General features: G+C 35.6%; 5 protein-coding genes across 5 annotated transcripts; 1 reads left to right on the forward strand and 4 right to left on the reverse strand.

Moving 5' to 3' along the window:
* Nucleotides 1-16,429: 16,429 nt before the first annotated feature.
* On the reverse strand, nt 16,430-18,632 carry LOC139876110 (receptor-like protein kinase HERK 1). The gene is made up of 4 exons (XM_071863410.1): nt 18,576-18,632; nt 17,581-18,471; nt 16,871-17,023; nt 16,430-16,456 (listed from the first exon to the last, which is right to left on the reverse strand). The coding sequence occupies exons 1-4, from the start codon at nt 18,630-18,632 to the stop codon at nt 16,430-16,432; spliced, it is 1,128 nt and encodes a 375-aa protein (XP_071719511.1).
* A 2,263-nt stretch (nt 18,633-20,895) lies between these two features.
* Nucleotides 20,896-26,458, forward strand: LOC139876111 (uncharacterized). Its single transcript, XM_071863411.1, has 4 exons — nt 20,896-21,877; nt 24,808-25,503; nt 25,606-25,807; nt 25,863-26,458. The coding sequence occupies exons 1-4, from the start codon at nt 20,897-20,899 to the stop codon at nt 26,456-26,458; spliced, it is 2,475 nt and encodes an 824-aa protein (XP_071719512.1). The 5' UTR covers nt 20,896.
* A 1,971-nt stretch (nt 26,459-28,429) lies between these two features.
* LOC139876112 (probable receptor-like protein kinase At5g59700) lies at nt 28,430-33,298 on the reverse strand. Its single transcript, XM_071863412.1, has 2 exons — nt 33,206-33,298; nt 28,430-29,482 (listed from the first exon to the last, which is right to left on the reverse strand). The coding sequence occupies exons 1-2, from the start codon at nt 33,296-33,298 to the stop codon at nt 28,430-28,432; spliced, it is 1,146 nt and encodes a 381-aa protein (XP_071719513.1).
* A 15,456-nt stretch (nt 33,299-48,754) lies between these two features.
* LOC139876114 (probable receptor-like protein kinase At5g59700) lies at nt 48,755-55,276 on the reverse strand. Its single transcript, XM_071863413.1, has 3 exons — nt 54,302-55,276; nt 49,361-49,469; nt 48,755-48,873 (listed from the first exon to the last, which is right to left on the reverse strand). Exons 1-3 carry the CDS (start codon nt 55,274-55,276, stop codon nt 48,755-48,757), a joined length of 1,203 nt encoding a protein of 400 aa, XP_071719514.1.
* Nucleotides 55,277-57,692: 2,416 nt separating this feature from the next.
* On the reverse strand, nt 57,693-60,261 carry LOC139876115 (receptor-like protein kinase FERONIA). The gene is made up of 3 exons (XM_071863414.1): nt 59,401-60,261; nt 57,823-57,873; nt 57,693-57,722 (listed from the first exon to the last, which is right to left on the reverse strand). Exons 1-3 carry the CDS (start codon nt 60,259-60,261, stop codon nt 57,693-57,695), a joined length of 942 nt encoding a protein of 313 aa, XP_071719515.1.
* Between the last annotated feature and the right edge of the window lie 11,828 nt (nt 60,262-72,089).

Below are 72,089 nucleotides of genomic sequence, written 5' to 3' on the forward strand. Positions count from 1 at the left end.
CCCCGTTCCAGGATGTATTGAGTATCTGGTTTTATGAGCTTCTCTAAGTACCATTTCTCTCATATCTCCAAATTTTGGTACCCAAATCCTTTCTGCCCTATACCGGGTTCTGTCTTCCCGAATATTAAGATGCTTCTCCGATCCTTTGGGTATTTCATCCTTTAAATTTCCTTCTTTTAAAACTCCTTGTTGCGCCTCCTTTATTTGAGTAGTAAGGTTATTATGAATCATTATATTCATAGATTTTACTCGAATGGGTTCTCTGTCCTTCCTGCTCAAGGCATCGGCTACCACATTTGCCTTCCCCGGGTGGTAACGAATCTCAAAGTCGTAATCATTCAATAATTCAATCCACCTATGCTGCCTCATATTCAGTTGTTTCTGATTAAATATGTGTTGAAGACTTTTGTGGTCAGTGTATATAATACTTTTGACCCCATATAAGTAGTGCCTCCAAGTCTTTAATGCAAAAACAACCGCGCCTAATTCCAAATCATGCGTCGTATAATTTTGTTCGTGAATCTTCAATTGTCTAGACGCATAAGCAATCACCTTCGTTCGTTGCATTAATACACAACCGAGACCTTGCTTTGATGCGTCACAATAAATCACAAAATCATCATTCCCTTCAGGCAATGACAATATAGGTGCCGTAGTTAGCTTTTTCTTCAATAACTGAAACGCTTTCTCTTGTTCATCATTCCATTCAAATTTATTCCCTTTATGCGTTAATGCAGTCAAGGTTTTTGCTATTCTGGAAAAGTCTTGGATGAATCTTCTGTAGTAACCAGCTAGTCCTAAAAACTGGCGTATGTGTTTCGGAGTTTTTGAGGTTTCCCACTTTTCAACAGTTTCTATCTTTGCCGGATCCACCTTAATACCTTCTTTGTTCACTATGTGACCGAGGAATTGAACTTCTTCCAACCAAAATGCACACTTTGAAAACTTAGCGTACAATTCTTCCTTCCTCAATACTTCTAACACCTTTCTCAAATGTTCATCGTGTTCTTGGTCATTCTTTGAGTAAATAAGTATGTCATCAATGAAAACAATGACAAACTTGTCAAGGTATGGTCCACACACTCGGTTCATAAGGTCCATGAACACAGCTGGTGCATTAGTTAAACCAAATGGCATGACCATAAACTCGTAATGACCGTAACGTGTTCTGAAAGCAGTCTTTGGAATATCATCTTCTTTCACCCGCATTTGATGATACCCGGAACGTAAGTCAATCTTTGAATAAACATACGAGCCTTGTAGTTGATCAAATAAGTCGTCGATTCTCGGTAGTGGGTAGCGGTTCTTGATGGTAAGTTTGTTCAACTCTCGGTAGTCGATACACAACCTGAATGTACCATCTTTCTTCTTGACAAACAAAACAGGAGCTCCCCACGGTGATGTGCTTGGTCGAATGAAACCACGCTCTAAAAGTTCTTGTAATTAGCTTTGCAGTTCTTTCATCTCGCTGGGTGCGAGTCTGTAAGGAGCACGAGCTATTGGTGCAGCTCCTGGTACAAGATCTATTTGAAATTCAACGGATCGATGTGGGGGTAATCCCGGTAATTCTTTCGGAAATACATCGGGAAATTCTTTTGCAATGGGAACATCATTGATGCTCTTTTCTTCAGTTTGTACTTTCTCGACGTGTGCTAGAACAGCATAGCAACCTTTTCTTATTAGTTTTTGCGCCTTCAAGGGTTTTCCCTTTTCTCCGTACACCATTAAGGGTTTTCCTTTTTCTCGTATAATGCGAATTGCATTTTTGTAACAAACGATCTCTGCTTTTACTTCTTTCAACCAGTCCATACCGATTATCACATCAAAACTCCCTAACTCTACTGGTATCAAATCAATCTTAAATGTTTCGCTAACCAGTTTAATTTCTCGATTCCGACATATATTATCTGCTGAAATTAATTTACCATTTGCTAATTCGAGTAAAAATTTACTATCCAAAGGCGTCAATGGACAACTTAATTTAGCACAAAAATCTCTACTCATATAGCTTCTATCCGCACCCGAATCAAATAAAACGTAAGCAGATTTATTGTCAATAAGAAACGTACCCGTAACAAGCTCCGGGTCTTCCTGTGCCTCTGCCGCATTAATATTAAAAACTCTTCCGCGGCCTTGTCCATTCGTGTTCTCCTGGTTCGGGCAATTTCTAATAATGTGGCCTGGTTTTCCACATTTATAACAAACTACATTGGCATAACTTGCTCCGCCACTACTTGCTCCGCCATTACTCGTTCCGACACCATTTGTTCATTTCGTTCAGTTAACCCCTGGTCCGTAGACATCACACTTCGCCGCGCTATGACCATTTCTTTTACACTTGTTGCAAAATTTGGTGCAGAACCCCGAGTGATACTTTTCACACCTTTGGCATAGCTGCTTCTGATTGTTGTTGTTGTTGCGGTTATTATTGTTGTTAAGATGATTGTTGTGGTTGCTGTTGTTGTTGTTGTTGTTGTTGTTGTTGTTGTTGTTGGGCCGTTTGTTGTAGTTGCGATTGATGTTGCGATTGTTAGGATAGTTGTTGCGATTATTGTTATAATTGTTGTTGTTGTTGTATTGGTGATTCTTATCACCGTTTTCCTCCCACTTTCTTTTGACTTGCTTCACATTGGCCTCTTCAGCAGTCTGTTCTTTAATTCTTTCTTCAATCTGGTTCACTAGTTTGTGAGCCATTCTACATGCCTGTTGTTTGGAGGCGGGCTCGTGTGAACTTATATCTTCTTGGATTCTTTCCGGTAATCCTTTCACAAATGCGTCGATCTTCTCTTCCTCATCTTCGAATGCTCCCAGACACAATAGGCACAATTCTGTGAATCGTCTTTCGTACGTGGTAATATCAAATCCTTGGGTTCGTAACCCTCTAAGTTCTGTCTTAAGCTTATTAACCTCGGTTCTGGGACGGTACTTCTCGTTCATCAAGTGCTTGAATGCTGACCACGGTAGTGCGTACGCATCGTCTTGTCCCACTTGCTCTAGATAGGTATTCCACCATGTTAACGCAGAACCTGTGAAGGTATGCGTAGCGTACTTCACTTTGTCCTCTTCAGTACACTTACTTATGGCAAACACCAATTCGACCTTCTCGGTTCACCGTTTCAATCCGATCGGTCCTTCGGTTCCATCAAATTCCAAAGGTTTGCAGGCAGTGAATTCTTTGTAGGTGCATCCTACACGATTTCCTGTACTGCTAGATCCAAGGTTATTGTTGGTATGTAGCGCAGCCTGTACTGCGGCTATGTTTGAAGCTAGAAAAGTACGGAATTCCTCTTCATTCATATTCACGGTGTGTCGAGTAGTCGGTGCTATTTCCTTCAAAATAGTCAAATGGAACAAGTTAATCATACAGAATATTAAGAGTAGTTAATAGTATTTCGTAGCATAATATGAACTCATTTATAAAAGCTTTTTCTTCATATTAGCGTTTTATAAGTTTAAATTCGGGTAGTACCTACCCGTTAAGTTCATACTTAGTAGCTAATATACAATTCAACTACTACAATTCTATATGAAGAACTGATTATAATAATATTTCGCGTTCAAACTTTTACACAATATTTTACAAACTTACAATACCGCTTATTTTACATATAGCATGAAATATAGCACACAATAAATTTGATACAAGATGGTTGTGAAGATAATTCTAGGTAGTACACAAGTCGTTCAGCAAAGGCAATAAAGACACGTAATTCATACGTCCAGAAACAAGTCATGCATTCTGGTTTTACTAGGATTACTTCCCATCCTTGGTCTTGTGGAACATAACCGTTATGGCCGTTGATAAGACAGCGTGTTGTAACGTCGTCAAAGGGACGAGGGTTACGTAATGTCCAACAGTCCCGTAACAATCTAAAAACCTCATTTCTTACCCCAATTACCGACTCCGTCACTTGTGGGAACGTTTTGTTTAATAGTTGTAGCCCGATGTTCTTATTCTCACTTTGGTGAGAAGCGAACATTACTAATCCATAAGCATAACATGCTTCTTTATGTTGCATGTTAGCCGCTTTTTCTAAATCACGAAGTCCAATATTCGGATATATTGAGTCAAAATAATTTCTTAACCCATTGCGTAAAATAGCATTTGGGTTCCCCGCAATATATGCGTCAAAGTAAACACATCGTAACTTATGGATTTCCCAATGTGATATCCCCCATATTTCGAACGAAAGCCTTTTATAAACCAAGGCATTCTTGGAACGTTCTTCGAATGTCTTACAAACTGATCTCGCCTTAAATAGTTGTGTCGAAGAATTCTGACCGACTCTAGACAAGATTTCATCAATCATGTCTCCGGGTAGGTCTCTTAAAATATTGGGTTGTCTATCCATTTTGTGTTTTTATACTGTAAAATAGACAAGAGTTAGATTCATAAAAAAAATACTTATTAATACAAGCAATTTTTACATATATCATAAAGCATAAGCACACTATATTACATATATTACACCACACGAATATAACTATCTTATTCCGACTCGCTTGTTTCTTCTTCTTCGGTTTTGGATCGTTTTGCCAAGTTTCTAGGGATATATGATGTTCCCCTAATACGAGCCGTCGTTTTCCACATTGGTTTAGAAAAACCTGGTGGTTTAGAGGTCCCCGGGTCATTGTTACAACTTAAGGACTTCGGGGGTTGACGATACATATAAAGTTCATCGGGGTTGGAATTAGATTTCTCTATTTTTATGCCCTTTCCCTTATTATTTTCTTTTGCCTTTTTAAATTCAGTTGGGGTAATTTCTATAACATCATCGGAATTCTCGTCGGAATCCGATTCATCGGAGAATTGGTAATCCTCCCAATATTTTGCTTCCTTGGCGGAAACACCATTGACCATAACTAACCTTGGTCGGTTGGTTGAGGATTTTCTTTTACTTAACCGTTTTATTATTTCCCCCACCGGTTCTATTTCTTCATCCGGTTCCGATTCTTCTTCCGGTTCCGATTCTTCTTCCGGTTCTGACTCTTCTTCCGGTTCCTCTTCGGGAACTTGTGAATCAGTCCATGAATCATTCCAATTTACATTTGACTCTTCATTATTATTAGGTGAGTCAATGGGACTTGTTCTAGAGGTAGACATCTATCACATAATATCAAACACGTTAAGAGAATAATATATCACATAATATTCACATGTTAAAAATATATAGTTTCCAACAAAATTTGTTAAGCAATCATTTTTCAAGTAAACACGGTCGAAGTCCAGACTCACTAATGCATCCTAACAAACTCGATAAGACACACTAATGCAAAATTCTGGTTCTCTAAGACCAACGCTCGGATACCAACTGAAATGTCCCGTTCTTATTGATTAAAAACGTTCCATATTAATTGATTTCGTTGCGAGGTTTTGACCTCTATATGAGACGTTTTTCAAAGACTGCATTCATTTTAAAACAAACCATATCCTTTATTTCATCAATAAAGGTTTAAAAAGCTTTACGTAGATTATCAAATAATGATAATCTAAAATATCCTATTTACACACGACCATTACATAATGGTTTACAATACAAATATGTTACAACAAAATAAGTTTCTTGAATGCAGTTTTTACACAATATCACACAAGCATGGACTCCAAATCTCGTCCATATTTAAGTATGTGACAGCGGAAGCTCTTAATAATCACCTGAGAATAAACATGCTTAAAACGTCAACAAAAATGTTGGTGAGTTATAGGTTTAACCTATATATATCAAATCATAATAATAGACCACAAGATTTCATATTTCAATACACATCCCATACATAGAGATAAAAATCATTCATATGGTGAACACCTGGTAACCGACATTAACAAGATGCATATATAAGAATATCTCCATCATTCCGGGACACCCTTCGGATATGATATAAATTTTGAAGTACTAAAGCATCCGGTACTTTGGATGTGGTTTGTTAGGCCCAATAGATCTATCTTTAGGATTCACGTCAATTAGGGTGTCTGTTCCCTAATTCTTAGATTACCAGACTTAATAAAAAGGGGCATATTCGATTTCGATAATTCAACCATAGAATGTAGTTTCACGTACTTGTGTCTATTTTGTAAATCATTTATAAAACCTGCATGTATTCTCATCCCAAAAATATTAGATTTTAAAAGTGGGACTATAACTCACTTTCACAGATTTTTACTTCGTCGGGAAGTAAGACTTGGCCACTGGTTGATTCACGAACCTATAACAATATATACATGTATATCAAAGTATGTTCAAAATATATTTACAACACTTTTAATATATTTTGATGTTTTAAGTTTATTAAGTCAGATGTCCTCGTTAATAACCTACAACTAGTTGTCCACAGTTAGATGTACAGAAATAAATCGATAAATATTATCTTGAATTAATCCACGACTCAGTGTATACGTATCTCAGTATTGATCACAACTCAAACTATATATATTTTGGAATCAACCTCAACCCTGTATAGCTAACTCCAACATTCACATATAGAGTGTCTATGGTTGTTCCGAAATATATATAGATGTGTCGACATGATAGGTCGAAACATTGTATACGTGTCTATGGTATCTCAAGATTACATAATATACAATACAAGTTGATTAAGTTATGATTGGAATAGATTTGTTACCAATTTTCACGTAGCTAAAATGAGAAAAATTATCCAATCTTGTTTTACCCATAACTTCTTCATTTTAAATCCGTTTTGAGTGAATCAAATTGCTATGGTTTCATATTGAACTCTATTTTATGAATATAAACAGAAAAGTATAGGTTTATAGTCGGAAAAATAAGTTACAAGTCGTTTTTGTAAAGGTAGTCATTTCAGTCGAAAGAACGACGTCTAGATGAACATTTTAGAAAACATACTTCCACTTTGAGTTTAACCATAATTTTTGGATATAGTTTCATGTTCATAATAAAAATCATTTTCTCAGAATAACAACTTTTAAATCAAAGTTTATCATAGTTTTTAATTAACTAACCCAAAACAGCCCGCGGTGTTACTACGACGGCGTAAATCCGGTTTTACGGTGTTTTTCGTGTTTCCAGGTTTTAAATCATTAAGTTAGCATATCATATAGATATAGAACATCTGTTTAGTTGATTTTAAAAGTCAAGTTAGAAGGATTAACTTTTGTTTGCGAACAAGTTTAGAATTAACTAAACTATGTTCTAGTGATTACAAGTTTAAACCTTCGAATAAGATAGCTTTATATGTATGAATCGAATGATGTTATGAACATCATTACTACCTTAAGTTCCTTGGATAAACCTACTGGAAAAGAGAAAAATGGATCTAGCTTCAATGGATCCTTGGATGGCTCGAAGTTCTTGAAGCAGAATCATGACACGAAAACAAGTTCAAGTAAGATCATCACTTGAAATAAGATTGTTATAGTTATAGAAATTGAACCAAAGTTTGAATATGATTATTACCTTGTATTAGAATAATAACCTACTGTAAGAAACAAAGATTTCTTGAGGTTGGATGATCACCTTACAAGATTGGAAGTGAGCTAGCAAACTTGAAAGTATTCTTGATTTTATGAAACTAGAACTTTTGGAATTTATGAAGAACACTTAGAACTTGAAGATAGAACTTGAGAGAGATCAATTAGATGAAGAAAATTTAAGAATGAAAGTGTTTGTAGGTGTTTTTGGTCGTTGGTGTATGGATTAGATATAAAGGATATGTAATTTTGTTTTCATGTAAATAAGTCATGAATGATTACTCATATTTTTGTAATTTTATGAGATATTTCATGCTAGTTGCCAAATGATGGTTCCCACATGTGTTAGGTGACTCACATGGGCTACTAAGAGCTGATCATTGGAGTGTATATACCAATAGTACATACATCTAAAAGCTGTGTATTGTACGAGTACGAATACGGGTGCATACGAGTAGAATTGTTGATGAAACTGAACGAGGATGTAATTGTAAGCATTTTTGTTAAGTAGAAGTATTTTGATAAGTGTATTGAAGTCTTTTAAAAGTGTATAAATACATATTAAAACACTACATGTATATACATTTTAACTGAGTCGTTAAGTCATCGTTAGTCGTTACATGTAAGTGTTGTTTTGAAACCTTTAGGTTAACGATCTTGTTAAATGTTGTTAACCCAATGTTTATAATATCAAATGAGATTTTAAATTATTATATTATCATGATATTATCATGTATGAATATCTCTTAATATGATATATATATACATTAAATGTCTTTACAATGATAATCGTTACATATATGTCTCGTTTAAAAATCATTAAGTTAGTAGTCTTGTTTTTACATATGTAGTTCATTGTTAATATACTTAATGATATATTTACTTATCATAGTATCATGTTAACTATATATATATCCATATATATGTCATCATATAGTTTTTACAAGTTTTAACGTTCGTGAATCACCGGTCAACTTGGGTGGTCAATTGTCTATATGAAACATATTTCAATTAATCAAGTTTTAACAAGTTTGATTGCTTAACATGTTGGAAACATTTAATCATGTAAATATCAATCTCAATTAATATATATAAACATGGAAAAGTTCGGGTCACTACAGAGAATACATGCAGGTTTTATAAATGATTTACAAAATAGACACAAGTACGTGAAACTACATTCTATGGTTGAATTATCGAAATCGAATATGCCCCTTTTTATTAAGTCTGGTAATCTAAGAATTAGGGAACAGACACCCTAATTGACGCGAATCCTAAAGATAGATCTATTGGGCCTAACAAACCCCATCCAAAGTACCGGATGCTTTAGTACTTCGAAATTTATATCATATCCGAAGGGTGTCCCGGAATGATGGGGATATTCTTATATATGCATCTTGTTAATGTCGGTTACCAGGTGTTTACCATATGAATGATTTTTATCTCTATGTATGGGATGTGTATTGAAATATGAAATCTTGTGGTCTATTGTTACGATTTGATATATATAGGTTAAACCTATAACTCACCAACATTTTGTTGACGTTTAAAGCATGTTTATTCTCAGGTGAATATTAAGAGCTTCCGCTGTCGCATACTTAAATAAGGACGAGATTTGGAGTCCATGCTTGTATGATATTGTGTAAAAACTGCATTCAAGAAACTTATTTTGTTGTAACATATTTGTATTGTAAACCATTATGTAATGGTCGTGTGTAAACAGGATATTTTAGATTATCATTATTTGATAATCTACGTAAAGCTTTTTAAACCTTTATTTATGAAATAAAGGTTATGGTTTGTTTTAAAAATGAATGCAGTCTTTGAAAAACGTCTCATATAGAGGTCAAAACCTCGCAACAAAATCAATTAATATGGAACGTTTTTAATCAATAAGAACGGGACATTTCAATAGCCGTGTTTCGCTCACATGTTGTTACGGGTGTGACAATAGTCGATTTTGTACACCTCGGGTTTAGCATTTCCATAGTCGTTTGGGCGCTATCGGTTTTAGCCGTTTGCTTATGATGTTGCGGTAGTTGTGTGATAGCCGTGTTTGCGCACTACAGGGGTTGGTAAGTGGTAAGTGTTATCCGTAAGGATTCGCTTTTATTCGGTCTTTATCGGTTTAGATGGTTGACCTTATGTTGGTATGTGGTTACTTTAGCATTGTACATAGTAAGGGTACGCTAAAGGGTTGACATCTCGGTTCTAGATTGGTTAAGTTTTCACGATGTGAGGGATTGAGCAAGGTTTTAGTGCTCGGATTATGGGTTTGATAAATCGCGGGTGACGATTTTGTTGTTAAAGGTGATTCATTGGGAAGAATTATCTAGGAAAGTCGGATTGGGACTTATGTTGAGGACTGTGGAGTGTAGGTCCGGTTGTTTAAGTGACGAGGATCACGAGGACGTGATCGATTCTAAGGGGGGAGAGTTGTAAGACCCTAATATCGATTGTACATAGAGTTTAAATGATGTACGTATAGTGGGTAAAGCGTGCTATAAATCAAAAAGCTCAGAAACTGCTCAGATCATTGTGCGCGCCGCGCACCATTAGGTGAGCGCGTCGCGCACCCTGCCAGCGACAGATTTCTGTCTTTTTCCAATTAGAATTAAATGAGGGGCTTTTTGGTCATTTCACTTGAGGCCGGATCTGAGGCCATATCAGCTGGTTTGGATCCAACTTTGGATCACTTTCACATCCACAAACACTCTCAACCATCTTAGAGAGAGAGAGAGAGAGAGAGAGAGAGTTCTAGAGAGAGATTTGGGGTTTTGGAGAAGAAGAAGCTTGAATTGAACAAAAGCTCGAATGTTAAAGTTGTTCACCTCGTTCCTAGCTACGTTTTGGTTGTTGTGGTAAGTTCTAACTCCGAATTTCATTGTTTGATTTGATATTCAAAGTTAGGATTTGAACTTGATTTGTAGAGAAACCCATTTAAACTCTTGAAGTGAGTTTATTGATGCTAGTAATCGGGTTTATGGTTATTGTTGGTGGGTTTTGGGTTGGTGAATAAATTGGCTATGATTAGAACTTGTAATTAGGTTTAATCACTAGGTTTAGTGATTATGGAAGTGTTGGAACCCATTTAGAGTGTTTGAAAGACTAATTTTGAAATTAGTCAAAATTAGGGTTTATGGGTGATTTTGAGAATTATAAGTGTTTAACACTTATGATTGGGTTAAATTGGCATATTAGGACCATTGTCACTAGTGTTAGTGATTATTGGTTAGTTTGGGCGCGTTTTGTGTTTGTAAGTGCAATTGGTCAAATTTGCACTAAGTGTCGAATTGAGTTGGTTTGTAAATCCACTCTAAGTGTGTTGTTGTATTTGTGATAATGGAATAGGTACTTTCCATTGACGAGTTGCGGATTATTCGGTAGCATTCATCAAGGCGACAAGGTGAGTGTTAATATCCTTTGTGAATATGTATGTGTAGGATGGGTGCGGGTCGGGTGAAGTGGTTCTCGGTTATAGAGCTCACTTCACATATAGGTGGATTTGATGGACTTGTGTATAGGTCCAATTGGCACGGTTGTGTATTTTGGTTGACCACCTTTGGTGAGGTGCACACTTTGTGTGTACGTTATCACATGTGATTGTGATGTGGTTTATATAACCCCAATGGCGGAGGGTTGATATTGAGTTGTGAATTGGATAACCCCAATGGCGAAGGGTTGATGTGGGAAGTGAGTCACGTGTGGATGCGGATTCACGATGACGCGTGTAGTTCGGTCATCTTATTGAGGTAGTGAACTCGTGTGTTTACGGATTCACTAAGGCTCGTGTAGTTCGGCCAACCTCGATGTTGTTGTGTATTGAAGATAGTAGTCTCGTGTGGATGCGGATTTACTAAGGCTCGTGTAGTTCGGCCAATCTTCTTTTGGTATTGGGTTAAGGGGTTAACCTTGGGTGTTATATATATATATATATATATATATATATATATATATATATATATATATATATATATATATATATATATATATATATATATATATATATATATATATTGTTGTATTGTTGTGTTGTAGCTAACCCTCCGGGTGTAGCTTATTGGCGTTGTTCACATCGTCGTTGGTGAAATTATGCATTATTGATGTATCTTTAGCTTGTGGCTTAGTGATCTATGGTATGCTTATATTAGCTTGCCTTATACTTGGATGCTAAGGTATGCGTTATTTGATTATTTGTGTGGCGTGTCCATTTTATACATATATATGTATGTAGTATATTCTCACTAACTAAGCGTTAGCTTACCCTCTCGTTGTTTACATATTTATAGATTTGCATGGATGCGGTGGCTCGGGTAAGCGTGGGAACTAGTGGACTTGCGTAGTTTGCTTTAGAAGACGTGCTTTTGGATTTGATTAGGATTGGGTAGCGTATCCCCAATCACCGTGCTCGGTCTTTATCTTGTGTTAAAATCATGTGGTCGAACTTTTATTTTGCACTTAAAGGGTAATTTGGGCATATGTGGGCCCAGTGTCGTAAAACTCATTTTATTATTGGAATGTGTTAATTTTAACTAATATAATATGTTGTGAAAAGCATTTCGTCTAAAAGTGTCCGGAAGTGGGAGATATTTAAATAAAAATTGGAAAATCCGGACAGCGGGCTGTAAGGCCCTGTGCGCGCCGCGCACACAAGGGGCTGCGCGCCGCGCACCCCTCTGCTGTATAAAAAAAAGTATTTTGCGTATTCGGTTGGATAACGGGTTTGATCGTTACAGCAGGATCCCTTCTAACCCACATAATAAGTTTTTCATACCCAGAAAACCCACTGCAAGAAACATACATGTTACAGATTCAAAGTTGATTGAGGCTAAGGCCACGAAGAAGGGAGAGACAACTCTAACGTATTCATCCCATGAAGTGTACATAACTAGGCTGCAAATTCAAAAACATATATCGCTTACTGTTTCAAAGGTGAGACAAACCAAATACACCTATGAACATATTAACATAGTATGATAAATAACGATCATTCAATACACAAAAATTACAAAATTCTAAATAAGAAAACTAGATGGAATAAAGTTCTTGATATATATTTTCTTACGTTGGTCGAAATTCGATGCCACGTACAACAAGGCCAGCCATCGTTCCTTGGTAACATATAAGTTTCAAATTGATAGGAACACACCCGCTTTTAAGGTCAAGATTTGAGTTGAATTTCCACACACCAACCTCCATCCACTTGCCTTCCCTTTGCTTTGGAACCTGTTTGATGTCATGTATATTCCATGGAGATGGGGATCTAAAATAAAGGGTTTCAAACTCTTTGTTGTTACGTTGAAGAAGATTTCGTACTTTCACCGGACAATACAAACCGCAACATTTTTCTGAAAGCTTGAATATTAGGTAACACATGTAATCTGTTTCTGGTGATAACATCTGGCTTTCAATCTTGCATTTGATACGCAATACTTGTTGTGGTAGAAGCTCAATCACCTTTCGGAATCTGCATATACAATATATCATTTTAACTATTTAAGTAAACATAATGAACTTTGTTTATCACATAATTTAAGAACGAATTCGTGTTTTTATTGATATTGAATCGAATGTCAAAATTACAAGTTGTGAGTGTTTAGGTTTACTAGGTGAAGGTTAAAGTGTAAGTGTGAGTGACAAGTGAGGGCTCATCTTAGTGTTTAAGCTATATACATGGTATTTATACTAGCACATTACAACAACAATTCATTAACTATTTTAGACCTAACAATTTCTCCCTTGGATGTGTATTGTTGTTGATTATCTTCGTACTCTTGTATTGTTGTTAGGGGTCTCCGGGGTCTCTTTGATGTCTTGAACTCTCCCCCTCGGAATAAGCGTGGAGATTCTTCATTGCAGGATAAGAATGATCACAATGCACACCATCTCTTGGTCCTGACATTATTTCTCCCCTTGGTGTGCGTTGTCCAAATATGTGTTGATTGAATTGAGAGGGGTGTAGGAAAGAGCATGCTTTATGATTTTCTTTAGCTCCCCCTTGGAGTAGTGGGTTTTTCGGTTTGGTTTGGCATTGTTTTTTATGAACATTTTGTAAGCATGGTCTATCCGATTGATTGACCTTGCATTCCAACGTGGTTTGATCTCAGATCTTGGGTTCAAGGAAAGTAACTCTTTGAATGAGTACTTGAATAGTGTTGAACGTGTTTTAACAATTGGTGTTTTGTTTGAGTTGACAAATGATCTCTCCGAACTTGATTGCTTCGTTTTTTGACGAAATCATCCATATTGATCACGGAATCCAGTGATTTCTCCATTTTCCCGATAAGTAGGTTCCAAAAATGGTTGATTAAGTTTGGTTTGGTAACGAAATGAGAAACAAATTTGTGAAGTTGAGTAATCTTGGGAATCTCTGTCGAAGGAGCTTTCTTCTCAAATGTAGGGAAAGAGCATATTGATTTTGAAATCTTCGCTTCACTGAATTCTGGAAGTTCAACTTGTACACCCATCGACACCATTGTTGGTTTTGGAATTGGTGTCGATTTAACATCTAATTCATGTTGCAAATCCGAAATGCGTTTGTTGAAGTCTTGAGTTAATTTAGTGCGAACTTGTAGAATTGTCTTAGAATCAAGCTCACGTTCGTACTTCAATTGATTATTTTTCGCTTGAAGAGTCTGAATCATCTGAGTTAATAATTCTTTTCTTGTCGTAGCTTCTTATTTTGTTTTTCAATAATCTGAAGATGAACAAATTTAACTTTGAATTTATATTCCAACAGAATTCTTCGATAAGGTCATCATAATAATATGAATTTGAAGGTGTAACGATAGGTTTACTCGTCATTTGAAGTGGTTGTTGTGAGAAACCAAACTTCTGAAAAATTTATTAGTTATTTTAACGAGAATCGTTATATTTCTTTGTTATGTCAGTCCTTCGTTAGAAAAGTTAATTGAGAATGTTAACTTTTTCAAGTTGGACTACTTGAACTGTTGGGCTTAAAATGATCTTCTTGGGCTTAGGACAAATTAGTTGGGCCAGGACTTAAGGGATCTGATCAACTGGGCTTGCTGTTGATGGGCTTTGAAACTTGGAAAGAAGGATACTAATCAACTGCACCAGCCTGATTTTCTGAAATATTACACAATTAAACCTTTAAAATCCTTCATTGAACTGTCTTCAAAACCTTCAAATTGAAAAACCTTATCTCCTTCGTTCCCAACCACCAACGAAGTCTGTCACACTCTTCTTGTTCAAACAGATCTCACAATCAATTAAAAATCAAATCTTTTAACTTCTTTCACCTCTTGCACTCACCAACAAAAATAGCTATAGTTCGAATCAAATCACTTTACTATAAATTCCTTTAATTTTTCTTCTTCCCTTTCACGATTTATCTTCCCCAAAATCACAAAAATAGAACGAACCCTAAATCTCTTTTAACAGGTTTCCTTTCAAATTAACTCAAAACTAAATGAAAGAGATCAAATCAATTAAGAAATATTTCAAAATTTGGGCAGCATAACGAGATGTAATCACGAATTGCTGAAACTAATCCGTACGGATTAAAAAATCTATACGTACGGATGTGAAGGTATCCGTACGGTTGGATTTTGTATACGTACGGTTTGAATCGGTGGTTCTACGGTGTCGGAATCAAAAACTTGGAATTAGAACTTCAAAATCTGTAGAAAGGTACGTGATTCTATCCTAAACACTTTTGTATAATTGCTTTTTACAAATAACTGCATGATTGAACAGATTTATCAAAAAATTTCAAATACATTTTTCGACCTGTAAACTCTGATTTCTCAATCAGTTTTTAATCAAATTGCTTGATTCAAGTTGTTTTGAATTCAGTACGTTAGAAGTCTCCTTCATATATAGGATATACATGAATTAACAGCTTGAATTACAGAGTTTGATTTTGACATTGAAGACAGAAAACAGAGCAGTAAGAATTCAACTCAAAAACAGTTATAAACACGAATTTAGATCTGGATCAATGAAGACTAGCTTCTTTTGCTCTGATATTGAATTCGTGTTTTTATTGATATTGAATCGAATGCCAAAATTACAAGTTGAGTGTGTTTAGGTTTACTAGGTGAAGGTTAGAGTGTAAGTGATAAGTGAGGGCTCAGCTTAGTGTTTAAGCTAGATACATGGTATTTATACTAGCACATTACAACAACAATTCAAATCTATTTTAGAACGAACAAATTTTGATCGAAAAGCAAACCTGGACTGTTTTATGGTTTTGAATATGAAAAGCTTCTCGTTAGAAGAGTCAAATAGAACATCTTGTGCAGAAAGCATATAAATCTTCATTCCATCCACTTCAATTAACAACTGTTCATTAAAAGGTTTGAGACAATTTATAAACAAAATGAACTAGTTTGTGTCTGATATAAGAAACTGAAAAAAAAAAAAAAAATTTAACAAGAAAGGACCTTTTCACCCTCTTCAGAGTTTTCGGATATTGCAAGCTCTGTTTCAGCTTCAGTTAGCAATTCTTCAAAATCATTTAATTTCTTAACTTTTTTCACCTGCAGATATATGCAAAACAAGAGCAGGTCATATTGGAGTTTAATTAAAACATGAAATAAAGTTTAGTTGTTTGTACATATATCTCCGTGTTCTAACATATATACAGAAGAATTCAAATAAAATGGAATAAAATTTTAATAACGACTTGCATTGTCAATTGCTCGAAACTCGATGCCTTCAACGTATATGACACCATTTCCGCAATAGTATCGTGAAAAACTCTCTAGTAAAACATTGAAGTCGTTAACTTTCTCTAAATTATAGAATCGAAACAATTCAATCATCAACCACTCGTCGTCTCTCTGTTCTGCAAAGTACGCATGCATTGTTTCGTTCCCCATTTTGTACTTGAGGTTTACATACATGAGTTTATTTGGAACTTTTCTTGAATCACCAAATTTGAAGATTAAATGAACGCCATATGTGACTTTTGGTGACAGAAATTGAGTTTCTATTTTGATTTTGATCATCAATTTTGAACTATCCAACATCGACACTGCTTGAAATCTGCACATGCATGCTATATAGATATTATTAAAATTAGAATCAAGGTAAAAGCAATATATGATTCCGGAATAAATGTGACCTTGATTTCGCAATACGCTTCCACTTTAGCAAACTTTTGACCTTGTAAGAAAACAATCTGGCTGATATCATTTCATTCGTTCTTCCATTTTTGTCCAAAGAAATCAACTGCCACAAATAACCTTTTTTTAATTATTGAGTGTGAATGCATACATTGTTCTATCAACCTGCTGAGGTAATTAAACCACTAACAAGCTACAAGTTAAGGAGTCTTTGCAATTAACGAAATACTTGAGCAAAAAGGTGATCATTTTACAATGATGATGCACACTAACAAACCAGAAGGGTCTTTACAAAATTCAAAAGATTTGAGACGATCTAAGATGAGTTAATTACCACTTTGTCTCCTTGAAGGAGAATTCCTTCACAAAACATGTGATACAGATCTTTTTTCATCATCTTAGAGTTGATCTTGTTGCTTCGTGACATTTGAACTACTATTTCTGTGAAATCCGTTGGCAGTTTGCGCTCCCAGATTTCAAAATCCGCCTGTATGGTAATTAAATGATTATAATAACTCATGTATAGTAGTTAAGGAATTAGTGCATCTATAATCCTTATTGTATGGCGTCAAGTAGTACTTTTGGTGATATGCAACACGAATAGAGGCCACGAGACACCTTACACAGATTCGATTAACTTTAACACAAGCTCTATAGTGTCTATTCAACTTATTTTTTGCCAAGTGCTGTAAATGGTGATTTATTCCGATTTATGGCTACTACGACTAAGCTAGTCTGAATAGACATACAATCTTGATTTTGGTCTATATTGTGTATCAAAGCTCTACATTCAGTCATGTGGCAGCAAGTGATGTGACAAGACACATTACACATATCAATAACAATATCTGAATTTGTGCTAATGTTTGAATCTATAAAGCTGTCTTTCTACGAATTCTTTTAGTTATATTTATTTCTAGAAATGAACTTGTATATTGTATATACTCTTGATTTGAAGAGCATATCCTCTACTATTTCCGGGATTAATTTTCAAAAAAAAAAAAAAAAAAAAAGAGGCTCATTTGTAAAGCTTTGAGAACTTACTTGGCACTCCCACGCTTTCATAAGTTGTTGGAGCACTTGGCTTGCTGTTGGTCGTTTCTCTCTATCATCATCTATGCATTGATAGGCAATGCTAAAAAATATATCAAATGATTCTACCTCAATCTGTTTATCGAATTCCTTAAACACTATATCATCAATTTTACCTTCTTCAACGTGGTGCTTAACTACAGAGGCAAATGGTTGGCTATCACGATAAGTATGCGCTGCTCTCCCACACAACATCTCAAATAAAATCACACCAAATGAGTATATATCTGATTGTCGTGTTAAGATCCCAGTCTGCATATATGTTGGGTCAGAATAGTGACTTTTGCGAACAATATGATCGTCAATGATGTAGTCCATTTCCTGATTTATGGGACTTATCAATGAATGCCCAAAACCGGTGATTTTTGCTTTCCGGGACACACTTAGTAGAACATTAGAACTTCTGATGTTCCTATGAATCACCGATTCTCGTCTTAAAAGACCTCCATGAAGAAACTCTAACCCACTTGCAATATCAATGCACATTTTAAGACGTTCCACCCATTTAAGACGGGCATCGTTCAAATGCTTATCAAGACTTCCGTGGAACGAATGCTCATAAACAATGGCCTTTTCATCATTTTCGTCGCAATAACCTTCTAGGTTGATGACATTTTTATGTTTAAATTTCAATAGAATGTCAAGCTCTCGATAAAATACACGGGCACCTTGAGCTGAACCTTTATCAAACCGCTTCACATCAACGTATTTGCCTCTATTATTACCATGTGTAAGTCGTCCCTTATACACCGCTCCTGATCCAATTTGGTTATAACCAATGAAGTTATCTGTGGCAGATTTGATGACATCAAATGGAATTCTGACGAGGTCCATGCCATTTATCTGTGAATATTATCATGTATCAGGGAGTCAATCAACTTTAATATGTCCAGAGAAATTTAACAATTTTGTATTTAAAAATACGGAGTACTTTATTTTAGTGATACCTTGGCCTCATTACAAATACCCACATTAATATTTTGGGTTGTCCCAATATAGTACATTTCTTATTTCATCCGATCAGAATAAATTTTAGTGAAATGTTTGAGTTTTTATGATAATACCTTAGCCTCATTCCAAGGGCTTTTGAAACTATTTTCCAATTTTTTTTTTCTTCCGAAAATGACTTTTTAACAATAAAATAAATAAAATTGATCTAGTTTGCCAATATTCTGGGAGGATTGTTGGTGCATGAATCCCATCCGTAGATTATCTTGTCGTTTGATACATTCGGTTATGTAATAACTTTTACGTGTGACTATTGATTACGTTTGTGTTTGTGTGTGCCTCATTATTTGAATAATCAATATGTTAATCTACATACACAGTCGACCGAGTGTGTCCACACACTCGACCGACTGTGTAAGACAGTCGACCGACTGAGAGACACACTCGACCGAGTGTGTCTGATACATAGTATATATATGGGTTTGATACTCCTTTGATGAGGTTACACATTCCCATTACCCTAGTCGACAGGTTTTCGTCTCTATCGAACCCTAACACCATCTACCACCGAAATAACTCGTTTAGGCGTCGATCTAATCTAGTATTTTCCCTAGGTTTGATCTAATCGATCCCGATACAACCCATATCTCGGTTTTACTCAATTCTAGTGTATTCCGCCTCTAGGATTGTTAGTAAGCAACCTAAGATCCGTCAATATTCGTCTACAAAGTGGTATCAGAGCTGGAGTCTCTGGTTTGCTTGATCTAAATCATTTTTGGATCAAAAAGTTTGTGTTTTTGGTGTTCTTTGTGTTTTGAACGATTAATCCTTTTTCTTACGTTATAGTTTGTGTTTTCTTTGTCAAAAAGTGTTTCTGGAGTCATCACAGTTGTGTTCTACGTTTTGGTTTTGAGTTTTTCATTGAAAATCGATCGAAAAATCGATTTCTGTCTAGAAAACCCTAAAAGTCGACCTGTATCTGTCAAGAACACACTCGGCCGTGTGTGTCTTGACAATCGGCCGTGTGAGTCCTTCAATCGACCGAGTGAGCTAGTTAACCGACCGTGTGTGTATCTTTAAAGCCGTGTGAAATTCTTAAAGTCAGTCGGCCGTGTGAGTGTAGTCACTCGACCGTGTGTGCAATACAATCGACCGTGGGAGTGAGACAGTCGTCCGTGTGAGTTGTAATACCAAAGGCTTAGTGTGTAACGAAGTGCTGCCCAAATTTTGTTAGACAATCGACCGTGTGTCTCATACAATCAACCGTGTGTCCCATACACTCGACCGTGTGTCCATAGACAGTCGACCGTGTGTCTATAATCAGTAATTTAATTAATCTTGAATTCACATCTCATTAATTAAAATGTCGAACACTAATGAACAAGTAACAAACGAATACAGTGCCTTAGTAATTGCACCTGGACTACAAAACTGTTACTTAATGAAAGTGAGTCTGGATCTACAAATAAAGTCCCTAAACTTGAAAATCTTAAAGACTTTTTGGACTGGAAAACCAGATTTGTAATCTATTTAAATGGTATCGACTCTAGACTTTGGGAATGTATTGAGAATGAATATGTATGGCCAAACGGAGGAGATGGTGAACCTAAAGAAACTACACAGTTCAGTCCTACAGAGCGTGAACAGTATAATCTAGAATGTAGGTGTTACGCACAGCTCACGCAAGCTTTATCTAAAGAGATTTTTCAACAGTTCAAAAATCGGAACAAGACTTCTTACACTATCTGGTTGGCTCTTCAATCCGCAACAGAGGGTACAGCTACTTATCGTGCCACTAAGGGTAAGGTCTTGAAAGATGAATGGAGGGTGTTTGTAGCTCTTCCATCAGAATCTCTTAGACAAACTTTGGAGAGATATCGTTTACTGGTTGCTAAAATGGCAGATTATGGGATTGAGGTACCTGATGATAAGGCAGTCAGGGTTTTGAAAGATGGTCTCCCAGAAAAATGGGACCATGAGATTGAGAAGATTCAGAACAGGTACATTGCATCAGGTCGTACACTAACTTTGACAGCTTTTACGTCTAAGTTGATGGAGAAAGATATTCAGGTTGAGGCAAAGAGAAAGAGACTTGGTACGGTAGCTGCTGCTTCCACAATTGGTTCATCTTCTGAAGCTCATGCTCCATTACAGACATCATACATCACGACAAATGCTTCACGGATATCGGCACCACCGTCAACGTTTGGGTATTTCAATGCTAAATTTCAAGCTCAGAATTCTACTGTTACAGACTCAGACACCAGTGTTTCAAACTGAGAATATCAAAAGGAGATCTATAGAGTCGATCCAGGAAGATATGGCACTGGCAGCTATCATTGTAAACTCATACAACGGCATGATTAGTGGTCAAATAATTAATGGTCATCTTGAGAATGAAGACTACGATCAAATTGATGAGGATGAACTTGAGAGGATGGATATACTTTATGGTATGGGTAGCATTGTGACACGGGCTAGAAAGTATTTGAAGAGAACAGGGCAACGGACAATGAGTTTGAATCGTAATTCTAAGTTTGGTTTTGATATGTCAAAGGTCAGGTGCCACAATTGTGATGAATATGGTCACTTTAAAAGAACATGTACGAGACCAACCAAGCCTGGTTTTCATAATCCCTTTCACACTACAACCATTGAAGTTACTCCAAAGCATGTGATTGTAGAGAAAGAGGCTACTGCTTCAGGTCAATCTAAAGCATTGACTACTACTTATGCAGATGAGGTATGTGTTTGGTCTATATTGGTTGATGCAGAGAAAGAAAATGTTATGTTCGTAGGTAAAAGTGAAGCTGAAATTGAGGAAGAGATAATTGTTAGGAGAAATGCAGGATGTTCTGGTAAAGATAATCCTAATTGCACGTGCTATGTGTGCAAATGTGACGCTAGGTTGAAGAGGGCAGAAGAGGTTATGAAGATGTGTTTTAGGAAGAGAATTAAAGATCAGTTGTATGATAAGTTTCGCAAAGCTAAGGATTTATCAGATCTTGAGTTTACTACTGATTCTTCTGATGAAGATGAATCTTCAGGAATGAGTTGTCATGTGGGTACTTGGTTCAGAAAAGAGCTGGAGCACTTGCTCAATGGTGATTTTAAGAGTGGTGATGAGAAGATTGTTACGGTTCAGAGTTCAGATTGTTCTGACAAAAGTGAGGGCAAAGGAGGTTATGATGCTGATTACTCGGATAGTACGAGCTCAGAGTCTGAGTCAGAATCAGATGCAGATTCACAGGTTGGAAGAAATGACTATGCATTCATGGCTAACACGTCCGGTAATGATAAGGTATGTAATGACTCAGTTTCTAATTGTTCTAAATGCTTTGAATTTGAACAGGAGATAGAGAGACTCGAATGTGTTATTTCTAAGCTTAATGAGATACCTGTTACGTGTGAAACCTGCCCTAAGCTTAGAATTGAACTTAAGAACCTAAGTTTAGAGAATCAGACTAATAAGAAGAACTATGATGATGAACTTTTCTACCTTAATAAACAAAAAGACTATGTCGATGTCATTAAATCTTTAGAAAATCGGGTAGGTCACTTAAAATCAACTATTATAGATGATGAAAAATTGATTACTTTGTATTTGGGTCAGATAGAAACCCTTAAGGCAGAAAAGGATTTATTTAAGTTGAAATATGAGTCTGAAAAAGGTAGGATTGATAATTGGCAGAGAATGTCATATGTGACTCAAACCGTTAATCATCCTAAGAAGCAGGGTTTAAGTTATGATCGAGTAGCCCCACCACTGTTGAATGAGTATGTTAATAAGCCTGTTGAAAATAGTAAGGATCCGGTTATAGAACCAGCTTATGGTAAGCCTAAGGAGACACAAGTTAAGAGTTCTAGTAAGGTTGTTGAGAGTAAGAAAGCTTTAGAAGTTGTCTATGAGACAGAGTCGGATACTGATATCGACACTGAGAAAGACAGTAAACCTTTTCAACATGTGACTAAACCCATTACTATTCTGAAAAATCTTGTAAATGTTCGTAAGGTAACTGAGAGTCAAAAGGCTCCGTCTAAGAGCATTGTGACAACCAAACAGAATAAGAAGAAGAATACTTCGGGGTTGTCATCTAAGTTCGTGAGTGGAGGAATGTTAGAAGGAACAGGTCCGAAAGTTGAACTTCCACCAAAGGGTGAGAGTTAAAATTCGTGTAATGTGCCTAATATGTCCCGCCTAGTCGTCGACAGACTGTTAATCAACAAGTTTTGTCACCCCCTACGACTAGACAACAGTGTGCTCCACCTAGGAGACAGTTTTTACCTATTAGACGTAAATTGTTTAATACTTATAATTTTGATGATATTCACTGTTTCAATTGTGAGATGTTGGGACACAGGGCTGTAAATTGTAAACCAATTCGGCAGACACCACATGGGAAGATTGATCTTAGTCCTAAACGTACTTTAAATCGAAGATCATCTTCACCTGTGTTTAAATCTACTTCTGTGAAATCAAATGAAACAAAAGTTTTTCAAACTAATGATTACTACAGGAAACCATTACCGAAAAATACAGTTTGGAAACGTAAATCAGAAGTTAAGGGTGTTCAAGGTTCTGAAGGTCCTTCTGGATCTAAGGGACAATAGGTGGAATTGCCAGTGGTTGGCGTTGATGGGAAACCCACTGCCATTAAGGCATGAGTGGCCCTTTCTAACTAATCCTCTTATCTTAATGTGCAGGTCGCCTACAATCCACGCTGCAGTACTTGAATTGTTGATAGTGGGGCGTCCAGGCACATGACAGGGAACTTGTCCTTGCTTTCAAATGTAAAAATAGTGAATGGAGGACCAGTTTCTTTTGCAGGTAGTGAAGGAGTAATCTAACTTGTTTTCATTCTCTCTAAATCGTTGATTTTATGTTCGAAGTGTAAAACTCTAATCGAATGCTTTTTAGACTTGGATTGTTAAAATTGATGTTATTTGTGTGTTAATCGGCCTTTTTAGAGGCTAATGTGACTAGGACTCGAACCAAAAACAACAGATTTGATTGATTTGCAAAATGGGTGCACTCAGATATGAAGAACACGCTCGACCGAGTGTGTGACACACTTGACCGAGTGAGTTCACACAATCGACCGTTTATCTACACACACGACCGTGTGTGTATACACACTCGACCGAGTGTATTGAAACCCTAATATTTGATTCTTGCTGTTTTTGGTTGTTTTGTTGAATTCATGACATATTGTACTGAAATATTTTGTATAGTCTTGCTCTAAGAATGTCAGGTAGTATGTTAGTTGGAACTTGGGGATTCGATCTTGACCGTAGGAGAGTTTTAGCCAAACACAGGCCTATCCAAGTGGAATCCAAAGTTGTTGCAACTTAGACCACTCAAGATCAATGGAAGGGTCTAGATTGCTTAACATTCCTTGAGATAGGGGACCATTACTGTCCCAAGCTTATTTAAGAGTTCTATACTTGTGTGGCATTAGAAGAAGGTAAAAAGAAGCATGTTAATGCTAATTTCTTTGGTAAAGCCTATAAGTGGACCCTAGAAGAGTTTGCCGATCATTTGCTATTGCCATACTGGGGAGCCAAGATTTATTGTCCTAGCAAAGATCTTAGAAAGATTCCTAGCAAATTTGACGCTGGTGGAGTGGCTTCTCACATCACTAAGCCAGGGTATGTAATGGGATCCAATAGAATGGAGGTTAGAGACAGTGATGTTAGGAATGATTTGATACCTAACATGAGAATTATCAAAAGAAACATGGTGTTTAGAGATCCTAATGACGATTTGCTTTCTGGTACTGAAGCTGTTCTGTTATACTGTCTAACGGAACGAATTAAGGTGAATTTTGGTCAGATTGTCATTAATATCATGAAGGATATCATGGATACTGAGGGAAAACCATTTCCCTATGCCATTCTTTTGAATCATTTATTTGATGAGCTTGATCTGTTTGAAAACAAGAATTATAAATTGAAGCCTGTCCCAGAAGATGTTATTGTGGGATAACTCTAATGTTCATGCTTTAGTGTGCTTATGTTAATCTTGTTTAATGTGTAATTTGATAAGGCTAGTCTGTTAGCCTTGAATCTATGGTTTGTAATAAACAGTGACCTCTGAACGATGTAGTTGTGCGTTTATCAGTTAATGTGTTTGTCATGATTATTTAATTACTGACGTATGTGATTAACTTGATACCCCATGATAAATGATGGTAAATGCTTATGAGTTATATTTTTTTGAGTGTTTTACAGTTATTCAGAATGTCTCAAGAGCAACAACATATTTCAGAGGAAACAGAAGAACAACAGATCCCGTTATCTTCTGAACTACCAAGTCTCATCGGACGTGAAGATACTAATGTGCTGGCTTGTGTAGATGATATTGGAACTGAATCTCAAAGAGGAGGTTTTGGTCCAATTATCGCGTTCTTGAAGCGATCTAGAATTTTCAAGGCTATCACTGCTGAGTGCACTCCATACTATTCGCATCAGAGAACTTTCTGGGAGGTTGCTAGAGTTGTTATTGAGAACAATCGGCCGGTGATTCTAAGCGCAGTCAACAATACCATTGTTCAGATCTCTGCTCAGACCATAAGAGAAGACTTGGGGTTCCGAGATGATGATAAAATGCCAACTTCTTTACCTGTTCTGAAGGTAAGAAGGTGTTTGAAGAGATGTGGTTATGCTGGGGATATAACTAAGGCTGTGAAACGTACCAAGTTCAGCAGGAAGTACAGATACTTTACGTATGTTCTTTTGAGGTGCTTGAGCCCGATGCAGGGTGTTTTTGATGAAATGAGTGGGAAGTATAGTTCGATGTTTGTCGCGTTAGTCTTGAACGCTGATTTTAACTTTTCTCAAGTTATCTTTGATGGAATGGTTCTGAATGTTGAGAAGAAGGTGCATCTAGTGTTTCCGTGGTTTCTTCAGATAATGCTAGAGAAGCAAGTTCAAGGCTTAGTGAAAATTCCACAGGATGTGCTGAAGCAAAATCATCTAAATGAGCAGTCTTTCAATAGGTTTTTGCAAAACAGGGTTGGTTCGATTTAGATTCCGGAGAAGAGGTTGATTGGTCATCTGGCTAATGAAAAGTACGTGTGTCCAGAAGGTTTAAGCTGCCAACATGAAAATAGTACTTCTGGTGATGAGACTGACATTACTATTGAAGGTGAGGAAGAGGTAAATCAGCCACCGCCGAAGCAAACTGGTCCTCGGTTAGTTGATGAAGATGATGTGACTGCGCTTGATGACAGTCAAGTTAATTTGGTTAAAAGGAAGTTAGCTGAAGCTCCTAATGTGTCAACCAGACAGAGATAGAAGCGTTTTGAAGATTGTGGTTAAGGACGAAAGCTCATCTTCCACAACAAAGTCGCAACCAAAGGTTGCTCCAACTGTTCAAGCTACAGGTGATGCTGGTGGTTCTACTCAACTTCCACCCACTCAACAACAACAAACTCCATCTACTCAACAAGTTCAAGCTTCTCAGCGTCCTGAAGTTGTTACAAGTGATTTGACTGGAATAGTTAATCGGCGATTGATTCAGTTGACTGCCGGTTTTGCTAAGTTCCAAAAGGCTGCTGAGGAAGACAAGCGTAAGAGGGAAACAGAAATGTCTGCAATGAGGGAGTTAGTTGATAGACAGCAGTTGATGATTGATGAACTTGAAAAGAATGTGGGAAGTCAAGCTAGTGAGATTTTGGCTTTACAGACTCAAAATCAAGATTTGACTGAGAGGTTAAATGAATGGGAGAAGAAGATTGTGATAGAAGAGGAGGACGGAGAAACAGATCCTTTTGGTACTCTAGGTGATGAAGATGAGGACAGTGCTCTTGAAATTGCTAAAGGCTATACGGAGGATCACCCACTAAGAAGGGGAGATCCCTCCGGATCTCACCGAGACTGAACAGGAGTTGATGGAGCGTCTAGAGCGAAAATCTAAGGAATCTGCTGACGCTGCATCAAAAGCCTCGACTTCAGGGGTTCATATGTTTGATGATGATTTGAGTGATACGGAAGTTGTTGATGAGAATGATAACAGTTTTGATGAGGTTTTTATTGAGGATGAGCCGACTGAGCCTTATCTTCGTTATGAAGGCTTTGATGATGATGATCTTCCAACTTTTGCTGATTATTTTCAGATGAATGATGAGCTTTTGAACAGAAAATGCAAGGAAAAAGAACAAAAAGAGCAAGAGAGTGTGTTGCTGGAAGGGTTTTTGCCAGTGAAAATTAATAAAGAAAAGGTTGAAGTTTTGAAAGAAGAATGGAAGATCTTGATGCGTATTAGACAGTATGTTATGAAGCCTAAGGTGGAGCCTCAATTTTTGAAGTTTATTGAGCATTGTGACAGTCTACGTGCTAAAGGAAAGATAATAGCATGGGCCTACATAAAAGAATTTGATATCTACGCGATTAAGAAAGAACACGGAGTGGATTATATCAGATATGCACACGAGTTCACTTCGTTACCATATTTTGAGTGTATGCAGTGGCCCGGCTTAAGATGTTGTATCAGGATTATTGTGGAATTCCTGATATTTTGGTTCGTAAGATAAGATATTTTGGTTCGTAAGATAAGAAGATCATTTCAGTCGCCTAATTTCATAGGTTTTCGACCACAATTTCCGAAGATCTCTTACAGGACGAACGGGAAAACAGGGGTAAGAAGGAAGATAGTAAAATATCAACCTGTGAAGTATATGCGAAAGGTTCCTTTGAGGAAGATGTCGCAGCCCTTTAGCTCTCGTTTTCGTTGGTGGTATTATGATGAACGCTCGGAGGAAGCGGTTATAGTGTTAGACAAGGATGGAGGAGATGAAAATGATAGTATAAGGGTTCTAGATCCAGTTTGGTTAAGAAACTACTGTGAGGAAGATATGTTCACCCTTTACTACAACAGAATGTTGTATCGCCCAGAAAATCGTGTGCAGGCTGAACAATATTGCAGAATTGTGAAACTTTGCTATTTGAAGAACTGGGTGACAGATCCTTAAATGATTGATAACTGAATTTTTGTGTTCTACGGCTCGGTCTTAGGGGGAGTTTGTTGGTGCATGAATCCCCAGCCGTAGATTATCTTGTCATTTGATACATTCGGTTATGTAATAACTTTTACGTGTGACTATTGATTTCGTTTGTGTTTGTGTGTGCTTCATTATTTGAATAATCAATATGTTAATCTGCATACACAGTCGACCGAGTGTGTCCTCACACTCGACTGACTGTGTAAGACAGTTGACCGACTGAGAGACACACTCGACCGAGTGTGTCTGATACATAGTATATGTACGGGTTTGATCCTCCTTTGATGAGGTTACACATTCCCATTACCCTAGTCGACAGGTTTTCGTCTCTACCGAACCCTAACACCATCTACCACCGAAATAACTCGTTTAGGCGTCGATCTAATCTAGTATTTTCCCTAGGTTTGATCTAATCGATCCCGATACGACTCATATCTCGGTTTTACTCAATTCTAGTGTATTCCGCCTCTAGGATTGTTAGCAAGCGACCTAAGATTCGTCAATCTTCGTCTACAAGGATTGAATTGGCTATGGACAAAGAAAGTATTATATTGGGATTATCCAATATTCAGAAAGGATTGAATTTGTTATGGTCTTAATACAAGTATTTATAATCTCTCTTGAATCCCCCACCAACTTAACCCCCAAAACCACCACGTCAAAAAAAAAAAAAAAAAAAAAAGAAAAAAAAAAAAAGTGTTATTGTTTAGGAAAACACAATAACTTCATTTTAGTGCGTTAATTTGATGTAGTACTTCTTTATATGATATTATTCGGTTGTATTATTAATAGATGAATGAATACTTAATTACTTGGGTTTAAGCATATGTCTTAAGGTTTAAATAACTACTCTAATTTAAGGGCCGGGCTGTTGTTATAATCTCTCTTGAATCCCCAACCCAAACCCCAAGACCACCACCACAAATAGTGTTTTGATGTACCACTTCTTTAATATGAATAGCCTTATTCGGTTGTATCTTAATAATAAATAAATGAATACTTACCTGGATTTTAAGTGACTTCTCAAGTTGGATAACCAATTCACTCGCAGTTGGCCGTTCTTCTCTGTTGTCATGCAAGCATTGAATGGCAATCCTTTTGAATATGATCAATGAGTGGGGCTCAATATGTTCTTTTGTTCCCTCAAACACCATATCATCCAGTTTTCTATTTTTATAGAGATCTTTAACCATAGGGACAAGATGATCATTGTGGTCATTAGATTCTGGTGAGTATGCCAATTTCTGAAAAAACATCTCAAATAAAACAACACCAAATGAGTATATGTCACATGCTTTGCTTAACACACGTGTTCTTTCATATTCCGGGTCAATGTAGAACTTTGTGCCTGCAACAAAGTCAGTCGAAAAGACCATTTCCTGATCTTTTGAACGTGTTATGGAAAAATTGAAACCAGCAACTTTTGCTTTCATTTCACCATCTAATAAAATGTTACTAGTTTTGATATCCCTATGAATCACTATCTCATGTGTTGCAACACCACCATGAAGGAATTCCAGAGCACTTGCAATGTCTATGCAAATCTCAATACGTTTTGCCCATGTAAGACTACCATCGTTCAAATAGCTATCAAGACTTCCTAAAAAAGCGTGCTCATAAGCTAAGATTTGTTCATCCATTTCATCACAAAATCCTACAAGACTAATCACGTTCCTATGTTTATACTCCATAAGAATGCTTTTCTCCGTACAAAAATAGTGCTCTGTTTCATGATTATGAGTAATCAACCGCTTCATATGAATGAAACGTCCACTTGCGTGTGGAATTTCTACTTTATATGACTCCCAAAATCCGTCGCTTCCAGTGTGATAAAGAGGACTAAAAGATTCTGTGACTGATTTTATGGTATCCAATGAAATTCTGAAGATGTCTTTGCGGTTCTCCTGTGAAGCATATAAATGATCATCCAAAAGTTCATATTCATATCAGTCAATGATGGTAGTAAACTAGTAATGGAAAAAAATGTTGTATTTCTTGTACTCATCATATCATAAAATACATAATCAATTTATGACATTTCATATTCACATCAATCATCAATGAAAACCTTCTCGGTCAACATTGATAAAATACAGAGTATACTAAAGAAATTATCCTAGTAGTCTTCCATTTTTCCACACAGACACACACACACACACACACACACACACACACACACACACACACACACATATATATATAGAGAAAGATGCAGCGCTAAGCAACATTTTTGATATAAGGGGATAAGTGATTTTATGATTTTTATATCTTTAGTTCTATATCTTCGATTTAAAAAAAAATTGCTGGTTTCTATTTTCATTGTGTAGATTAAGAATTTTTTTCTTTTAATTGGATCGTTAAGATACATCTGATGCATGTTAGCTGCTGTTTGATGCATCTTAGTTAGTGCTCATGCATAAGATGTATGTTAACAAAAAAAAGGACTTTTGAATTTTGATTAATGAAAAACAGTGTTTGAGGTTTAGAAATTAGGGTGGGTTTAGAACGAGTTTTTAATACGAACGGTTTAGAGTTTGGGATTTAGGGGTTAGGGTTTAGAGTTTCGGGTTTACTCCGTAAACCCGAAACCTTAAACCCTATCCCTAAACCCTAAATCGGATCAAATTCAAAACCCCTTAAAACACGTTAACATACATCACATGCATTTTAAGCTCCTGCTGAAAAAAAAATTATGAATCTACACAATGTCATGTGAGTTAATCACATAATTTTTATTTTTTTTAAATCGGAGCTGTAATGCAAAAGATATAAAAATCAAATTTTACTTATCCCCTTATCCCAAAATGTCACATACCCCTTTATCTCTCCCCTATATATATATATATATATATATATATATATATATATATATATATATATATATATATATATATATATATATATATATATATATATATATATATATACCATTTTTAACCTTTAGTTCAAGTAAATCAATGGATTAAATTTAATGTCATTATTGTAATTAGTGATACTAAATTATAATGCCATTATAATAAAAGGGGGTAATATAGTTTTAGTGCATAATATATATATATATATATATATATATATATATATATATATATATATATATATATATATATATATATATATATATATATATATATATATATATATACCATTTTTAACCCTTAGTTCAAGTAAATCAATGGATTAAATTTAATGTCATTATTGTAATTAGTGATACTAAATTATATAATGCCATTATAATAAAAAGGGGTAATATAGTTTTAGTGCATAATGTGTAAGTCCGTAGTTTATTAGATTGTAGGATGGTTGTTTACGTTTTTGTAAGAACATTATGGATATTGGTATGTTTTATTATCGTATAGTACATTTATTATATTGTGATAAATCAAATATATACTTATGTATCTATACGTACGGATCAAGTGTGAATCTGTACGGATCAAGATGATGTGCACGGATACATGTGCATCCATACGGATCTATCTGCATCCGTACGTATTGGTCGACGAGGACTATAAATAGAGGGTTTCGGGTTCTAAGTCAAGGTTACACACATTTACACAACCATAGTCGTATACCGTGTCCTTCTGTCGTCTAACATCGTTTATAAGTCGATTAATAACATTCGCAAGTCCTATCTTACGTGAATCGATCAATTATTAAGTGTTTTTGATATAAAACACAATATTAAGGATTCCACATTCGATATTGTATAGAACGATTAATTAATTCTGTTTTAATCGTTCCTACAAGTGGTATCAGAGCTTTTGGTGTCGAATCACTCGTTGTTTTTGTCAATATCATAGATCTAAAATTTGGGTTTTTGGTTTGGGTTAAAGAAATCAATAAAAGTAAGATTTTTTTACGTTAAAACCAGTGTTTGTTTGGTTTCATGTTTTATAATAGGTGTTTTTATAATTTTTAATGTTTTGTATTAAGATTTGGTGTCAAAATATTGGTGCTAGATCGGTTGGAATTGATAACCATAGCTTTTCTGCGTTTTCTGCACGTGTACACTCAAGAACTACACCCGTACGGATACAACCTACATCCGCACGGTTACATCATACAGATCCACCAATCCGTACGTATAGCCCTCTAGTATCACCAATCCGTACGAACGTATAGCCCTCTAGTATCACGAATCCGTACGGTTAACCAATCTGTTTAGTCAATCCGTAATAACATTCAATTTGCGTGATCAATCCGTACGGTTATTCAATTCGTGTGACCAATTTGTACGGCTATCCAATCCTTGTGTCCAATTCGTACGGTTAGCTAATCTGTAAGTTCAACCTGTACGAGTTTCCAATCCGCATAGTTATCCAATCCGTAGCCTTAATCCGTACGTATACCCCATCTGTGCCACATATATGTACGGTTAGACACGTCTGGAACTAGTGATTATTTTAAGACTGATTACGCAATGGTTGGCGCAACCTCGAGAATTCAGAAGCTTTTGCTTTATGAAAACGAGTCGGCTAGTGTGACCAAGGTTTCGAAGTTGTAATCACTTGATGACTATGCTCACTGGAAATCTAGATTTCTCATCTGTCTTAATGGCATTGATACTCGGAAATATAACTATCTTAAGGTAGAATATGTGTTTTCAGAAGCAACGTCAGGTGTTCTGAAGACCCCACAGGAACTGACAGCTAAGGAAAGGGAAGATTATGTGATAGAATGTAAAACCTATGCTCACATCACTCAATGGATTTCCAAAGAAATATTCCATTAATTCAACAGTAATAAAACCTCATACAATATTTGGATTTCTATTGAGACTGGAGTTCAAGGCAATGCAGAATATCGAAGGAAAAAGAGGAAAGTTCTTAACCATGAGTGGAAAAACTTTGCTGCATTGGCTAACGAGAGTTTGGAAGACACAATATCTAGGTATCGCCACCTATTTTCAGAAAAATGAAGAGTTATAGGATCCAACTCACTAATGATAAGATAGTCTTAGGATTGAGAGATGAACTGTCTGAAAAGTGAGATCCGATCATTGTGGCACTTGAAGCAAAATGCTCTCTAGTAGATAACCCTTTCAGTCAGTTTATTGCGAAATTGTTGGAAAAGGACTTGGACATAACAGCTCATAAGAAGAGATTTGAAACTCCACAGAATGCTTGACTTTACAAGGCACCGACTTTAGGATCAGCTAAGTTACATGTTCTACTGCAAACAGCTTTGGTCCCCAATAATCAGATTCAGAGTGGTCCCCAATACAGTTTAAATGCAAGTCTTCAACCACCCGTAACTCATTCATCTTCCACTCAAGAAATGAAGTCAATTGTTCTTAAAACTAAAAATTTGCATACAAGGACGCTAGAGGTGATAGAGGAGGACATGGCATTAGTGGCAATTGTGATGAACTCGTATAATAACATACTCAATGGTAATCTTAGAAGCATTCATTTAGAAGCATGATCATATTGATGAGGATGAAATGGAAAAGATAGATATTTTATGGGCTATGGGAAGTGTTATCAGAAGAGCCAAAAAGTATCTGAAGAAAACTAGTCAACAAAGCATGGGTGTGAATAAGAACACTAAGTTTGGTTTTTATATAAATTAGGTAAGGTGCTTCAATTGTGATTAGCTTGGTCATTTTTAGAAGAACTGCACCAAACCTTAACAACTAGGTTTTTGTAATCCATTTCAGAATCAAAATCAACAGCGAGAGAGAGTGAGAGAGAGAGTAGATCCAGAGTATCTATACCCATTGTTAATGGATCAAAGAATTCTGCTAAATATGAAACCTCAAAGGAACTTGCAGCAACATATGCAGATGAGGGATATGGCTGGTCTATTCATGCTACTAAGGAGCATGTGTTAAATCAGGCAAATGTGGTCATGGTTCCTAAGACCGATGAGGAAATGGAAGATGAAAGAGAGAGAGAGAGAGAGAGAGAGAGAGAGAGAGAGAGAGAGAGAAGAGAGAGAGAGAGAGTAGGATGCATTTGATACACGATTGATTGCGTGTTTTATATTTGCAAGATGACTGCTCGTGTTGAAAGAGCATAAGCTATTGTTGTATGGGTTCAACGTAAGAGGATTAGAGAGGAACTTGCAACTATGTTCAATAATGTAAGTGATTAGTCTAATAATGCATCTAAGTCCTCAGAGGGGGTTATGGTAATGGGTGAGGTTTATGTTGAGAAAGGAAATACTGATGAGTTGAGTAAGGTTGATAAGGAATTAACTAAGATAATGGTGAATCAGGAAAGGTCAGATGCTTTGAATGACAGCTAAAGTTTGGAGTCAGAGTCTGAATTTGAATTAGAATCTGAAGATGGGATTGTTAAGAAGAGTTATGCATTCATGGCAGACGCTTCAAGCAGCTATAAGGTATGTACTGAGTCGTCTTTTGTTTGTGATAAATTTGCTAAACTAGAACAGGAGATCATTGAACTTAATGAAGCTTGTCTTGTTTGTAATAATTGTGCTAAATTAGAACAAGAAATCACAAAACTTAATGAAACAACTCTTGTTTGTGATAAATGTTCTATGCTAGAACATGAAGTTAGTAAACTCAAGAAAAGCAACACTGAGATTAGGATTCTGTATGAGGATAACTTGTACTTTAAAAGCAATGAAAAGGAGCTTAGAGAAATCATCAAAACCTTAGAAGATTAGACCTTCAGGCAACTATCATAGTTAATTAAAAGACTTTAGTGATGCACGTGAACCAGATAGACTCACTTAAGAGAGAAAAAAGAGTCTTTTAATGTAAGCTATGAGTATGAAAAGGAAAAGTTAACTAGCTTTCAAACATCTACTTATGTCATGGAGTACTTTCAGCCTAAATATCAAAAGTTGAGTGGCCAAAGATATGATAAGTGTCCGGCCCCATTTAATCAACATTACATCAACAAGCCATCTGAACCATATGTTGTTTGAGATTCTCACACCTAAACCCATAGCTGAGCAGGATAAAGGGAAAGGTGTATTAGAGAGTGAGTCTCTTGAGCTTGTTAAAGTAGAGGTTGAGAATGATCACTCCTCAACAGAGGGGAAGAACCAGGTTGTCACTCAGATGAGGGAAGAACTAGGTTGTCAGTGATGGTAAGGAACAACGACCTAAGACGGTTAAGTCAAGTCCCAAATCAATTACCATCCTACTTTATCCCCTGAACTAAAGAGATGATAATGTGAGAAATAGATCCCTAACAAAACCATTTAAGTTTACAAAGGGACCTAACCATGAGAATGAGGATTTTATGAGAGTGAAAATTCCAAGGATGTTCCGAAATATGTACCTCCTAGACGTAAACCATCTGGAACATCACCTACCCCCCACCCCACGCGAGGAATCATGTCTTTCAATCACACTTGAGAGACGACATTTTAAATATGGACCAACTTCTTCTGGTAGATTTACTGACCCCATACCTTGCTTTAATTGTGGTAAAATGGGTCATCATGCTAATCAATGTTCCCAGAGTTTGCGTCCACCACATAGGAAAGTTAATCTAAACAATGAGTGTGTAACAAACTCATTTTCAAAATGAACTTTTAAAGAAAGATAAACATCTCCCGTGGTGAATCAAATGTTTTCAGGATATGCCAAATGCAAATCTTCAAAACAAGAGATTCACACACCACCACCGATGATTTCCAATTTTAATGTTGTTAAGCAAACATCTGTTTATTTCAAGCAACCCTTGCATAAAACACAAGTGTGGAAATCAAAAGCGAAAGTGGCTGGTGCAAGAACGTCTAGAATCTCATCGGGATCGACAGAGAAATGGGTGGATTTACAAGTAGTTGGTGTTAATGGGAAATACACTGCCATTAGGGCATGGGTATCCCCTTCAAACTAATTTTGTCATTTATTGTGCATGTTGCCTATATTTAACAATACCTGGATTGTTGACAGTGGGGCATCCCAACACATGACAGGAAACATGTCCTTGCTTTCAAATGTTAAACCAATCAAAGGAGGACCAATTTTGTTTGCATGAGATGATGGTGGTTTTATCTTTGCACAGGGTATGATATCAAATGAAAATGTGAGTTTTGATAGGGTGAATGATGTTCAACAGATGTCGAATAACCTGCTGTCAGTTTCACAAGTGTGCGACAAATGGTATCGCATTTGATAATCTGCTGTGTTATATATTGAAAAAGGAATTCGTGATACCGAAAGACATGATACTCATGACTGCTCCACAAAGCTAGGACTTGTACATTCTGGATATGTCTAAAGCAACTGTGAAGGCTGCTACAGATCATCGTTCGTTCTTGTCAAAAGCAATTGAATAAGAACATGTTATGTGGCATAAGAGAATGGGTCATTTGAGTTTGAGAAAGATGAACCATTTGGTTCACTAGGGGTTGGTAGATGAAATTAATGTTAAAGGTTTTCACATCCCTGATGAAGGTCTTCCATGTAGGAAAGCAAAGCAAACTAGGAAAGCACGTAAATCGAAGAAACATCATTCTATCAATGTCCCTCTTGAGCTCTGACATATGGATCTTTTCTGTCCTATTCGTAGAAAGAGCATCACAGGAGATTCTTATTGCTTGGTAGTGACAGATGAATATTTACGCTTTTCGTGGGTTGTGATGTTAGAGAGTAAAGCTGAAACATTTGAGCTAATCAAATTGCTAATTACTAGACTGGATACTCTGTACAAGCTAATAGTCAGAAGGATATGATCTCATAATGGTACCGATTTTAAAAATAGGAAGACGGAAAAGTTCTCCAATGAAAGGGGAATTCAACAACAATTTAGTTCCCCATATACCACCATACAGATGAAATGAGTTGCTGAAAGGAAGAATCACACTTTGATTAAGACAGCAAGAACCATTTTAGCTGACTAAGGGTTACTTGTTAATTTTTAGAGTGAAGTAGTTGCCAGTGCATGCTACACAATGGATCAAGCATTGGTAGTCAAACGACATGGGAAGACATGTTATGAGCTCTTAAATAGAAGGAAACCTAATGTCAAACATCGTGAACCTTTTGGTGCACCCTGTACCATTATGATTCTGGATACTGGAGTAAAATTCAATTCGAAGGTGATGGTCAATAGGTTTCTGGCATATATGGAAATCCAAATAAGAGGGGTTTCAATACTGAGACAAGGTGTGTTGAAGAACGACTAGAAGTAGATGTTCAACGACATGCTACTGTACCGGTTGGAAAGGGTTTCCTGTTGCAATTCGATTATGATAATCTGTTTGATTCTTTCAACCATCCTTTGGAAATTTCTGATGATGAGGTTGCTGCTCAAATGATGTATGACATGCACATCACTTCAGATGTTGCATCTGATGTGCTACAACAACTCTCGGTTCCATCTGCTGCTGAGACTAATACTCCCGAGCCTTGACCTGATTTTGAAGAGTCTTATTTTGAAGAATAGGATTGTAACAACCCAAACCATACCGCGTATAAAACCCCGTTAAATTTCATGACAAAAAAAAAAAATTTTTGCTGACTGACCCAGTTGCGCGGCGCGCCAACAGGTTGCGCGGCGCGCAGAACCTGTCTGGCAGCCCGCTGTCCCGTTTTACTTAAAATGCCAAAATGTTTGACCCGTTCCCGACGTTTTTAGCCAAAACGCTTTTAACCATGAATTCATACATATAAAACTAACACGTTTAATTAATAAAATTAAGTTTACGAAGCGGGTCCCACAACGACCCATTTTACCACCTTAAGTACCGAAATACAATATTTGACCAAAAGACCTTAATACAATACAAAGCCGAGCATGGCGATTGGGGATACGCTACCCAATCCTAAATGATCCAAAAGCAAGTCACTAAAGCAACTATGCACGTCTTCTAGTCCTCGCGCTTACCCGAGCCACCATATCCGCATGCGATCTATAAAAAGAGTCAACAACGAGAGGGTAAGCTAATGCTTAGTGAATGATAACATACTACATACATATATATGTATAAAATGAATACGCCACACAAAACAAATACCGCATACCGAAGCATCCAAGTATAAAGCATCTACACTAAGCATACCGTACGATCTAAGCAACGAGCTAATGATACAACACAAAAGATAGTCCGCCAACGACAAAGTAAACATCGCCAAATAGCTACACCCGGAGGGTTAGCTACAACACAACAACACATTAATATAATACAATAATAATAATACACAAGGTTAACCCCTTAACCTCAATCACACGAACATTGGCCGAACAACCCGAGCCTTGTGAATTCGCACAACCCGAAATTCACTTCTCAACCATAAGATGACCGAACAACCCGAGTCATCATGAATCCGCACTACCCGAGATTCATTACCTCCAATAAGGTGACCGAACAACCCGAGTCACCATGAATCCGCACTACCCGAGATTCATTTCACAATACTAAAACCCACGGTCACGGGATTATAAAATCCACCACACAACCATATCAACCCTTCGCCATTAGGGTTATAACAACCAAATCACAACCAAGTGTGATAACGTGCACACAAACGTGTACTTCGCCAAAGATGGTCAACCAAGACGCACAAACGTGCCAATTGGACTCATACACAAGTCCTTCAAATCCACCTATATGTGAAGTGAGCTCTATAACCGAGAATCACTTCACCCGACCCGCACCCATCCTACACATACATATGCATATAGGATATTATCACTCACCTTGAAGTCTTGAAGAAAGCTTCCAAGTAAACCGCAACTCGCCGATGGAAAATACCTATTCCATTATCACAAATACCACAACACAATTAGATTGGATTCACAAATTAACCCAATTCGTCACTTAGTGCCATTTCGACCCAAATGCACTTCCAAACACAAACCGTACCCAAACTAACCAATAATCACTAACACAAGTGAGAATGGTCCTAATATGCCAATTAAACCCGAACACAAGTGCCAAACACGTGTCATACCCATTTTGACACTTAAACCCTAATTTTGACCCATAAAGGTCAAAATCTCATCCTTTACAAGTTTTGACACCAAAACACATTTAACCCGGTTCTATACTTCAACTTAATCCATTTTAAGTTTATAAACCTCATTAAATCGCCAATCGGGTCATAGTCACCACCAAACCCTAATTTGACCCAAAGTCAAAGTTAGTCAACCAAACAACCTCCAATGGGTTCCAATACTTCCATAATCGCTAACTAAAGTGATTAAGCTAAATTTCAAGTTCTAAACATGGCCAATTTGTTCACCAACCCAAAATCCACCAACAATTAACAATAAACCCGATTACTAGCATCACTAAACCCATTTCATCACCTAAAAGGGTATTACAACAAATTAACTCAAAACCCTAACTTGAATATCAAATTAAATAGATGAAATTCGGAGTTTGAGCTTACCAATACTATCACCGTGTAGCCGAGAACGAAAGGAACAACTTTAAAACCCGAGACTTTGAACGATTCGAGCTTCTTCTTCACCAAAACCTCTAATCTCTCTCTAGATATTTGGAGGGGATGAATGGACATGAAAATGATCCAAAACTGATCCAAAGTAGCTAATATGGCACACAAATCCGGCCTCCAAGTGAATTTACCCTTATACCCTTCATTTAAATAAATAAAAACAAAGGGAGTTCTGTCAGCGCGATTGCGCGGCGCGCGGCCGCCTTGCGCGGCGCGCAGAATGACAGATTCAGCTCTTTTCCAATTTTAATATATATAAGTATTCAACGAAGCCCGATCTCATATGCCTTTAATAAACAAGTATACAAAATAAATATTCGGGTCTTACAAGGATAATGAATCGATTCCACCACTAGAAGATATTCCACATTCTGAGGGGGAGGAAGTTGTAATTGATCAACCTCCCTTTGAGAATGTTATTGAAGAAAAACTAAAACATGCAGTGTCAGGAGATCTAGCCAAACTGTGTCATTACCTAAACATTTTAATGATTTCGTAGTAAATCTTAAAGGAGTGTCTGGTTCTTATGATGAGTCAACCTCTTACACTCGAGCGACATTAAGTGAAAATGTTGTAACGACTTTCTATTCTCAATTGAACAAATCAGGAAGAGCCATACACCATGCACATTCATGTTTTGTTTCTCAAATTGAACCTGATGATGTCAAGGAAGCTCTACAATATGATTCATGGGTTACTTCTATGCAAGAAGAGTTGTTACAATTCAAGCATTTAGGTGTGTGGCGATTGGCTAATCCTCCAAACAGTTGCAAGCCTTCCGGTCTTCGATGGGTCTTGAAAAACAAGAAGGATGATCAAGGGATTGTAATTCGGAATAAAGCACGATTGGTAGTTAAAGGTTATCAGCAGATACCAGATGTAGATTGTGACGAGGTTTTTGCTCTGGTGGCTAGGCTAGAAGTGATCCGTATTATTCTATCTTTTGCACCTTACAAGAGATTTAAAGTGTATCAAATGGATGCCAAGAGTGCATTCTTATATGATACTCTTCAAGAGATAGTTTATGTCTTCCAACCACCTTGTTTTGCTAATCCTCATCATCCTAAAAAGGTATACCTCCTCGAGAAAGCACTGTATGGACTTCATCAGGCCTCGGGATCCTGGTATGTAACATTGTCCAATTGCATGATTGAAAATGGCTTTCGGAGAGGTTTGATCAAACGTTGTTCATAAAAGAGAAGGGTAAAGACATCATGCTAGTCCAAGTATATGTGGATGATACCATTTTCGGTTCCACAGATAAAGCAATGGTGGACGAGTTTGAAGATTTTATGCAGAAGCGTTTCAAAATGAGTTCAATGGGGATGATTAAGTTCTTTTTAGGTCTTCAGGTTGATCAAACTGATAAAGGCATCTTTCTACATCAAACGAAGTATGTAGCTGACATCTTGAGCTGGTTCAAAATGAAAGAGGAAAGAGTTGCTCACAATCCTTTGTCGGTGAATCACGGGATCACACCAGATAATCAATGGGAGAAGGTCAATCATACATTATATAGAGCTATTATCGGTTCCTTAATGTATCTAACAGCTTCATGTTCGGACATTATGTTTGCAACTTGCTTGTGTGCACACTATCAGACAAATCTGAATGTAAATCATCTTTTGATGGTAAAGAAGATAATGTGTTATCTTAAGGATACACCGAGTCTGGGATATTGGTACCCATGTGATGATGATTTAGAGTTGAAAACATTCAGTGATTCGGACTATGACGGATGTAAGCGAGACTTCAAGTCAACATTAAGAGAGTATCAATTTCTAGGAAGCCGCTTAGTTACATGGCAGTGTAAGAAGCAAACGTATGTGGTGGCACAGTCTACTTGTGAAACCAAATATTTTGCTTCAGCTAGTTGTACATCTCAAGTCATAGTCATTTGGATCCAATAGCAACTGCGTGACTACGGTTTAAATATTTCTAACACTCCTATTTACATTGACAATACTACTGCCATTGCTGTTACAAAGAATCCTGTTAATCACTTTAAACTAAACACATAGGAATTAAGTACCATTTTATTAGGGATTGTTATGAAATGAAAATGATGTTCTTCAATTTGGTACCACCACCCAACTAACTGATTTGTTTACCAGGGCTTTTGACCGATCATGTTTTGAATTCATGTTAACTAAACTAGGAATTAAAAAGAGGCCTGAGGTGATCTATGACAAAGAAACAGTGAAGTAATCATTTTATGTTTTATGTTCTGTATATTTTCGCATCTACATGATAAGGTTATGTTCTTCTTATTTCTTTATGTTTGCATGATAATTAGTTGATTTCTGCTTTGCATGTTGATTTTATTTTCCGTTCTGCATATTTTCTATGTTTTTGTATAGATAAAATTCTAAAAGCCAAAAAGATTTTCAGTTTTAGTATTTTAGGGGGAGAAATTGGCAATATCAGAAAATACAAAAAATTACAAAATGAAAAACCAAACAAAAATTAGAAAAACATTAAAATGAGTAGTTGGTATGTTTACTGGGAAGTGATTGTATTACTGAATTTGCATGTTTATCGTTCTGCGTATAAAGTAAGTAATACAATTGTCACACCCCAAATCTCGAGGTACTATATTTTATTACATTTCATGAAAGTTTACCTTGCTTATATAGTCATTTCACGCGATGTTACAGTTTTGAGCATAACTTGGTCATATGGACTCCGTTTTAGGTGTTTTAAAAGCCCATACGTCCGTATTTTAATGGACTACAACTTTTGTGTTTTAAGTTTTTAGACATTGAGCTCAAACAAATGGTTATTGGGCAAAAACGACCAGCTCTAACTTATGGGCTGTTTTTGTAAAAGTGTAAAAATTGGAGGGCTTAAATTGCCAAAAACATGATAGTTTCAATTGAAGTTGATTTCTAAAGATCTAGGGTAGATTTTTTTGGATCATCTTCATCACCATAATCTCACTAGAAATACACACACGTGAGTTTTAGAGAGAGAAGCCAAGGAAAAGGGAAGAAACAAGGGTTGTGAGCATTTTTCTTTACCAAATTCACTATTAGAAGAAGTAGAGATAATATAGAACTCGTTTTCCATTTTCTTTAAGGTATAAATCTTTCCTAAGTTGTTGTATTTTAAGTTTAAGGGTTCATACACTCTAGTTTATTAGTTAGAATGATGTTTCTTTCATGTTTCAAAGGCATGCATGCTAAATTCGAATTTTTATGTTAAGAAGGTTTTGAATGGAGGTGGAAACCTCAAGTTTGATTTATAGAGATGCTTAAAGATATATAGATGGTCATTTTGTTGATAGAAAGTTGAGTTTTTGTGTGAAATGTGATGGTGCACACCAAGTGTTCGATGAAATGCCAAATTGATAATGAATTGATAATTTGACTAGTTAAAGAAGGATGTAATGTTAAGGATGATGTTAAGAGCATTAGAATGTGTTTTTAACTTGTAAAATTTATGGATCCTTATAAGAATTAAATTATTTAAAAAATATTATAAGATGATAATCTCATGTTATATATAGAAATGGTGATATTTGAAGATGATGTTATGAATGAGCATAAATTGTTAGTGAACTTAAGGTATCTTGAGAAATTAATCTTAAGTATGAAAAGATTATAATAACTTATATGTTGATTTGGTAATTTTAATGTTAGTTAAGACATAATAGTATTAGTTATCTAGTATGTAGGTTGAAATGGAGTTGTTAAGTAGAAGAAGTGTTAAGGGATTAACTCTTACGAGTTAATGATCTTCACTAAAGCGTATGTATGTTTAATTGTTATTTGGTGATTAAAGAATTATCACTTTTGTGATAGGTGCTAGTCAGGTGCTAAAGATCAAGATAACAAGTTCATTCACGCAAGGTGAGTTTCATAAGTAAATTCATATAGCAAATTAATGTGATAATTATATGTTCGTTATTATGATGTGTTGTTAGTATGTTCAAAAATATTTTGTTGAACTAAAAGTAATGCTATGGTTAATGAATAAGATGATGATTTAGTTAACTAAGTAGGATTTTATTAATATTGATGTACAAACCACTATTATAGTAGTTGGAGGATTTCTTATGGAAAAATTTGATAAATCGTTTTCTTAAGAGATCGTTTAAGTTTAAGTAACGAATATAATAATATTATGTTGAAGATTAATATATAAGTTATGCAATTAAGTCGTTAAATGTATTGAATGTCATGTAGATAAATGTATATGATTAATTTGCTTTATGATGATATGTTAACTTAGATATGATGAGGTTAACTAGTGAGTTCGTATGAACCCACCTGTTAGTGTTGTTTAATTAGTCTTTCATGTAGGAGTGGTAATATTGTTGCAATATTGTTATATATAATCTAAACTTAGTAAGATAATTATAAAGTTAGTTAACGGATAAGATGTGAGTTCATAGAGAAATATTATAATAGAGTAAATGTTGAAGTAATCACGAGGGGACACGCCGATTTGGTAGATCAAAAGAGGTATGTGGGAATACATCCTATGTAGCTCACAAAATAGGTAAGTGAGGTAAGACTTCATGAATATTGATATATGAAATATTGTATCATTTTACATACATATTTACGTTGTGAGATTTATTATCTAATGCATTTTAGATATGATGTAGTATGACTTGTCATGGGATAGCGAGAAATGATCGAGGGTTAACAATCTCTGCATAAGAGATTAGATACCAAGAAGACGGGTTATGAATGGAGTTTATTGCTATTCAATTATTCCGCAGATTATGGTTAATTGTCTTTTAACTCCTTGTGTTACTCACTAAGCGTAATGCTTACCTCTTTTAGTCATTGACATGTTGTAGGTTCTTTGGAAGCGGCATGAGATTGTAAAGTGGACTTGTGAAAAAGTACTGGTGAAGTGAAGAAAGCTAATCTCGCAAGTTTCCTAAAGGTATATAGCAAGTGTCTAGAAAGTAGCGATTCCGCAAGGAATTTAAGTGAGAAGCTAGCTCGAGTAAGTGAAAGCAATCCTTTAAATCTTGCTTTTATTACCATTATGGCTTATGATCTGAATGTGGATGATTATGCGTACAAATATATGATACAAGGTCGTTTATCGTTACGGTTTTCAAGTGTGATCTATGCGGTTTGTAAGTCGAGATTTTCAAGTCTCTATTGAACCTAACTAAATGATAAACGCTTAACAACATTTTGGGTCAGTTGCGAATTTTATATGTATTATGTCAAAACTATGTTATGAGACCAAATGTTATGTTAATGTTGGTGTGTCGGGTTGGGATGTCGAGTCTTAATCCACGTGTAGTGTAATTGGGTCAAAATTGTTATTTCGGTTATGTGATGGGTATTTTAAACTAAATTATGGTTGTAGTCATTTTATTTGGCTTAAAATGTCGGTTTATATGCATTTGAAGTGTTTTATGGTTGGTTCATAATAAACGTTGGAAGAGGTTGTTTTTTTAAATGGGTCAAAATTGCTCGAAAAGGGTTGAAAACTGACCTGGGAGATGTGTGTTCCGCGCACATGTAAAGAAAATGTGAACATAAATTGGGATGCACAGGTGCGCACCGCGCACCCTATTCATGCACGCCGCGCAAGCTATAAAAAAAATTGTCGTTTTCTGGTACGAGTTTTAGGATGTTATAACAAGTTAGTTGATGATGCATTGATAGGCTTAGCTGAACGAATCTTAAAATGACATGATCACACATACAATCATTAAATATCTGGATAAGAAATTCATGGAAAGATTTACAGCGGTTGAGGGTAGTCACCTAATTATCACGTGTAATATATCTAGAAATAATTGTTTAAGAAATTAACCGAAGGTGAAGGTCCCCTACTAAGACTTATGCCTAGACACGGCTTGGTGTTGGATATCCCCAATCAAGAATCAAAATTGATGTACCATTGAGTTTTGCGACTAATTGTGATATCCAAGTGATGAATACGAGGTGTGGGTATTCTGTTTGGTTTGTGCACACCAATTGCTATTGGCCCTTAAGGCTTGAATCGAATCTAATCACTAAATGAAGTTGGATTATCTCAAGGGGGATGTTTTTTCTATGAACGGGTTAAAAATTGCGACCCTGTATCATGGATAATGAATGATTTGAGTACGCGATTTCACAAATGAAGAGATGAGGTCAACACTAAAGTATTGAAAAAAGTCAATTCGAGATTCTACTTAAAGTCATAGACCGCAGTGCATCATTGCAAAAATGAAATAAAAAAATGAAAGAAATGGAAAAATGAAAAAAATGAAAAAATTAATAAAGAAGTGAAAAAAATTAGAAATATATATATATATATATATATATATATATATATATATATATATATATATATATATATATATATATATATATATATATATATATATATATATATATATATATATATATATATATAAGGTTGGTGCATCACAAATTAAGGATCAAGAACTGAATGCAATATCGAGAATCTATCTAAGTCAAAGACGAAAGGTGTTTTAGGAAGAGAAGTTTGTCCATGTACGTTCTCAAGGATGGAACAAGTTACCTTCACTGAAGAACTCAAATCATTCTGTCCATAACGCTATTATTAGTTGGACTTTTCGCCTATTATCTGTGATATGGGATTGTGCCTATTAAGGCCTAGATAGCGAGAGATGTTTTCTGAGAGACTCCAAAGAAAGCTAAGGCTTTCAACTTCCGTTTACTCTAACAACTTTGACAATAAATAAAGCATGGGGTTGATAGTTATTAGTCATCAGATATGTCATTGCACTTGGATATGTCTGTGGTAATTAATGCACATATTCGAAATATTCGATAAAATATGAGATCTATTTGAGCCAGCTGAATTGAAAGTGTAAGTTGAGATAGAAGCTAATGGTTGATAGCGATATTCCAAAATAATTTGAGAAGTTTCATGTTCAATTAGATCGAAAGTATATGTGTGTGATAACGGAAAGGTGCCAAATATCGTACTGAATGGGCTACCCGATAAATCGTGCGATCTCAATTGATGCTTGAATCTATGATCTAATCTAACATAGCAATATGTAAAATTAATTAATTTAACGTGATCATCAAAATGTCAAAGAGGAAAGTTTGTGAAAGTTTAATAAGGATTTATACCAATATTCAGAAGATTAACATGTAGGTACTTAATCTAAATAAATGATAATGCATTGCTATTGGTGTTTAGTTATGATCCATGATTAGAATCAATAACTCACAAAAACAAGTGAATTTTTGTATATTATAGCTTTACTTGTTCATGTTTGTTTTTTTTGCATTTATGTATCGTCTTGCATTATCATATGTTTATTACTTCATATTTAATTATCGTATGCATCTCTATTTGCAAAATACAAAAGATTTTAGAGTGTTTTAGCTTAAAGTTAGAAAATACAAAAATATTTTACATTTCTTTGTGATTACTAATCTTGTTTCAAAGTTCTTCGTTTATGTTGGTGCTATTCAGATCTTAGGATCGAGTTTTCTAGCGAATCATTAACTCTCAGGTGTCGATTTAGTCGAGGTGGAGATGATGAAAATTAGATGATTGTTCAGCGAATCGTTAATTTTCAGGTATTAGATTAGATCAGGTACGTATGTTTACGAAGGAGAAGGTATGTGTTAAGATTGTTTTTATTAAGTTAGTTGATTAAGCTAATCGTTCGTATCACATTGTGATTTTAAAGTTTAAATTTTGAAAATGTATCAAATTACGTGTATCCGCACGGATACAACCTGAATCCATACGGATTCATGGTTATCCGTATGGATTGATCAGAAAAGTATGTTGTTTAGTATGTACAATGGCGTCTGTACGGATACATGTGCATCCGAATGGATACAGATTCGGAAGCACATATATGTTTTTGTATCCATACGGATCCGTCACGGGTGCAATACCCAATTGAATCTGTGTCACTGTTACACTTTCATTATTCAAACCGCACCAACACGATTTTTCATCAAAATTTAAAGTTGTTAGAACGAGTTTTCGACCGAAGGATTTGTGCTATATTCTCTTGTGATCACAAACATACCTTCCCAAGTATGTTTTCATCCGTTCAATCTTTAGTTATTTTGATATTTTAGTTTTGAAACCCTAGGTTTGGTTTTCGGTTTGATTCATCATGTTTAAAAGGTTTTAGCTCAAATTGTCTGTTGGGATTTGTTAATCGAAGGCCTCGGCTACTATTTCAATAGGCTTTAAGTGCATCAAAACGTTTTTGGTTGATTTTGAGATTCAAAATACCAACAGTTACGATGAACTGGATCCGTATTGATGCAGATTGCATCCGCACGGATACAATTCAATTCGTATGGCTACATTTTGTATCCGTACGGATTAAGCGTCATTGTGTTCAATACCTTACAAACTGAATCCGTACGGATTGAATCGCATCCGTCAGGATTGACTGTCCTTTCAGATAGTTGCACTTGCATCCGTACGGATATAGTGACAGTATGGAATTTTTGGAATTTTGTTTAAATATTGGTTCTCGATGTCTAACGTTTATCTTGCAGATTAATCAAGATGTCTGGAAAGCAGATGGAGACCAATCCCTCCGTCGTGCCAACTGTTGCTTCTGGATTGGCATCCGAAGCTGCTGCTACTGCCGATACATAGGTTCCTACAGTGTCTGAGACTGTTCAGAGATTAAGCTCGAAGAGAGCTTCAAAGTCACGCTGTAAGAAAGCGGCTGGTCAGTATGATGAACTAAAAAATGGTGACAAGAACAATATGCTTGCATTTTCGGAACGGACTTATAGAATAAAGGATATTCATGGAGTCGTGGATTTTCTGGAACGTTCACGAATGTACAAGGCAATCTCTTTTGACTCTCCTACTTATATGTGTCATTAGAGAGAGATTTGGCAAAACATATCTCTCGGGAAGGCACAAGTTGGTGACCATCAACTCACGGTGATCAAAAGTACTGTTCAAAATAAGACTATTGTGGTTAGTGAGGACCACATCAGGAGATTATGGAGATTCGGTGATTCGGTGATTCGGCTAAGATGAAATGGAAGCTAAATCTGGGTCTTGTTAAGGGATGTTTGCTCTGGTGTAAGTATGATTGAGATATTTTGAACGTAACAGTGAATAAGAGAGGTTTTTGTCCACATTACCGTTATCTGCCATGTCTTGAAGCACTGTATTAGTTCTAGGAGAGAACGGCATGACGAACTTAATGTCATCATGCAATCAGCATTCATTGCCCTAGTTCTCAACATTCCCTACAACTTCTCTGTGATGATCTTTTCACATCTGGTGGAAAACATGACATTTAAGAAGGATCAGTATTTGATGTATGCTCTCTTCCTGCAACTGGTCATTGACTCACAACACTCCGAGCTGAAGAGAAATTCTGATGATCATGTTAAGCTCCACATCATGACTGAAGATGTTGTGAACAAAATGAAATACTACAATGGAAAAGTTGCTCTAACGAATACAAGACTGATAGGTCATTTTGTTAATATTGAGTATACATGTCCTTGTGGTCGTAAGTGGAGACACGAGGCTAGTAATTCAAAAACAAAGGACATTTTGCCACCGGTCACTAATTCTGATGAAGAAAATAACACTGACGGAGCTTCAAGCTCATTTAGAACCGAGACTGGTCCAACTAGTCCCTCTACTGATGAGATGCCTATTGATCAAGATAGCCGTAATTACAGTTTAGATGATGAAGTGACGGATGAGGAGACGGGTGATTTTTTTATGACATTAAAGAGAAAGGAGATGAACCATCCGGTAGTGAAAAAAAGAAGAAACATAAGAAGAAGAAGTCCAAGTATGTTTACAAATTGTTGAAGGGTTAAACTTCTTCGACTGATCCTAAAAGAACAACTGATGTTGAGGCTGAAACTCCTACTAATCCACAACCACCGCCACAATCATCTTCAGCTGGTGGTGGATCGAATCTTATTGCTGCAACTACACCAAACGTGTCAATGTATCATCTCAGATAAGTACTAAACAGTTGCTGAAAGTTACACTGTAATCTGAGTAAAATAACTTGAAATGGAAAAAGATTAAGGAACAAAAAAAGGCAAATAGATATTTATAGTCGGAATATACGGTTCGAATACCCACTAGGTAGCAATCCCGAGCGTACAAGTGTCATAATCGTGTTAATTTTTGATTAGATGCTCGGTGCACGATAGCAAACCCAGGAAGTTTCATAATTATCATCATTGCCTTTTCAGGTAACAGTGGTAGTAGTTGTCATCTCAGGTGCAGAAAGCATATGCGAAAAGACGTTTTTGCGACCGCACACATACATTTCAATTAATGCACCACTTGACATGTTTGGCATTAAAATTTAGAATAATATAACTTTGGTTCCATTTAGATTCTTAATTGCTTTGCTGGTCGCATTTGAATGGACTATCTTTTTCTTTTAGAGTTCAACATCATATACTTGTTGTCACTGTATATGACATCGAACTGGGGGACTTAATGATACGCATATCCGCATGCCTATGCGGTATACGCATATAAGTCCTAACATGCGTACTAGATGCCACCATCTACATACGTTATGAATAAAGCCAATGGTATAGTCGCGCACTCTATGCGCCTATACCATTGGATGCGGTCTTTACTCACTTGGTTAAATGTTTACGTTGCACGCTAAGTTAAATGATAAGACCAACCTATATTCGGTTTCCTTAAATAAGGAACGTTCGTTATGGAATAGTTTACGATTATCAGGGGATAAAATCCTATTCAAACCCTAATTGCTAGCCTATAAATACATGACCCTAAAATCCTAAGAGGTACCACGTTACATTGTACGTAACTCATAGCATACTTTCACGTACGAATTACATTCATACGATCTTCATCATCGTCTAAGAATTTCAGGTAAGTTCATCGAACTATGAAACCTTCATGTCTTATGGTCACTCATGTGTAACATCCTATTTTTTTCTTCAGATAGGAACGACATTCCAGGTAGAGGAACGACGTTCCAGAAGTAAGGAATGGCGTCGTGTAACAAGGGAAATTACAAAACCTTAACAGAATGGGTTTAGAGGCCGTTTGGGGAACGATGTTCTTATTTATGGAACATAGATCCATTTTTTCACAGGAACGACGTTCCAGAAGCTGAAGAACGGCGTTCCTGGTGCATGACGTGTTTTGTTTTGTTATTTTGTAAAATTGATGAGGGCAATTTGGTCTTTTCACATGGGGTCAGATTTATACCCCCAAACAAGATCTTATCTTCATTTCTCACCAACCAAACCCTTCTTAGAGAGAGAAAGGGGTTTCTAGTAAGAGGAAGCTCCAATGGTGATGAAAATGGCGATTCTTGCCTAAATTAGAGTGGATCTTGGTTCTTCTTGATGTTTCTAGCTACTAGCTCGGTTTTGGAGTTGAGGTAAACTCTAGATTCGATTTTATTTACTTTGATTTTGATTTGGGGTTAGAGTTTGTGTTTATGTTGGGTTATAAAACCAATTTCTCATGAAATTGGGGGTTTTAGTGTGTAATTTGGGTATGTAAACCCTAATGAAGTGGGTTTATGGTAAGATGATGAATTTGGTTATATTTGTCATGATTTTGGGTGTCAATCACTAGTTTGGAAGTGTGTTGGTAGGTTTGATGTTCATAATAACATGTTGCTAGTCAAATTGAGTGTTGAAATGGTTTTGGTGTCAAAACTAGGTTTTGAGACTAGTTTTGGTGAATTAAGTTTGTAAGTACTTGAATTGAGGTTTTAAATGGTATATTGGTGCATAATCACTAGTTAATGGTGATTATGGGTCGTGTTTGGCATAAGTCAAAAGAGGTCAAGTGTCATATGGGTCAATATTGCACGTGTTGTAGTTTTGGTGTAAATGGCATTTTGAAATGATCACTACCTAAGTAGTAATCTAGTGTCGGGACCTAGGTTGGTCTAATTGGTGTCAAGTATAATTTGAGTTAAATTGTACTTTGTTGAGTGGGTTTGAATTACCACCCGAAGTGGTAATTGGATTGTGTCCATTAGGTATTAGATGGACGGGTTTTGGCGAGCATGGTGTGATCCCTCGGCTAAGGGATGATTGTGTCAGATTTTCTTTTAGAGAATATATATTTATGTGAATATTGTGCCTATGTGTAATATAGGTAACTACTTGCTCGGATATGTGGACATATATCATATTACATGACTTGTGCGGGCATTCCAAGGTGAGTGGAATAATTATATATGTATGTATATAATGTATTTACTTGTGTGGGATGCGATGTGGGTTTAAAGTTCGTGAGTTCGATACCACATCGTGGTTGGTATGAGATGAGGGTTTAAAGTTCGCTAGTTCGATACCCCATTGTCATGTGGGTTGGTGTGTGATGTGGGTTTAAAGTTCGTGAGTTCGATACCATATCATTACGTGTGGCGTGAAATGTGGGTTTGAGTTCTTGAGTTCGATACCACATTGAGCGTGACGGGTGGGTTTAAGTTCGCGAGTTCGATACCACTCATGGGGTTAGTGATACATTAGCCGGGTATGTATAGTAATGGTTGTTGTGAACACCAATGGCTCTTTCGCGGGAACCGTTCCCTTGTGATTATGGTTAACCATGGTTGTGTGATTTTTGTATTAGCATATTAAATTGTGAACTATATGATATTGACGATGGTAGCTTATTGTGAATTATGGATATTTAGTTTATGCATTGTGATTGCGTGGTTATTAAATTGCTAGCTCTTATGCGGTATTTGTGTAAGTGTTTGCAAATAAGTAATACTATATATGTATATGTATAATTATTGCATTCACTAAGCGTAATCTTACCCCTCGATGTTGTTACCTTTTTTTAGGTACCATTTGTTAAGGATAAGACCTCTAGTTGCTAGACTAGTTGTTTTAGGGTGATTGAGCTCATGAGGGGGTAGCTTTTGGATATTCGGTTGCGAGTTGGGGACTTGGTAAATCCCCGAAATTATGCTCTTGGTATCAGGTTGGGTCATAGAGTCCTAACTCGTCTAAATGTATATTTGGGGAAATTACACCGTTTGGTTGTATGGGTTGTTAAAACCGTTTTGTAAACTTATATTCATTTGTTGTACGTTGACTTTGTACGTCGTTAAACAGGTTTTGGTATAATAAAACTTGCTTTGTTGAAAAACTTGGCGTTTACCTGAAAATGTTACTGGTCTAAAATTCCTTTATAAGGCGCGCCGCAAAAGCTTTTGCGCGCCACACAAGTTGGTCTGTTTCTAGACTACTTATATATAAAAAACGTGTGTTCTCTCGTGTTACGTTTTGGGGTCGTTATAGTATGCTAGTTGGTGGACTTATGATCGACCACCCTACCGGAATTATATTGGATCCAGTGCGGGTTATCCACGACTACCGTCGGAGGTTCGGACATCGTTTGTCCTTAAACCCTATTATTGCACTCAAGTGTAGGTTCACCCTAACCGTATGAAAATATGCTTAATCAATTATAGTAAATTTATCAATTTGGATATGTACATGTATTTTAAACGTAGCATTAAAATTACAAACATGGGCGAATATACACTTATACGCGTGGAATCTGGTGACATCATTAGTTATGGAAATTTTTTTACAAACGACTATTAAAAATTTTACACGATACCCCAAAATATAATTGTAAGATCTCACATATTTTTAAGTTTATAATTTTATAGTACGAGTCACTACAAAGTATTAAAATTAACTTACCTATATAGTTTTATAGTAACTATAGCTAATAATTATTAATATATAAATATATAATGAAAAAATTGAACCCTTTTATGGTGTATTTGTTTTGTTTTCTCACTTACGATATCCCAAACACATTACACACCCTTTACATAATTACACTTTTGTTTAACACCACAACACCTAATTACCTAATTACATCCCAAACACATTACACACCCTTTACATAATTACACTTTTGTTTAACACCACAACACCTAATTACCTAATTACCTAATTACGCTATTGTTTTTTGATAAATTCTTGGCAAAATTGGAATTACAATTTTGATCAGTCATTCATATATATGTGGTAGGCTTCATTTGATATATATGTGGTAGGGTTCATTCCCCATACTTTCATTCTAATTTTGCAACTTCCAATCTCAATTTATAAATTATTTCATCAACTTCCAATCTCAATCTATAAATTATTAGTTATGGTTTTTTTTTTAACAATTTAAGAATTACATTAATAATTAATGATGTGCATGCCTTGTTAGCAATGAAATTAACAAATAATTATTTGCGAAACAAAATGGGATATAAATTTGTGAATGATTGTCTAATTTCATATATCGAGAAACATGTATTAGATGGTATTAGCAATGATGCAATTGTTGATGAATTTTATCCGCGTAGACAAAAGTAAAAGTTATATAATGTAGTACTCTCCGTCCTAAATTAATAGTCTTGTTTTGACTTTTGAGAGTGTATACTTCTTAACTTTGACTTTAAAGTCAAAGTTAAGAATTAAAGACTTTAAAAATCAAAACAAAACTATTAATTTGAGACGGAGAGAGTATTTAGTAGTTTGAATATATAATATTTTTGTATTAATAAGATACTTTTTGTTTTACCGTCTTTTAAATGACCCGACCCGATTCAATTTTTGGTTTTAGTTATCGGATAATTGTTTTAGGACCCCATTGAGCGACGATATTCGCCACGTACTAGTTACAAAGATATTGATAATTTGAAGCTTTAGAAGGATATACACCAAATTCTACAATATAATTCACTAGTCAAATGACACTTTTATTCTTTACTTTTGGATATATATTTGAGTGAAAAAAGTTACTAGAGCTATATTAATTGTTATGTTTCTTTTAAGTAAACACTTGTTTTGGGATAAATTAGAATGAGAATATTAACATATATATTTTTATGTAATCATTATATAATAATAATAATATATATAATAATAATAATATAAAATAATATAATATAATATAAAATATTTATCGAATACATACGCATCCCGTATCTGAAATGGAAACTATATGATGTTAAACCGATAATAAAGACTCAGAAAGATAAAGGTAAAGGTAAAGTAATATTCCGATAGTTTTTAGAGCGGTTTTGGCTCGTTAGTTTGTTAGTAGTGTTTGGTTAGATTTGGATTTTATTTCGATTCTTGTTTTTTCTGATTGTGATCCATGTTCATTTTTATGTTGCGATTGCTCAAGGCTCGAGTTTTGTTAACTTAGGCTCCTTGTTTAGTATTAGGAAACGTTTACAGCCTTCGAGCCTTGGACTACGTTTGGTTCGATTATATTTTGTTCTTCTTCTTTATCAATTGATCAATAGACGTGGTTATATGTAATCGTTATTTTAGCCACACAAAAAAAAAAAAAAAAAAAAGAGACATTGACTTACTTGAAATAGTAGCGCTCTCTGAAGTTCCTTGATAACGTCATCCATTATTGGACGATCGGCTTGACTCTTTTCCAAACATCTATGTGCGATGTTTGAAAATGTGTCCACGGAATCTTGATTGGGTCCTCTAACAGAGGTTAAGATGGTTTCAATAATCTCTTCTTTTATTTTTGGATCTACCATATCCATTATTGATTTTCCACTATCAAAGTGTTGGCGTGCTATCTCAGCAAGTCCATCTTTATTCTTGGAAATGTAAATTGGATCATAGGCCAATCTCCCACATAGAATCTCAAACAGGACTACTCCGAAACTATAAACATCTATTTCAGTTTTCAACTTTTTTTCATTTGCATACTGTGGATCCAAGTAAAATGATGTACCTGGACATCCAGTATAATATGAACCGTTAAGCTCTTTACTCACAGAAACATACGTGGACAGCCCAAAGTCAGCAATCTTCGCATCTAAATTTTTTCCCAACAAAATGTTGGCACTCTTTATGTCACGGTGCACTACCTCCGATTTGTCACCCTCGTTAGTGTGTAAGAATTTCAGTCCCTTTGCAACATCAATGCAGAGTTTTATACGTTGCGCCCAACTATTATTATAAATGCCACTCTTGTTTAGTATATAGTCAAGGAGACTCTTTTTAGGAGCATATTCGTATACAAGTATCATTGAAAAAGCTTCATCACAGAATCCAAGGAGGGTGATTATGTTGGCCGAATGCTCACATTTACTAAGCAACTCAATTTCTGCATAAAACCCTTCTTGCGCCACCTCAAAATCTGGATGAGAGATGCGTTTTATAGCCACTTCACATTCATTCTCCCCTTCTGTATTAAACCGGTACCCTTTATCAACACGTTGAAGTTTTCCCCTGTACACTGTACCAAATCCCCCTGACGCAATGACTTTCTTAGGTGAAAATTCCTTAGTGGCTGACGATATATCCCTTAGCTGAATCCTCATGTGTTCTAGGTTCTTCAGCTGTTACATATTATTTGTTAGGAGAAAAGGAGTGTTCCAAGTTGTTACAGTTAAAGTTTTTCTTGTGGATTAATTTTCTTACAAATACATTATTATATTTATTTATATTTAACATTTGCTTTTAGATATCAAAATAATAGTAATACTTCTACTTAAGTTCCTAAAAATAGAAAAAGTCAAAATATTCCGTCTTCTTCAACCTCGCACTGTATCTCTCCACAGCTTCTCCCACGGCAGACAATCGGTAATATCTACGTTTTATCGTACTTTCGTTCCTTATTCACTCCATTTATTCGATCATTACAAACACACACTCATATACATCTAGCTATAGATCGCCGCCTCTCCACCATAGCTATAGATCCGGTTGAAACCCTAAAATTCCATTTCAATTACCCTAAATCACTTCAATTAATCACCACCACTTCGATTAGGGTTTCGTTTTCGTTGATTCTTCATCAGATATGTAGATTATCATTTTTCTAGATTATAAATTGAAAAAAAAAAAAGGAACAAAAATAGTTTTGAAATGTTGTTTTACTATGGTTTAATTAGAGTTTAACATTATCCCTTGTGGTGTGGTTTATTTGATTACTATTATATCTATCATTTTCCGTCTAACTCTTTTTTCATTGATTTGAGATCCATTTACATTGTTATGCTGTTGTACTAGCTAAGTAATAGGTTTACAATAATTTCAACTGTAAACAAAAACAACAAACAAAGGTAGATATTTTTTCTCGATTTCTGCCTAAGAACAAAACCACCCAAACCCATCATCTCAATCATCATCTCCTCCGGTCAATCTTCTGGCGGACGATGATGTAATCTCAATGTCGAAGCCAAACGGCTTTTCGTTTACAAAGTCGAGTGAGAGTCGAATAACTTCGTTCTTGATCTTTAATTTTCCGGATACATGGTCTCCTGACGATTGCCGAAGAGTTTTCGAGGAATACGGGAATCTCAAAGACGTGTACTTTGCACGTAAGAGATTGTCAAGCGGTCAACGTTTCGGGTATGTCCGTTTTGAAGGCATCACGGATACCGACTCTTTTGCCAGAATATTAAACACCATACAAGTTAACGGGAAATGGGTTCGTGCTTACAAGGCTGTGGAGAGGGGTACAAATAAACAGTCATCGAGTAAGGTTCGTGAGTTCAAATTGAATGTTGAGGGGTCTGAAGACTTCCCTCTTGCTCCCTGGAATCAGGGATCGTCAAAACCTTCAAGATGGGTAGGCAAAAGCTTCGCAGAATCGGTTATACATAAACCAAAAGTATCTCAGATTCCTTTATCTAATCACATCGAGGTAAAAGTCGGGGGTAAATGGATAGTATTCGATCTTCCTGATTCGGTGAACAACCACAATCTCATTTTTAGTTTCAACAAGGATCGGTTAATTTGGTCTCTGGTTGAAGTGAACAAGCTTAAGGTCGATGTCGCAGATGGAGGTTTTCAATCGGCCAAAGATAAATCAGAAGGTGATAATGAACTGTCGAACGAGAGTAATAAATCGGTTAGTGAAAACAAGGAATCATCAAAAATGGGTGAGATCAAGCGTTCCTGTGATGAAGAAATCATAGGGAAACCTATTGAAGAACATGGTAATTATGCACCTGCTGCAACAATCGATGAGGTAGAAGATGGTGAGTTTGTGCCGCCTGAAAACAAGAATTTTTGGGCTTCGTCCGATGATACTCCGGCACCGGTATCCACACCGAAAATAATCGATGGCCCAATGTCGGATGCAGTTCAAAGTTCGAGGGATTCTTCGTTTTCCAAGATGAACGGCGCTGGTCTCGAGGAAATTAATAGCACGCGTGATGCTGGGTCGGTGGAATCGCCAAGGCAATTTCAAAAACATGTTGGGCTGGATCAAACTTTTGGGCCAGATTGTACTGTTGACTCAAATAGGGACAATTGCTCTTCAAGTGGGCCGAGCTTGGGCTCAGACGGAAGAGATGTGGGTGATCCTAGTACATTCGATAAGGAATGTGTCGTGACTTCTATTCCAGCTCATACCGCAGTTGCTCGTTTTCGTGTTAAAAGGAAAAAAACTCATCCTTTGATCAAAAGTAATTTTATTAATCATGTATGGGGTAGAAATAATATGAAGCGTAACCGACGTCGAGATAATTTTCGATGGCAAGATAGATATTTTATCGACAATGTGATGAATAAATCGGAGGAAGATATTGGCTGTTGCTCATGCTGCTCTTCTTGTGCGTCTTCGGACTCAGATACATCATCGGACTCGGAATCATAGTTTTCTCAGTTGTCATGTCGTGTTATCTATAATGCCCTCGTGATTGTGCGCCCTATATAATTTTCGAGTTTTTGTGTGTATGTGTGTGTCCTAAATTAGTCGTTGTATATCGTGCTGTGTCTAACTCCTTGCTAGTTTTTATCTCGTGTAATTGGTTCTTCCTATAATATAAATTTGCTTGCCTTTCAAAAAAAAAAAAAAAAAAATTATATTTAACATTTATATATATACAAGCACACCAAGCAAATAAAATTCATTTACCTTTGACATCAAGCGGCTGGGTATACGTTCAACTGCAATTCTAGAGCCTTCCTGTACAATGTCAATTGTTGCAACAGTGAGAAGTATATTATGGTCAAATAATTTAGATGGTTAATTTATGTTACATTTTAGTGAATGAAAAAATCTTAATTTTACTATTACTATTATTATTACTTTACTATTACTGTTACTTTACCATTATTATTATTATTATTATTATTATTATTATTATTATTATTATTATTATTATTATTATTATTATTATTTTACTACCACTAAATAACGTAAACATCATAAGATGTGATTGGTCCATTTGGTGGGTATTCACTGCTGAAACCAAATTCTGCTCCGACTCGAATCACCCTACACAACATTTAATATCTTTTTTTTCCCCTTTGTGTAGTCGTCCGACATGTGTGCTTGTAAGAGTCCGATTTGACTGACTTTTTACTTATGGGAGGTTCAAGTTTTTCCTTCTTTCTTACATGTTTGGGTTTTAAAACTTTCACAATAGTCTCATATTTTATTTGTTTGGTAATTTTAAAATAGTTAAATTGATTTTAATTTTGCTTTACGTATGTCAATAGTAGGTTGAGAAAAAAATGAAAAGACTGTATTAATAAACAAAATTTAATCGAATTAAACAAGCCGAACATATAATTATCTCTTTGGTTAACGTTTGTGGATTAACCAAAGTTTGTGGATCAAATATGAAATACAAACATTGTGGTTTGATTGCTCAATTGATATAATCCTTAATTAGAGCACACAGTAATATAGCCTATTCCAGGCATAGCTTGGATGACCACCAGGTCTCCAATGAAGTGAGAGGTCACGGGTTCGAATCCATCCGCTGAAAAATGAATGAACTTAATAGTGACCCTTGACTAGAGGGTGCTTTTCCTGGCATCAGGGTGACACCTAAGTTCCCGATGTCCCGAGGTTTATCCGTTGCGGGGGGACCAATGTGCCGTTCGCGGTAGGGATTCCTCGGTTATCAAAAAAATAAAAAAAATATATCGCCTATTTAATTTTTATCTTAAATTAGAAACAGAATATAGTTTAATTTACACGAAGAGACGAACATAGATCAGTCGCCTAGAAATAATTTTTATTATACATGTTTCTTTATAATAGTTTTTTTATCGACTTATTGCTTTGCTAAAGTAACTACATAATTCCGTAGCATCGCGCGGACGAAATAATTGTGTTTCTTTATAATACGACACATTTAAAAATTTTATTTCACGACTTTCCCATAAATACACTACATTTTTTTAACGGCAGTTTTGACATCGAATTCTCTCATTTATCACACACGCTCTAGGGGAAAACCTTTTGTCCCCGAAGGAAACCGGTAGGGAAAACCCTTGGTGGAATTCGAATCCGGGAACCTCGCAGGAAATTCCACAAAATCCAGCCTCCCCTAGATTCGAACCCGGAGCCCCGCCAGAATTCCACAAATTTCTGTTCCTCCTAGATACCACTCGGTCAAAGGTTCGGTGGTCACCTCTTAACTTATGCTACTTAATCACCATAAAAGAACAAAGAAGCACAAGTTATAAATTAACAACTCACGGGATTTTCATGGTTGCGTTGAAATTCCAATGCTTTCTCAAGTCGTTTGAGGACCGTACTTATATTTGGGCATGATCGCGGGTCCTTCAAGCAATAATACGCTGTTTCTGAAAAGATCTTGAATGATAGCTGATCCATTTGTTTCCATAGATCCGGATCAACAAACTCATGCAACTTTCCATTTTCATATTGGAATCTAGCTGTTGAAGCTTGAAAGCTACCATCATCATTTCCAGCAAACGCTTTTTCTCCACACAAGATTTCGAACAATACGATGCCGAAGGAGAACACGTCTGATTTGTAGGTCCCAATTCCAAGCTTTTCATATGCTACATCTAGATCTCTTGCTGCTGGAATTGTCATAGAATATTCAAACCCAGATAATTTGGCTTCCCATTTTTCATCTAATAAGATTGAAGTGCTGTTCACATTATGATGTACTACACTTTTGTGTTTCAGATCATTATGCAAGTAATTTAATACACTAGCAACCCCAATACTAATCTTCAATCTTTTCATCCAAGTAAGATTGGAGTTATTTAGATGCCTTATGAGACTTCCACGAGCCTCACGTTTGTTTATGATCACCATCTCATCTTTCTCATTACAGAAACCAACATTAGACACCAAGTTATCATGCTTAAGACTGGAAAGAATTGAAATCTCTTTATCAAAAGCAATGTCTTGCAGCCAAAAACTATGATCTAACCTCCGTACAGCAACATCGATCAACTCTCCTGATACCGAGAGTTTTCCTTCATATATCTTTCCAAGAATTCCTTCTCCTATAAAATTTGCTTCTGAAAATTTGTTAGTGACAGATTCAATATCTGTAAGTGGGATATTTAGGGGAGTAGACATCTTATATTTGTTTTACAATACAATGAAATGAATTGGAGCTTGGGAAAGAAAGACAGGTACTATGCAAGAATTACAATGAGTGAACACCAATGTAAATACATACATACTTACAATCAATCTCTGACAAGTTGGTCATTAGAAAAATAATAAAATTAGTCAAACCAACAGCTACATCATTAATAATTATACCAAAAAAATATCAATTATATAGTAAACTGTTATGGATTCGTTGACTTCCCAATGGAGTGGTAGTAGGTATCAATCGGTATTAGCGTCTTAATTCGTATTACTCATATAAAATAACATTTGAATGCTACTCGCTTAATTTAATGATCATCAAGTTGTTAGCTTAATTAATTACATTGATTAATCCCAATTTTTCTGCTAAATACTGTAAATAAACTAATCAGATGCGTCATTGTGTAAATTGACCAAAAAGCCACTCAAAACAAAATAACAAATTGCATATAATACTGTATCTGAAGAACTCGCAGGACCGGGAACCGTCATTGCCTTCATTCATAGCACGAAATACTCCAGCTAAATTGCCGACAATGTAGAGTTAGGGTTTAAACAAATAGAATTTGAATAATCTTAACCTAACTAAAATCAATAACAAATTTGCATATACACCTTAACTGAATTTGAATCGCCGGAGACGGACACATAGTAGGATCAGGCACCGCCATCCGCCTTCATCCATAACGAAGTACTCCAGCTAAATTGCCAGCGAAGTAGAGTTAGTGTTTTGTTAAAATTTATAAATAGTTCAAGCTTATTTTTTATTCTTATTTAAAATTGTTCTTATTCTTTGGTTCTAGTGTTTGCAGAATAATGCTTGTTATTCTGGAAGGATTGGCATAGCTGGATTTTATAAAGTGAAGGACTAAATTTGTCAAGTTATTGAAGATTAATGCTGGAATCAAGTTGGAGGACCTTTCTGCATTTCTTAGAAGATTAAAGAACTACTTGGGGACCAAGTTATTTTGATGTTTATATCTGGTTTTAGGGTTTCAATTGTTACCATCATTTTTCAGTCATTCATCCTCAAAATTGTGGTTTTCTCTCACAACACACAATATCTGAAACCCTAATAATCTTCATCTTCATCAGATCGATAGAGTGCTTCTATTATTCATTTAATCAATCACTTATAGTGATTGTAATTTTTATATTTGCTGTTTAAGAGATTTTAGTCTATTCGATTTTATTTTCATCAAAGTTAAGATTGTAATTTTGAAGATTGAAGTATTTTGTAATCGAATCTGATATATTTTAGCATGGTATCAGAGTGTACGGTTCGTTGATTTGTGTTTGATTTCATCATTCGATTGAAGAAATTTAGGGTTTGTTCGTTCGATTGTTGGAACAAGGTTTCTTTGAAGTTCTTCTTTCTTTCTGGGTTCGATTGTGGATCTGTGTTCTTCGCTTTCTCTTCTTATCAAAATTGTTTGAAGAAACCCTAAAATTAGGGTTAGGGTTTGTGAAATTTGGGCATCTTATCTGAAATTGTCTTCCGCTGCTTCTTTTCATTCGTTTCTTCTATTTTGTGGTGATCTACAAAGGGGAGTCTCGAATTTATTCGTGTTTTCTTTATTGTGTGTTTTTTCCCTTTATTTGACTGAATCACCGTGCCCAACTCTTGATCTGAGTTCTTGAAACTCATGAATACCTGATCAAGCACGGTTTAAGATTCTTGACCTAGGATCTTATTTGCTTGTTATGTTTATCTGGTTTTATTATATCTTGATATCTGCTATTGCTTATCTGTTATATATGTTCTTTATTTGTTTCTCTCTTAATTGCTGATATGGCTGAACAAGGTGCTATTACTTTGATTAATAAACTTGATTTTAGTGATCCTTTGTATCTTCATACAAGTGATACAACTACTGGTACACCTTTTATTTCTATTAAACTCAAAGGAACAGAAAATTATAATATCTGGAGTAGATCTATGTTATTAGCTTTGGGTACTAAAAATAAACTTGGTTTTATCAATGGAACTTTTCAAAGGCAAGCTACTGATGCTACTCTTCAAAATCAATGGGATAGGTGTAATAGTGTTGTTCTTTCATGGATACTTGGATCAATTTCTGATGAGCTTTATTCTGGTCAAATTTTTTCTACTAATGCTACTCATGTATGGAATGAATTAAAAGAAACTTACAGCAAGATAGATGGTTCAATCATTTATAATCTGCATGATAAGATAAATTCTATCAAACAAAATGAAAACAGTTTATCTGATTATTATCACAGTTTGAATAGTTTATGGAAACAATATGACTGTATGATAACTGGTCCTGCTTGTACTTGTGGTAATGTTTGTAATTGTCCTGCTGGTGAGTTTGTTATGGAACAAAATAAGGTTCAAAAGCTAATGCAATTTTTAATGGTTTTAAATGATTGCTATATGTCTGTTAGAAGTAATATTTTGTTGAGGGATCCCTTGCCTGATGTGAAAAGTGCTTATGCTATTTTGTCTAGGGAAAAATCACATAGAAATATAAATGTAAAAGAAAATGTGATTACTAAACCTCAAACATCTGCTTTTATTTCTGCTTTTATTGCTCAAACTTCTAATAAAGATATTAATTCTAATAATAGCAATAAAAGATTTAATAATGGAAGAGGACCAAATCAAAATCTGAAATGCAAAAAATGCAATAAACTTGGTCATACCATTGATAGATGTTTTGAAATTGTTGGATATGCTCCTGGATATAAGAGAAATTTTAATAATAATAATAATAATAACAGTTATAAACCAAATCAAGGATATCAATCTCAAAACAATTTTAAAAGTGTTTCTAACAATACTACATCTTCTAAAGAAGCTAGTACAAGTTCTTCTCCTCTTTCTTTCTCAAATGAGCAGATGATGAAGCTTTTAAGTCTTATAAATGAAACACCTGAATCTAGTACTCAGTCTAATATGGCAGGTGCTTTATTTAATTACAGTGTAAAGTTTAATGCAAATTTTAATAAATACTTCAATGCTCTTAATTCTCAATCTAAAAATGTTTTTAAGGGTTGTGTTATTGATTCTGGTGCAAATCAACACATGACACTTTCTGAAAAAGGCTTATTCAATTTGGTAAATGTTTCAGACTTAAAGCTAACTGTTGAACATCCAAATGGTACCCAAGCATTAATCAAAAGTATTGGAAACTTAAAAATTAATGATCATATCACACTTTTTGATGCTCTTGTTGTGCATGAATACTGTGTTAGCTTAATGTCTGTATACAAATTGTCAAAAGATAATAATTTAAGTGTTAGGTTTGATGATAAAAGATGTTATATTCAGGATTTGAAGGACTTGAAAATAAAAGGGACTGGTAAACAGGATGGTGGATTATATGTTTTTGATGATACTCATGATTCTTCTTTTACTGCTAATATTTATGTGAGTAATTGTTATGCATCTTGTAAACTTTGGCATGCTAGATTAGGTCATCCTTCAGATCAAGTTCTTAATGTTCTTAAAAATAAACTTTCTTTAAAAGGTGATTTAAATACTGAACCTTGTGAAATCTGTCATAAGGCTAAACAAACAAGATTACCTTTTACATTAAGTGAACAAAAAACCACAAATCTTGGTGATTTAATTCATTTAGATCTGTGGGGTCCTTTTAAAATTCAAAGTAAAGAAGGTTTCAAGTATTTCTTAACTATTGTTGATGATTACTCAAGAGCTGTTTGGATTTATATGCTTAAAAGTAAAGAGGATGTGTATGACAATGTGTTTAGTTTTGTTCAACTAATTGAAAATCAATTTTCAAAGAAAGTTAAGATCATAAGATCTGACAATGGCACCGAAATTTTGAATAATAAAATGGCTGATTTTATTAAAACAAAAGGTATTATTCATCAGACCACTTGTGCATACACACCTCAACAAAATGGTGTTGTTGAAAGGAAACATAGGCACTTGTTAAATGTTGCAAAAGCCTTAATGTTTCAGGGGGGATTACCTTTAAATATGTGGTCTGATTGTGTGCTAACTGCTTGCTATTTGATTAATATGACTCCTACTGCTGTGCTGAATGGAAAATCTCCTTATGAACTTATTTTCAAAACTGAACCTAACCTCTCTTATATTAAGTGCTTTGGTTGCTTGTGTTTTTCTACTGTTCTTAATCCTTCTGACAAATTTAGTAGCAGATCTGTTAAAAGTGTTTTGATTGGTTTTTCAAGTGTCAAAAAGGTTTATAAACTTTATAGTTTGGAGGATAAAAGTGTTTTCTTTTCTAGAGATATGAAATTTTATGAAACTGTTTTTCGTTTAAAAATGAAAAATTCTGTTGATGAATAAAATGATTTTGATCTACAAAAGACAAATTTCTTTGATAAAATGTTTTTAAGCACCAATGATACTTCAAGTCCCTATGATGAAGAGAGGTCTAATAGTGATGGTGATGGCAGTAGTGATTATGTTCATAATCATGAACATTCTACTACAACTCATGTTGATGGCAGTAGTGATAATGCTAATGAGCATAGTCCTACAGCAACTCATGATAGTTGTGACGACTCCTTCAAAACACTTAACGGCTCCGTCACTTGGTCCCACAGCTTGATCGAAACTCTATATGAATTTAATAAAACAACCTTGCATTCTTTATTTAAAAATGATTTCCTATAAAGGAAATCTACTAAAATGTATAAGTTTAGAAAAACTATACAATAATACTTTAACCAAAAGTTGACCAAAATAAAGTCAACAAACAACCACTTTTTAATGTAACAAAATAGAATGCAAGTTAATGTTTAACAAAAGCTGCCATCATAAATATGCAGACTCTCTAAGCACAGCGGAAGCAATCAATCATGAACCTGAGAATAAAACATGCGAGTAACTGTCAACAAAAATGTTGAGTGAATTATAGGTTTAATATTGCAAACAATATTTAATTTAAACAATAAAAATTTATGTTTGAAAACATAAAAACTCCTTTTTGAACCACCAAATTATATGCTAGAAAACATATAATAAAACATTATTCCATTTTCCGTGAGCCACCTGGTAACCACTTAACCATTTATTTACCCTTGCCAAACACAATAAATAATATACACCGAACAAGTGTATCTACAACAAAATACGAAGTACTAAACATTCCGATAACAAATTGCTAGCGCGACTAGCTCGAAATGGGGTTGTCAAACCCGATAGATCTATCCGTAGGATTCGCGTTCACTAGTAGAAACCAGTGATTACAGTTACCAGACTAGGGAATATTTTTGTTCAACTCACAATGAATAATTTAAACCAATTTCCACTTGTGTCCAAAATATAAAATAAATTGCATGTATTCTCATCCCAAAAGATATAAAATAGAAAATGGGACTATAACTCACCTTAATAGCAACTGAAGAAATCTCACAAACAAGCGAACAGCAAATAAAGTAAAGTGATCAAGAAAGATCACAACGCCGACCTATAAATAAAGCAGGCCGATATAAATAACTAACTTAGGTCAAGTCTTAGTATGATAGCTATTGTACATGTTGCAAGTAGACATAGAATAACACTCGGCAAGCATCGGTTTGACTGGAACAGCATACGGACACACACTTTCTATTTTTAGAAAGTTTCTATTTTTAGCAGGTTTCTATTTTTGGAAAGTTTTCTATTTTAGGAAAGTTTCTATTTTTGGAAAGTTTCTATTTTTGGAAAGTTTCTATTTTTGGAAAGTTTCTATTTTTGGAAAGTTTCCAAATTTAGAAAGTTCTATTTTTAGAAAGTTTTGAAGTTAGGAAAGTTTCCTTATTTAGAAAGTCAACAGAAAGTCAAAGTCAACCGAAAGTCAACTCAAAAGTCAACCTTGGTCAAACATAGTCAACATTAATTTGAAAAGTGTAAGTTATAATAATAACATAGGTTATAATGTTTATTAAAGTCAAAAGTGTATAATTATGTCTTAACATAAGTTTAATTAAATAAAAATGAATTATTAAAGTTTAGATAAGTTTAAATGATATAATTAATATAACATAAGTATTTAATTAATTAATTAAATATTAGTCATAATATAAGTATTATTAATTAATAATAAATTTTAAATCATATCATAAGTATTATTAATTAATAATGAATTATTAATCATATCATAAATTTCTAATTATACTTATTAAATCATAAGTATTTAATAATTAAATAATAACTAAGTCTTATAATAATTAAATAATTATTTAATCCTTATTATAAGTCCTATAATAATAATAATCTCATAATATAAGTTTAATACTTATCATAAGTATTTTTCATTAATAATAAAAGTATTATTAATCATAAGTTTAATTAAAATGTTAATTAAATCATAAGTCATAATTAAATGATATAATAAATATATATCATAAGTCTTAAATAATAATAATTACTTCTTATATCATAAGTAATTAATCAATAATGAAAATCATTATTTTTCTCATAAGTTTTAATATTTAACCATAAGTTTTAATTCAAAAGTTCATCGGGTCATAACTTGAGCCCCGGGAATCAGTTTTCGGCGAGCCTTATATATATCTTCGCCTAACCAACCCACCCGACACATTAGTGTGCTCAAGAACATCCCAAGAACAGTCACCAAGTCGTGACTTACAGCTCTAAATCAGTTTGTACCTTTAATCCGCTCAAAAACGTATTTTAGTCATAACGGGTGATCCGTGGCTCGGATTTCGATGACCCGAACATGAAAGTTCATCCCATCATCAATCCTAACACACTAGTACACCCTAAAGACTTCAAAAATGGTCACAAAGTCGGACCATAACTGAACCAATTCGTTTTCACCATTTAATCTTTACAAAACACCATTTTAATCATATCTTAAGCTCCGGGAATCGAAACGACATGAATCCGGAGTCTAAAATTAATGTCTTGATGAGAGGAACTCATCTAAGCACTTTAATTTCACTTTTATATGAGTTACACAACCAGAAATGAACGAATAAGCTGCTGTCCCAATTTAATCAAACCGAAAACAAGTGAAATTGAGCAATTCTATGCATACAAACATCATTACAATAATCCACAATCATCATACTACTATAATAACATATAAAAACAGTAAAATTAAATAAAATTGAAAAAGTTAGGGTTAGGGTTTATACCCTAATCAAGAATTGATTAATATCAACGTGTAGAGATCGAAGAGAGGAACGCGTTTATACAAACAATAGGATGATCCAAGCTTTATTGATGAAGATGATGGTGATTTTAGTGTGCTAGGGTGACGGCTAGGGTAGGGAGAAAGAGGGAGATGGAGAAAATTAAAAATTAAATGAGATAGGTTAAGGAAAATTGAAAAGTGTAAGTATTATTCCAAAATGAAGCAAAATGTGGATATACCCCCTCCCCCTTGAATAATTCGGCCAAGAACTGAATGGGGTGGGCCCCATAGTGGCCCAATTTGATAAATGACAAAATCCTAGTGGCCCGAACGCCCGAACGAAACCCGAAACGCGAAAACGCCGCTACGCGATTGATTTTTCGAAGAGATAATAAATACGCGACGAATAAAATATATAAACACTATATATAATCATATGACATCAAAATATCATATTTAAAATAATTAGGACTTAAAAATTCCAAAAGTTCGACCGTTGGTTTGAAAACCGAAAAGATTCGCCGGATAGAAATCCGCGACACGTAGAAACGTACAATTAAAGATATGAATACAAATATTCATATAACACATAATAATTAATATATTATTACAAAAATAATAATATAGGTCATAGAAATGACGTGGCACGAAAAATAATTAACGGTCGTTAAATAATTAACGGCAAAAGATAACGGAAAAAGTAGGGTCGTTACAGTACCTTCCCGTTACGGAAATTTCGTCCCGAAATTTAAGCAGGTGCAGGGGTTTCCTCGGCATCTGGGAACAAATGCGGTTACTTCTGCTTCATATGACCTTCACGCTCCCAAGTGAACTCGGGACCGTGTTCGGTGTTCCATCTAACTCGAACAATAGGAATTTTACTCTGCTTAAGAATCTTTACCTCTCGGTCCATAATTTCAACAGGTTCTTCAATAAAATAAAGTTGCTTATCAACATGAAGTTCATCAAAAAGAATAGTTTCATTGGCCTCGGCCAAACACTTCTTTAAATTCGATACATGAAAAACGTCACGAATAGCACTGAGTTCTTGTGGCAATTTCAAACGATAAGCCACTGGTCCAACTCTCTCAGTAATCCCAAAAGGTCCAACAATTCGAGGATTCAACTTTCCCTTTTACCAAAACGTACCACACCCTTCCAAGGTGAAACTTTCAACATAACACGATCACCGACCTGAAAGTCGATATCGTTCCTTCTCTTATCAGCATAACTCTTTTGCCTACTCCTGGCAGTTCTCAATCTTTCCTTAATCTGTGCAATCTTCTCGGTAGTCTCGTGAATGATCTCTGGTCATGTGAGTTGAGCATCCCCAACCTCATTCCAACAGACAGGAGACCTACACTTTCTACCATACAGAGCTTCAAATGGTGCGGCTTTAATACTTGCATGATAACTGCTGTTATAAGAAAACTCATCCAGCGGCAAATATTTATCCCACCCATTTCCAAAATCAATAACACACGCTCTTAACATGTTTTCTACGTTTGAATGGTCCTTTCACTCTGACCATCCGTCTGTGGATGATAAGCGGTGCTCATATCCAATTTACTTCCTAGAGCACCTTGTTAGGACTGCCTCAGTCCAACATAATCGATACGGGAACACCATGTCTCGAAATAATCTCCTTCAAATACAAACGAGTAAACTTCTTCATTGAATATGTTTCCTTAATTGGCAAGAAAAGAGTTGACTTAGCGAGTCGGTAACAATCACCCAAATGGTATCATAACCACCCACAACTCCCGGTAACTTCGTAATAAAGTCCATCTTAATACCTTCCCACTTCCACTCGAGAATTTCAGGTTGCACCAAAAGTCTAGACGGTTTCTGATGTTCAGCTTTAACCTTAGCGCAGGTCAAACACTTAGCCACATACGTAGCCACATCAGCTTTCAAATTAGGCCACCAACACAGCTCCTTAAGATCATGATACATCTTTCCTGAACCAGGATGAATAGAGTACCTAGACTTATGAGCCTCATCTAAAACAAGTTTTCGTAGATCACCAAACTTCGGAACCCAAAGGCATCCCGCAAAATACCGAGTACCATCAGTTTGTACCTCTAACTGTTTACTCAAGCCTCGGACCTTCCCGTTACAAAATTTTCCTCCTTCAAGGCTTCTTATTGTGCCTCAAGGATCTGCCTAGCGAGGTTTGTTTGAATTGTCATATTCAAGGCCCTAAACCTGCGAGGTTCAGCCCTTTCTTTACGACTTAATGCATCAGCCACATCATTGGCCTTTCCCGGATGATATAAAAGTTCGCAATCATAATCATTTAACGTCTCAACCCATCTTCGTTGCCTCATATTTAACTGTTTCTGATCAAGAATATGTTGAAGACTTTTGTGATCAGTGTACAATGTACCTTTGACCCCATATAGATAATGTCTGCAAATCTTAAGCGCAAACACAGCAGCTCTCAACTCTAAATCATGGGTTACGTAATTCTGCTCGTGAATCTTCAACTGACGTGACGCGTACGCAATGACTTTCTTTCGTTGCATCAAAACACAACCAAAGTCTTGACACGAAGCATCACAATAGATAACAAAATCATCATTACCCTCAGGTAGTGATAATATCGGTGCAGAAGTTAACTTCTTCTTCAGAGTTTGGAAAGCAGACTCTTGTTCACTCTTCCACTAGTACTTCTTCCCCTTATGCGTTAAAGCAATCAGAGGTTTCGCTACTCGTGAAAAATCTTGAATGAACCTTCTATAATAGCCTGCTAATCCTAGAAACTGGCGAATCTGAATAGGAGTTTCTGGAACTTCCCACTTTTCAATCGCCTCAATCTTAGCAGAATCAACTTGTATTCCCTATTTACTAATAATATGTCCGAGGAAATTGAACTTCTCTTAACCAGAAAGCACACTTAGAGAACTTAGCGTACAACTCTTCTTTCCTCAACAGATCAAGCACTAACTTCAAATGTTCTTCGCCCTTCATCACTCTTAGAATAAATAAGGATGTGGTCGATGAAAACAGTAACGAATTTGTCCAGATAGGGTCTACACACACGGTTCATGAGGTCCATGAACACAACAGGTGCATTTGTCAATCTGAACGGCATAACAAGAAATTCAAAGTGACTATAACGGGTACAGAAAGCGGTTTTCAGAATATCAGTTTCTTTAGCGCGTAATTGGTGATAACCGGAACGAAGATCAATCTTATAATAAACGGACAAACCTTGAAGTTGATCGAACAGATCATCAATTCTCGGAAGAGGGTAACGGTTTTTAACAGTAAGCTCGTTCAATTCACGATAATCAATACATAAACGAAATGAACCATCTTTCTTCTCAACGAACAAAACGGGAGCTCCCCAAGGGGACGAACTGGGACGGATGAAATAAAGTTGCAATAATGAAGGAAGAAATAAATATGGAGTAGTCACATCGGTGGCATAGATATTTAAGGCAATTCTCTCAAAGGAGTTAACGAGGATCATGGACTCCAAAGTAAATTTTCATTATATTTCCGAGAGGAAGACGTATGAAAGGTGTGATAATTCAACGAGAGTGAACTTCCTTGTACAATGAGCGAGGAAGTCTAGGATTCATCCATATTCTTAAATTTATGTGCGGATGAAAAGAACGCGAATCATGGGTTATAAAGAATGGCCGACTCCAGGTGAGATGAATCTCCAAAAATAATTTCGTGCACCCTAAAGCATCGAATCCTAGGATTGATGTTTACGAGGGTGTTGCGGTTGACAGCGAAAATTGAGAGTAGAAACTCCTCAAACGGTCTGGAGTAATATATCCATGATACCCATTATAACAACAGTTGGGGTAGAAACCCACCTAGCGCCTTTTCTATAATAAGGTGACCATCGAGTGTACCCCAGAAACTTGATTTATCGGTCTGCGTTTCGGCCATGTCCAACCATAAGAGGGAAAATTCTATGAGCGCAAAGACTTTCCAACAAATTTTATAAAACCGGCATCCAAACTGGTGTAAGAATTTCTATCAATGGACTTAATGATAAATTTTCATCCTTAAACAGAGGATGAGAAGAAATGTGATCCCAAACACTCTGTAGAGTAATGCGAAAATTCTAATGTAATCAATCAAAGAAGTTTTGAAAAAGCTTTAAACGTCTAATGTAACCCCATAAATGGAGCGAAGCTCTTAGTAAATTTAGAAGTATGTACAACGTGTACCATTTTACGTAAATCAATTTGAGTTAACTAGACAACTCAATAAGAGTGGTTTTAAAATAATTTTGAAGGTATAAATTAGTGTATACTAGTCAAAATAGGTAAGGGTAAATTTGTCCATTTGAATTCATACGTACATATATGATTTTATAAATAGTATACATGACAAAGTATTTCATTACTTCTATTCGCCCATAAATCTCGTGAGAACCGCCCAATTACACAAATGTGTAAAATTTTTAATGAAAAGCAGGGTATCCGCATCACAGAGGTTACGAGTTGAAGTAAGATCGTTAAAGCTCGGGTGATGGACTTGAATCGTCTTGCGACATCTCTTCAATAAATGCTACGAGGTCATGAAAACCAATGAGTTAAATAATGTCTTGACTTTTATCAGAACACAAGTCCTTGGGTCAAAACTATTCACGTGCGAAGCTGTCACTAACAAGCGAATTATAAATGATAAAACATGGGATAGGTAGTTCGGTTAAGATGAGTCTCTCGCATATCAACAAAT

Source organism: Rutidosis leptorrhynchoides, chromosome 11 (assembly GCF_046630445.1).
Source record: "Rutidosis leptorrhynchoides isolate AG116_Rl617_1_P2 chromosome 11, CSIRO_AGI_Rlap_v1, whole genome shotgun sequence".
Lineage (NCBI taxonomy): Eukaryota > Viridiplantae > Streptophyta > Magnoliopsida > Asterales > Asteraceae > Rutidosis > Rutidosis leptorrhynchoides.

Excerpts from the sequence above, each read along its gene's own strand:
- LOC139876114 (XM_071863413.1), bottom strand. The coding sequence starts at position 55,276 with ATGAGGATTCAGCTAAGGGATATATCGTCAGCCACTAAGGAATTTTCA. Across the intron at positions 49,470-54,301 it reads AGAGAGCGCTACTATTTCAA|ATGGTGGCATCTAGTACGCA; the intron begins GTAAGTCAATGT and ends TAACGTATGTAG. Across the intron at positions 48,874-49,360 it reads GTCATATACAGTGACAACAA|TTGCAGCAATAAGATTCGAT; the intron begins GTATATGATGTT and ends CGTTTGGTGTAG.
- LOC139876115 (XM_071863414.1), bottom strand. The coding sequence starts at position 60,261 with ATGTCTACTCCCCTAAATATCCCACTTACAGATATTGAATCTGTCACT. Across the intron at positions 57,874-59,400 it reads AACGCAACCATGAAAATCCC|GAAGGCTCTAGAATTGCAGT; the intron begins GTGAGTTGTTAA and ends GACATTGTACAG. Across the intron at positions 57,723-57,822 it reads CCAGCCGCTTGATGTCAAAG|GAAGAACCAATTACACGAGA; the intron begins GTAAATGAATTT and ends TTTATATTATAG.
- LOC139876112 (XM_071863412.1), bottom strand. The coding sequence starts at position 33,298 with ATGGGTATAGATACTCTGGATCTACTCTCTCTCTCACTCTCTCTCGCT. Across the intron at positions 29,483-33,205 it reads ACAAAAACCTAGTTGTTAAG|GAGAACCGCAAAGACATCTT; the intron begins GTTTGGTGCAGT and ends TATGCTTCACAG.
- LOC139876110 (XM_071863410.1), bottom strand. The coding sequence starts at position 18,632 with ATGTACTATATTGGGACAACCCAAAATATTAATGTGGGTATTTGTAAT. Across the intron at positions 18,472-18,575 it reads GTATTTGTAATGAGGCCAAG|ATAAATGGCATGGACCTCGT; the intron begins GTATCACTAAAA and ends TAATATTCACAG. Across the intron at positions 16,457-16,870 it reads TCCTTCAAGGAGACAAAGTG|ATTTCAAGCAGTGTCGATGT; the intron begins GTAATTAACTCA and ends ATGCATGTGCAG.
- LOC139876111 (XM_071863411.1), top strand. The coding sequence starts at position 20,897 with ATGGCACTGGCAGCTATCATTGTAAACTCATACAACGGCATGATTAGT. Across the intron at positions 25,504-25,605 it reads AGATAATGCTAGAGAAGCAA|ATTCCGGAGAAGAGGTTGAT; the intron begins GTTCAAGGCTTA and ends GGTTCGATTTAG. Across the intron at positions 25,808-25,862 it reads TGTGACTGCGCTTGATGACA|ACAGAGATAGAAGCGTTTTG; the intron begins GTCAAGTTAATT and ends TGTGTCAACCAG.